A 72,089-nucleotide genomic window follows, 5' to 3' on the forward strand; every position below is an offset into this window, starting at 1 on the left:
ATCATCAGGTCAGACACAGTCCCTGTCCCACATGGGGCTCATAGTCTCGATCCCCATTTCACAGATGAGGAAAGTGTGGCACAGAGAAGTTAAGTGGTTTGCCCAAGATCACCCAGCAGATCTGTGGCAGAACCGGAATTAGAACCACGGTCTTCCGACTCCAAGGCCTGTGCTCTTGCCACTAGGCTCTGATGCCTCCTGATCTTACTTGGCTTTCTGATCATACTAAATCAAGCTGGTGATGGTTTGTGTGAGTGCTTAGTACAGTGCTCTGCACACAGTAAGCACTCAATAAATATGATTGAATGAATGAAAAGGAGTAGGGAATACTGTGGAATTAAAATAGTCCAGATTTAGGGAAAGACAGTAGGATCTTCATCCCTTTTGTATTTATTTGATGTGCCCACCAGCGGTGGCATGCTTTGTACTAAGGGCATTTATCTCACTGCTAATGTATTTCAACCTAGTCAAGACTATTTCAGCCTCTCATGAGGCCAATGTTTCAGACCCAACCGGGTCCAATACCCTCCAACTAGACGAAAGCAATCTCCTCAGCCATTCCCCAGGGGAAATGACCTTTTCTGAGACTCACTCCACTGCCTCTAATCGCTCGGAGGCTAGGAAATTTTCTTACCTCTCCGTTTTCATTCACAATGAATGCTTCTTTAATATATTTCTTTAATCATCTGTTGCATAAGAGAATGCTGTTTCATGCATATTAAAGAGTTGAGCATGTAATAGGAGACCAGTGTTCTGAGTAATAAAAAGTATTTAAAGCACATCACTGGCCTTATTGCTTTTCTTGGCTTCAGGACTTTATTTGGCCAATAACAACAATAATAATAATAACATTAATAACAATACCACCATCGGTTCTATTATGACAAAGGGAAATCCCAAAGATAGTGGCCTTGAATTATACAGGGCATTATTATTCCGATGGGTCTTGCTTCTCCTAGAGGGCAGACAGTTTTGTGCCATCTAATGCCTCGAACATTTGAATTGCTAATTCTGCTATCACTCTTGGGCTAAGACCCTCATGCCAGGTGTACACCCATGTAATAATTGTGTGGTCTACTTCCTATTTTTCCAAAGATCACAGAGCCCTTTAAAACCATCTTCTCATCGTAAAGGAATCATCCCATCAAATAAGCACCAATACCATCATTGCTAATCAGTCATTCAAACAATGACATTTATTGAGCACTTTCTCTGTGCAGAGCACTGTACTAAGCGTTTAATAATTACTGACTGCAACCTAGGAGCTTATACGGTAATAAGTGCAGAGACTCGGACCCAAAGCCAAAGGAAATGGAAAGTATGGGATTTGGGTTGGGAAAGTTCACCTTTTAGAGCCGGGGTCCCCAAGCTCTTGGGGATAGAGGGCAGTTGCAAAAATAGATCACGTTTGCCAAGCACTAAATGGCAAAACCAGCTGGGTGCTTCTGAGGAAACTCAAAAACAGTGTCAACCAATCAATTGGATTAGTATGAATATGTGCATATATATGCATATATTTGTGCATAGTAACCCCAGAACACATACGATGCCCTGGAATACATGCTACTTTGGAATACCTGCAACTTTGGAAAAAATGCTGTCCTGTAATGCACAGTACTTTGGAATATCTGCAGTGCTGGAATACATGCAACCTTGGAATATACACTGCCATAGAATACCTGCAGCCTTGGAATAAATGCTGCCCTCGAATACATGGTACTGCGGAATTCACGCTACCCTGGAATAGATACACAGGGAGAGAGGGAAGATGATGAACACTTTTTTCAGGATAATTAATGTTGGCAGAGTGCTTTGTAGTTCTAAACACTGCGTAAGTAGGAAGTATTTAAAATCTACATTAATTGGGTTTTAAAGGTCATATATGAGGAGATCATTTAATTTGCTTTTCAGTAATCTATTTCTGCCCAACATGTATGCTGTAGCAATTGAGAGATGCCACCTGGTAAGTCAAGTAGATTTTAATCAGAGAAAAAAAAAAAACCTCTCACTTCCACATCAGAGTAATAAGATCGCTCTAAAGATTAAATGAAGAAAAACAGGCTACTGAAACATCTCCCTGTGGATGATGAATTAAAATGTGCATATTTACCAGGAAAGGAAGCCTAAAAATAAGAAAAATAAGAGAAGTCGCTCGTTTCTATCTTTCTGAGGACCCGTTTTGTTTTTGAATTCAACTCCTGCCCCTCTGGCTCTTCAGCTCCATCAATAGCTTCCTGCCGGCTTCCCCCAACCCCAGCCCCACCTGTAACCCCACTGCAGCTGCCTCATAGCCACACAATAATAATAATTGCATTTATTAAGCACTTAGTATGTGCCAAGCACTGTTCTAAGTGCTGGGGTGGATAAAAGGTAATCAGGTTGGACACGGTCCCTGTCTCACATGGGACTCGCAGACTCAATTCCCAATTGACGGATGAGGTAACTGAGGCATAGAGAAGTGAAGCTTGTAGATTGAGAAGGGAGTGAAGATGGAGAAGAGTAGAGGACCCAAAGGAAGAGGTCTGCAATTAGGAAGTGAGAGGCACAGGAATAGCCAGGGGAAGAGGCTGAGAAAGATCAGCCAGAGATGTAGGAGGAAAACAGGGAGAGGACTATGTCAGAAAAAGGCTAGGTTAGATAGCGTTACCAGAAGTTGGGGGAGCTCTTCGGTGGCGAAGGTAGTTGAGAAGTCTAGGAAGATTAGGATCGAACAAAGCCCATTAGTTATGGAGAGAAAGCGGTCGTCGGTGACCTGGGGGAGAGTGGTCTCAGTGGAGTGGAGGGGGTGGAAGTTGGGTTGTAGAGGGTAAAGAAGGGACTTGAAGGAGAGGAAGGGGCATCCAGTAGACCACTGCTTTCTTCAAAACTTCTGAAATCCCATCTCCTCCAAGGGACCTGGTCTGATTAGTTTCTCATTTCTCCCACTATATATTCTCCAAATGCCAGTTTGGCACTTTCAAGCCACATAAATAGGACTCACTCACCCCTCTCCATAGCCCTTATGAATTCCTTTTTATACTCTATTCCTTTTTCCCCAAACTGGAATGAATTTTCATTTCTGTTATCTGCCAGATTTAAAGTTCTTTGGGGGCAGGGATCGCATTTTACTGACTCTAATATATTCTACTTTTCCAAGTTCATAGTGCAGTGCTCTGTACAGGGTAAACACTCAGTAAATACTTTGCATTGATTTTGATTGATTGGTACACCTCAATTTTCCTAGGAGATTAGACACCATCTGTTTTTGAAAGATCTCTGAAGAAGGAGATTCTACAACTTTCCTTTGCAACTCGACATCATAATTCACTGTGACAGGAAATCACTTCTGCTCGCGAACCATAATCCGGTTTGCTTCTGTTCAGGTCTTTTTTCTGTTAGTCTTTACTAAATGAGGATGGAGAACGCTGAGACACCAGCAAAAACTGATTGGCAGTTGAAGGCCTATGATTTCATTTCAGCCCCACCATATTTAGCTACCAAGGAAGAGGCAGTGTGGCCCAGTGGGAGGACCAGGCTTAGCAGTCAGAAAACCTGGGGTCTATTCCCAGCTCTGCTGCTGGCTGGCTGTGTGACCTTGGACAGATCACTTCACCTCTTTATGCCTTGGTTTTCTCATATGTAAAATAGGGATAAAATATTAGTCCTCCCTCCTAGACTGTGAACTGCTCAAGGGATAAGGGTTGTGTCTGATCTGATTGACTCGACCCCAGCACTTTGCTCAGTGCTTGGCACAGAGTATGCCCTTAATAAATACCATCATTATCACTGTCATCGTCATTGTCTTTTGTCATGTAAAGCTGAATAATAATAATAATAATGATTTTTTTAAGCACTTACTATATGCCAAGCACTGTTCTAAGCGCTGGGGGAGGGAGATAAGGTAATCAGGTTGTCCCATGTGGGGCTCACAGTCTTACTCCCCATTTTCCAGATGAGGTAACAAGGGCACAGAGAAGTGAAGTGACTTGCCCAAAGTCCCACAGCTGACAAGTGGCAGCAGGATTATAACCCATGACCTCTGAGTCCCAAGCCTGTGCTCTTTCCACTAGGCCATGCTGCTTCTCTGAAGAAGAGCATTCCATAAATGAGTTTTCTGTCACAGTAGAAAGTCACATTTCCTTTTTTTAAGAGACAGAATAAAGTAGGAATAAAAATAATTTGTGCCTTCAATACATATGTAGCTTCTAAAGGGACGGCTTTATGACTTTTCAGAGCCTTCGGTCAAAGAGAGGCTAAAAATTCCATTTTTTCTCTTTGCAGCCTCTCGACATCCAAGGACAAAAAGCTTTTTTCCAGAAATAGCTGGGGTAATGAATGGGCTGCCAGTCTTCCCTGCTGTGGCAATTTTGAGAGGACGATGTGTTCTATACCACCCTATTTGCTGTTGTGATGAGCTGTAGACATGTACCATTATTTATTACTCAGGCTGAGGAAATAATACAGAGGTCACCAATCCTGCTGAAGTGAGATTGTAGTAATACGAGGAGGGACATGGGTGGCGGCCAAAGGAAGGTTTTTGTTATTTTTGTCTCCATTATAGAGCACAGAATTGTGGGGGCTAAAATGACAACAGTTAACAATATTTTCTGATGAATCTGTTGGCCCTTCCTTCTCCTGTTGGATACCTCAGGTGCAAATTGAAATGTACGTATTTACATCTTAGCTGCCTATCGGCCATAAGCATTCTCAGTCTCACACTGAATCACTGACCGGCAGGGACATCACTCGAGTCCAGGCAGGAGCTCACCCATCCATCCTACTGACCAGCTCTGCCTGGATCCCAGGAGCAGAAGGCTTCTTCAGTAGCCCGTTAGATCGGCAAGGGCTTAGTACAGTGCTTTGCACACAGTAAGCGCTCAATAAATATGACAATGAATGAGTCGACAAAGATAGATTCAGTAGACACCTTCTCTGACCTCAAGGAACAATTCTACTTCTAGACTATTGAAAGGTTCACAAAATTCACACTTAAGTGCTAAAATTTACCACCTTGCCTACTAAGTATTGGATGAATGAGGATGATTTAGAAATTCAAGACCTGCTAATAACGAAGGAAACAAAGAATTGCCATCCAGTATAGCTCCTCCCGTACAAAGAAAGCTTAGCGAATAGGCCACGGGCCTGGGAGTCAGAAGGACCAACGTTCTAATCCCGGCTCCGCTACGTGACCGCTGAGTGACCTTGGGCGAGTCATTTTACTTCCCCGGGCCGCCTCATCTGTAAAATGGGGACTAAGAGTGTGAGTCCCATGGGGGACAAGGGACCGTGTCCAACCTGATTAATTTGTATCTACTCCAGTGCTTAGAACAGTGCTTTGGGGCCAAAATGTTCCTACAGTAAAATAAAACAATAATTTCAAACCTTTATTCTTATTTTAGCAGAATGCCTGATGACTCGAAATACCCTCACTGTAGATTTACCACTTTGATTTGCTAATCTGAAATTGCTTTAGTCCTTAGAAAGATGAGTTTGCGAACTGATTGAGTAATACTAAGCATGACTCACATTAGGGGGAAAAATAAAGTATAATTCATAATAAAAGATAGCTGCCTTTGAAATCACTTCCTACCATAATACTGGCCACTTCATTACAATGGTAATTAGGGAAAAAAAAGCCAGTAATGGCCATTTTGGGGGAAATTAGTGCTTAATTTCCAAGACTGTTTTATTTTAATGGTTGCAAGACTGGCAGGATTTTATACTTAAATTGCAAACCAAAGAATGATAAGACTAGTGTTTCAGATCTATCTTGTAAATGGAAAACACTTAATGCAACACATAATGAAAAAAGTATCTAATGCCTGAATACATTCTTCCTCAATGTCAAATATTCTGTCTCTAGAAGGAGTTTTTTTTCCTATATAGAAGCAAATTACAACCCATTAAATAATCAGTTGCTATTGTCATTAGCCAAAAGGCAATGGTGGTGATGCACACTCCAGCCTGCTAAACTTGCTCACATTCCCATATAATAAGAAACTGAGGATTCTAACAGGGACATTACTTATTTTTTTTCTGCCTCTTCTCTTGAGAAGGAAGTGTGGAGTGAACAGCTCTTGTGTGTTACTGGGCATTTCTTCTTGCAAATGGAAATAAGAGCTGGACTTCTTTAAAGTAAATGTGACTCTGAAAAGCATAGGAGGAAACCAGGTGGAGAAAGGGAGAGAAGAATTTAAAGGTTGGATGAAGACAATTTTCAGTAAAGGATGTTCAGGAGGGTGGGTCAAAGGAGGATTAGGTTTGACACTATGAAGTTAACTGCTTTCTCCAAAGTGGCCCTTTGCTCCTTTAAAGAGGGAAACTAATCCTTTCTAACATTGAACATGGGAGTGGTTAGAAGCTACATGTGTCTCTTGGATCTCCTCAGAACTTGTCATACTTAAATCCTTATTTGGACAATGGCAATAATAATAAAAATTGTGTTATCGAAGTACTCACTGGGTGCCAGCCTTGGAGCAGACACAAAATAGGTCAGGCATGGTCCCTGTTCAACATGGAGCTCACAGCTTAGTAGGAGGGAGAACAGGTATTTAATCCCCCCTTTATAAATGAGGAAACAAAGGCAGGCACAGAGAAATTAAGTGACTTACCCAAAGTCATAAGACAGACAGGCAAGTGGCAGAGCCAGGATTGGAACCCACATCCTCCAGCTTCCAGGCCTGTGCTTTTCTGCCAGGCTAAGTTGCTTTTAATCAATCGGTGATATTTACTGAGCATTTACTGGGTGCAGAGGACTGTACAAAGAGGTTGGGAGCTTTGTGTACGAAGGCAGCCTTTTAAACTCCTGGGACATAAGAACCACGTAAGAGATGGGGTCTATGATCCACTAAGCCTGGAATTATTTTTTTTCTGTCAGTGACTAGATGTTGGGGAACTGTAATGGTCATCTTCCATGACATTCATCGTTCCTCATGGTTCTATATACTGTTGTAATATCACCCTAAAGAGCCTACTCTTGATTCTTCTGATGATTATTATTACAAATAAACCATTCCAACACAGTTCCTGTCCCAAGGGGGCTCACAACTCATCAGAGCCAAAGAGAGGTGCATAAAAACACAGGAATGAGCTGTGAGCAATCGCAGCTGTCTAAATGTACAGAATTTAGAATTATCTAGGAACAGGACAACGAAAAACAGTTGAGAATCATGGTATTTAAGTCCTTACTTACTATGGGCCAAGCACTGAACTAAACCCAGGGGTAGATACAAGATAATTGATTCTTCTGATTGAGTATAGCCTACAGAAGTTCACAGTGGTAAACCAGGGCGGTGTGACATCTGAGCAATACTAAGAAGTGCAGATGAAATGCCAGAGGACCAGAGTCACGAAAGAGCAGGTGGCCGGGCCCAGAGATGCCTCATCACCGTCAGCTGTGAGACCAACCAGGGCTCTCTGGCATCTAAAGCGGCTTCCTTCCTCCTCTTCCCCGGCCTCAATCGGCCATCCCAACCTGTCCGGGCCCCCGTGGGAGTCGAACCCCGTCTCTTGCAGTCCGACAACTGAGCTAATGTCAGAAAGGCTGATCTGAGAACGAGGACTATCAGTTGCAGCGGCAAGATGCTGGAGGATCCCCATCGTACAGATGAGGTGACCGAGGCATAGAGAAGTGAAGCGACTTGTCCAAGGCCTCATCGCAGGCAAGTGGTAGAGTCAGACTTAGAACCTATGACCTTCCGATTCCCAGGCCCGTGCTCTATCCATTATGCCATGCTGTTCTCCCTTAGACCGGCAGCCCCGTGTGGTATAGGGACTGTGTGACTGACCTGATATATTTTGTATCTACCCAGCGCTTAGTAGTGCAGTGTTTGGCCCCTAGTAAATGAGCACTTAAATACCATAATTCTCAACTGTTTTCCTTTGTCCTGTTCTTCGATAATTCTAAATTCTGTACTTTTAGACAGCTTCTATTGCTCACAGTTCATTCTGGTGTTTTTATGCATCTCCCTTTGGCTCTGTTGAGTTGTGAGCCCCCTTGGGGCAGGAACTGTATTGGTATGGTTTATTTGTAATAACGATAATTTTGGTATTTAAGTGCTCACTATGTGTCAAGCACTGTACTGTGTTGGGATGGATACCAGCGAATTGGGTTGGAGACAGTCCCTGCCCCACACGGGGCTCACAGTCTTAATCCCCATTTTACAGATTGGGTAGCTGAGGCTCAGCGAAGTGAAAAGACTTGCCCAAGGTCACCTAGCAGACAAATGGTGGAGCTGGGATTAGAATCCATGACCTCCTGACCCCCAGACCCCTGCTGTATCCACTACACCATGCTTCTTCTCTATTCGGACTATTTGGACTATTCGGATGACGAATCAGATAGCCCAAGCAAGACTGGACAGGGCGATCCTGCCACCCTCCTCCTCCTCTTTTTCTTCTTCCTCCTACTAGCTGTAAAAAAATGTGTTGCTACATGTATTCCCCATCAGACTGTTAGATCCTGGAGGGCAGGGACTGTCTTCTATTTCTATTAAACTGACCCAAGCACATAGTTCAGTACCCAGTAGGTGTTCAGTAAATACTATTTATTGATATTGCTACAGATCATGAGGAGCTATCTACGGTGTCCTCGTGTAAGAATTACAATTCTAATTTTCCCTCAAGAAAATCTGAGGTTTCAGTATCAAAGTGGAAACGGAAGCAGAAGCTTATGCTTTTAAGGCAAACCGTGATAAGAATCAATTGATGGCAAGTTTAAGACTGTAAGCTTAATTCAGGTTAGAACTCTAGGCTATTATTTATTCTTAACTGTCATGATGCTTGAGTGGTTTTCATCAGTCTAAATCCTATTGTATGTTTTGAACTGATGCAAATTACAAAAGTTCCTATTTAGATTAATGATACACATTTTTTGGCTAAAGCTTTGAAAAAGACCTTCTATAATAAGTGTTTCCAGGCTTTGAAGTTTTTCTAACCCCTTGTAATACAGAACTCACTTTGAAGCAGCAGTAATTCACTGAAGTGAATATTCCCTTCATAATGTCACTACACCACGGAATAAAAGCATTCTAACTACATGCCATGAAATTAAAACAACAGACCATGACTGTTGGTAAAGGATGGGTTTATCTCACTTGGGTGAATTTTTTTTTTTTTTTTAAGTAACACACATTTATAGGAAAGTAATGAATGTTAAATCCTTCACACACACCTTCTATGGTTAAAAAAACCAAACAACTTTCACTGTGCCAATCTCTCGGCTCCCATAAAACTGCTCTTCCATTTTGACAGTGAGGTCTGTGAAGCCCGGATGGGACAAGCAACACCAGGCTATGAGCGCTTTGATACTCACTCAGACCCCACAGCACTTACGTAAATGGCCTTATACTCTACTATTTCCGCTATCCATAATCTATTTTAATGTGTCTCCCTCCTTAGACTGTCAGTTCCTTGTGGGATCACATTAACCAATTCTATATTATACTTTCCCAAATGTTTAGAACAGTGATCCACACATAGTAAGTACTCAAATACTATTGATTAGTGTTGCATGCCAAAACGCAATAGGAAAAAAGCTAAAGCCCAATCATTCCAATTTCCAGGACTTGATGACAGAGAATTGATTGACATGATTTTAAGATGACTGTAGCTTTCACTTTTGAGGATTAAAGGAGAATTGGGAAAATGTATGATGCGTGAAAGACAGCCAAAACAATGCCTTTGTTAAATGACCCTAGAAAGATGGCTTAACTCTAAACTCTGAAAAATACTGGAAAAAAACATCATGACAATTAGACTGTTGCGCTTCAAAGCAGCATGGTTGGTTGGATTATTTACATGTTCTTAAAAGTATCCATTCTGGCTGGGAAACTCACTTTCTCCTGCTTGACAGCTCACATACACATGGAGGGAAGACTGTCCAGTACCTAGGCCACACGATAATGGGAAAATTGACTGGAGGTGAGGTATTAATACTAATATATTTGTGGTGCTTGTTAAGTGCTTAATGTGTGCCAAGCACTGTAATAACCACTGGGGTAGACGTAAGACTCTCATTTTCAACACAATGCTACATGTGGGACAGGGATTGTGTCCAAAATGATAGTCTTTTAGGAGGGAGGGAGAAGAGACACTGAATTCCCACTTTACAGAGGAGGAACCTGTGGCACAGAGAAGTTAAGTGCTCACTTAAAGGCCCACAATGGACGAGTGGAAGAATCATGATTAGAACCCAGGTCCCGTGACTCTCAAGCCAATGTCCTTTCCACTATGCCACACAGCTTGCCATAGGATTTTGAGAGTGTAGGTGAGTACACAATACAGGCACGGTTTACACCCTCTCGACAATGGGGAAAGAGTCAAAATTGGAACTTCAGTTGTTCATTCACACTTTGGGCAACTGAGGTCACTTAGGGGAGCTAATGCCAATCGATAACTTAGATAATGTCTCCTGGGACAAGAAATGAAGATTGGCCCCAGTATCCCATTGGCCACAAAGAAAGACATCCATGGGTTTAAAGTCACTTCACTTCTCTGTGCTTCAGTTACCTCATCTGCAAAATGAGGAGTGAGGCTATGAGCCTCACTTGGGATAATGGCTGTGTCCAACCTGATCTGCTTATATCTACTTCAGTGCTTAGTATCATGCCTGACAAATACCACAATTACTATTATTATTATTATCGCACAAGAATGACTGATCTGGAGAGTTGAAACTTATTTATATTGATGTCTGTCTCCCCCTTCTAGACTGTAAACTCCTGTGGGCAGGGAACATGTGTACTAATGCCGTTGTACTGTGCTCTCCCAAATGCTGAGTAGAGTGCTCTGCACACAGTAAGCACTAAAGCAAATACCATAGATTGACTGATTCTTTAACATTTCTTATTCCAAGTTCCCATTAAAAATATATCTGTACATTCAGAGATTATAACTATTTTACAGGGAAGAAAAACCAAATTTCTTGGGGGCCCTTATTACTGAAACCAGACGGCCAATTTGATCAAATACACAATTAAATTAAGACTTTAAAAAAATCAAAGACTTTTTATTTAAAATGAAGAATGCTACTATTCCCATAGTACTATTCTCCCCAGATTTAAAATGATCAATTTAGGAAATCAGAACCATTGTTAATATAACATCATTTGAAATTACTCAACCCAAACACCGAAGACAACAAAACAACCCTCCATTATCTCCAAATGAGTAGCATCACTGATGTAATAAAAATACCATAGTCAAATGAACTTGAACCAGGTTGGATTTCACATGAAAATTCTCAACAAACTGCCAGAAAGTACTCCTTCATTTTCTTGATACTGGATTCTTGCTAAGTGCTACACAACTGCTCTGCTGAATGCCCCAAAAGTCAAATGTTTGGGTCAAGTGTTCTGAAGAGAAGGCTCACTTCATATAAAACAGTTCATGTTTAGTCCTTTACAAATGGATAGTGGGCCTTCCGGTCCTTTGGTTTTTATTTTGTTCCCTTTGGAAACTGAAATAATCGTTATCCGTTCCAAGAAAATACTACCAAAACACTCCGTTCCAGACATGCCTAAACAGTCTGTGATAACGTCCTTGTCTTTCTGTCTTCTGTTGCCTTGTTTAAAAGACCAGAGAGTGATGGTAACTTCATTTTATCCATATTTTTGCTGTAAACATTGAGAAATATACCCAGGACAACTAATAAGCCAGACCACACGTACCTGAGAGAGAAAACAAAACAAAATCACCATCAAGGTAAAAATTTGCTTTAATCGGAATCTGTTACTACCCAGGTCTCAATTTCTAAATTAAAGATTAAAGTTTTCTTAAACCACTACACTCACGTTAGTATGACAGTTTAATTTACGTAGTGTCTCAGGCTAGTGTACATCCATCTGAACAATTAGCCATGTTCTACTTTTTAAGCACTCACCTAGGTTCATTCTCAGGGTGTAATGGTTTAAGGCTCATAGAACTCATTGTGGGAAGGGACTGTCACTCTTTCTTGGTGTATTGTACTTTCCCAAGCGTTTAGTACAGGGCTCTGCACACAGGAAGCACTTAGTAAATTCATTCAATACTATTTATTGAGCGCTTACTATGTGCAGAGCACTGTACTAAGTGCTTGGAATGTGCAAATCGGTAACAGATAGAGACAGTCCCTGCCCTTTGATGGGCTTACAGTCTAATCAGGGGAGAATATGACTGAATGAATGAATTAATTAATCAAGTAGGGCTGGAAAGTGTGTTCAAAGGTCCTAGGCAACCTGGCTGGTAGGTAGATAGTTTCTTGAAAAACCACAGCCAGTTTTCTCTTTTGGGAAGGGGAGGAAGAAATATGAAAATGACTGAGGAAAAGGAGGCTTCTAGAGACCCCAAATGGAATTACTGGGGCGAGGGAGAGCCCTGTGAATCTCTCAGGCTTTTGATAACATCACTGCTATGAAATGATTCTACAGAATGTGAATCTACCACTCCAAATAGGTTCCAAAATAGGACGAACATTTGTCTTTAGTTGAATAAAAACTTATCCAACCCTGGGGCCTTCTTTAGAATGTTACCGAGTTCAATCGTACCCTTGTATTAGACAACAGGACACTTGCCTCTTTACCTAGCAAATCCAAAATATCTACCCAGTTAAGGAGTATATTTACATAATGCAAACGAAGCTAAAAGTTATATTTCAAGTGAACTCTGGGATGTAAATAAGGAAGAATTGTAGACCTATCCATAAATGTCGAAAAAAAACCCTGCAACTTTGCACTGAATGATAGCAGAAAGCATATATTTATAAAAACGCGCTCCCTCACAAAACCCAAAGATCAGTATTAGCTCTGTTTAAAATTAAACAACTCTCCACATAAAAACTGAGAATCATAAACATCAAAACAACACTTGAGGACAATTTACTTACTGAAATGTGAATGGTTTAGCAAAGAATACAAAAGAAAGGACAATCGTCATTGCTTTTCTCCCTGTTGTTACTGTAGAAGAAAATAAAATGTCCCGTTTAATAAGGTTTTACTCTTTTTGTTTAAAGTGTAAAGCCTCCTCATTAGAGTGAAGGCTTTAGATTAATCATCAATCATAAATCAAGTCATAAAACTTACAAGGTCTCCTTCATTTAATGGTAATTTTACCAGAGGTTACTCTTGTCATTTCCACATTAGCTGAACGTTCATAGTAAGCGACATTATCACGAAATGATGTAAATAAATTTAAAGACAAAAAAGGATGTAGGAATATTCACAAGATTAGCAACTTAATAACAACTAGGCAGATGATATATGCCATTTTACCTCATGTGATGCCTTAAAAATGACACCTTATATCAGCTGAAGGGGAAAATGGACTATGGAATGTTCAAGATACCAAAGCAATATTTAAATGCTGACCTTACTGAACTTGAAAGGAAAATGAAGACTAAGAATTCTGGTCCAAAGAGCACAAAGGTGACAGCCACGTTAAACTCTTGTTAAATACAACTCACAAAATTCCACATTAGTGTGCAAAACGCTGCTTTATCTTGAATGATAACACACATTTTACAGTTAAGGTCAAATACCTCAAGAACCTTGGAAATAAGAGCTGAGTATTTTCTAGACTTGAGTACACAGTGCTCATTTTTGGCAAAATAGTGTTCCCTAAGGTGTCTAAGATCAACGTTTCTTGTAAAAATGTTTAAAACAACAAGTATCTTTTACCTTTTCTTAGCCTGAAATTGATTAACTTTAAGGGACTTTTTTTAAATATCTCCTGATGTTTAGGCCAATAAAAGGTTTTTCCATTACATACAAATGTAAGCAAAATAAAAAAGCATATTGAGTTTTAATTAGAAAATGGAGTTTACAGATGAATAATTTAAAAAAACAGTTAAATGACTTTGGTTTTTCTAATTAGTATTATTTCTCCTCTTTTGCCAAATCAGTTATTAATTAAAATATTTATGTAACCATTTTCTCTTAATTCAAATGTGTTTTGTTCTTTTTTCCAATTAAGCTAGATAACTCTTCATTCTGGTAATAGAAATAGAATTTTCATTAAACTCTTTCATCTTTTCCTCATAACCAATAAGAAATGAAGGGAAGGAAAAATAACAGACGATGTGATGTTGTTTTATAGCTCAATACAATACTTTAATACTTTTGCCATTATTAAGAAGAAAATTCAAGGTCAAGCAAAAGAAAACCTGGAAATGAGCTGTTACTGCAGCCAGTACTTTTTTTTTTTCCTTTCACTGTACTCATTAAGTGGTTACTGTGTGCCAGGCATTGTTCTAAGTGCTGGGGCAAACACAAATTAATTAGGCTGTATGCAGTCCCTGTCCCACATGGGGCTCATAGTGTAAGTTGGAGAGAGGACAAGTATTGAAACCCCATTTTGCAGTTTAGGAAACTGAGGCACAGAAGTTAAGTGACTTGCCTAAGGTCACACGGCAGGCAAGTGGCAGAGATGGGATTAAAACCCAGGTTCTCCGGCTCTCAGGCCAGTGCTTTAATCTACTAGGGTCATGCGCTGTCTCCTGAGGTTTTCTTAATTGACTGCATTTGAGTGCTTACTATGAGCAGATCACTGGATAAGCATTTGGAAGAGTACAATATAACAGAATTGGTAGACACATTCCCTGCCCACAACGAAATTACAGCCTAGAAGACTGAAACAAACTCAAATTTAAGTTTGAGTTGGTTCACGTCAAACAAACTGGGTTTAACAAGCTCAAACAGACATTAAATTCAAATCAAATCTTCAACTTCTTTCAGGCAAAAAACAGTTATTTTCATCCATATTCTTCAAAATCTTATTGAATTTACTGCTTACTGAACTCTGCTAAAGGCAAATGAGCACCCCAGCCACAGTACAAATGAAGCACCATTCTTTATACAATTGATCCTTACTGACTAGGCCTTTTTTATGGCTAACACACATTTAAACACAGTCATATAAATGCATTTTTAAGTATTTAGCCAAATGATACTGAAGAAGTGTTGAAAAGATTAAAGTTAACCCAAAGTTAATTAGGAAAAGTTTTCACTTTAAGCTGTAAAACCTATCCCTTCGCCATCAATCCTATCCCTCATGGATTCCTGCCCCTTCAGCTGTAACCATGGCTTCCAAGTCCCATTCCTCATTCACCTGAGGAGAAGCATGGATGGACTGGGGAGAAGGGTAGGGGATCAGGATGGCCACAGAAACCGGGTGGTAATAATACTACTACTACTACTAATAACAATAATAATAATACTAATTATGGTATGCTGGTAGGCTAGGACCAGCAAAACCCCAGAGCCGGGGAAAAGGTTTTGTTGTGGTTGAATGATACTCGCTGGGTTATTCACATTCATTCCCTCGAGGGGTTCATCATCTCCCACTGCTTCGGTTCCTACTTGTAGGTGGGAGATGCCCATAGCTATCTCCCTAGCCCTGACCTCTCATATCCTTTGCTACCTTGCAGGTGGTCTTGCCTTTAGGACCTCTCGACAAAGGTGTCCCTCTGCCAGCACTTTAAGATCGACACGGCTAACCACATGCTCATCATCCATCCCAAATCCACTCTACACCAAACTTTCTCATGACAGTTGACCCCGCCACCAACCTCCCTCTCTCCAAAGCATCAACACTGGTTATTTTTTCATTGTATTTGTTAAGTGCTTATTATGGGTCACTGTTTAACCGCTGCAGTAGGTAGAGGTCAATTACGCCAGACACAGTCTCTGTCCCACATCGGGCTCAGAGATTAAGTAGGAGAAAAAACAGGTAACGCAGCCCCAATTTCCAGCTGAGGAAACAGAGAAGGCAAATGACTTGCCCCAGGTCACACGGAAAGCAATTGTTAGAGCCGATATTAGAGCCTAGGTCCCCCGACTCCAAGCTGTGCTCTTTCCACTGGGCCACGTTGCTTCCTTGGACTTTCTGCTTTCTTTCCACTCTCAGATTTACTTGGTTGCAAATTCTGCTGGCTTTTCCTCACATTTCCAGAGTCCACCCATCTTTCCCCATCCCAATGGTCACTACCCTGGTCCAGGTGCTCATGATCTCCTGGCTAGACTCACTACTGTTTCAGCCTTCTTGCTGTTCTCCCCGATCTCCAGCTTCTCCCCTTTCCAGTCTGCAATCACCCTGCTAGCCAGATCTCCTTTCTAAATCTCCAATGGCTACCCATTCCTCTCCATATTAAGCAGAAATTCTTGACCATTGGTTTTAAGGCAATTCATCAATTCTCTCCCTTTTACATCCACTCTCTTCTCTCACTAGACTCCAGCTCACACTCTTCATTCCTCCCAATTTACCTTCCCACTGTAGCTCATTCTCAACTTTTCTGTCTTTGACCTCTTGGTTACGCTCTACCCCATGCTTGAAACTCCCTCCTCGATCAGGCCCATCCACAATTAACCCTCACCTTCAAAGTCCTTCAGAAATTCCAGCTCCATCAAGAGGCTTTTCCCCAATTCATTTTTTTCTCCCTTTACCACTACCTCAACACAATCATCCAACTCATTTTAGTACATACAAAAATATACTTTTCTTTCCAATCTGTGAATTATATGCCTATGGGAGATGCTAAACACTTTGAGGGCAGGGTTATGTCTCCGATGTCTATTGTACTCTTCCAAGCACTGAGGACAGTGTTTTGTATACAGTAGGTGCTCAATAAATAATACTGTTTGACTGACTTTATATTAGAATTTAAAAATATAAATTTAGTCCTACCTGTCACAGCCAGGAGCGCGCCAAAGATTTTAATCAAGGCCAGAACAAAGGAGATTCCAAAATACCCAGTGAGGGAAAAAAAGAACGCATAACCATAGGTCTGAACTGGATGCTGCAACAAGAAAAAACCTGTTAGGAAAATGCAAAACAAACCCTGAGGTATTACAAAATGAAATAAAACTACAGATTTTAATCAACTGCTTGAGCAATAATAAGCTGTTCAACAATGCATTCATGCAAAGATTCTTATTTAATTTTGATAAGAGAAAAAGTAATGAAATTAAAAATCCACAACTTTGGCAATGTATTTTTTTTTTTGAAATTAACCTACTGGATGTAGTAAGGGCAAAACAAATTAGAATAAAAATTATGCAATCTGAATTTCTGACCTACTGAATGGGTTTCACTAAGGTTATGTTTAAGGGATTTGCCGGCCAAAATAAATGATTTTGACCGTCAGGAAGACATGGAATACAGAGAAGATTATTTAATGGCAGATGTTTGTTAAAAAAAAAAAGTGATTAACCAGTGTTTACCTCTGAACAAAATGTGACTGCAGGGCTTAATCCAGTAGTGCATGTCAATCCCAATAAAATGTACACAAAACCTATTGAATAGGAATATAAAACCTGGAGTGGATAAAGTGGAAAGGAATAAAAAAAGATTACCTGGTGATACAAGTCCTAACAATCAAACCAAAAGTAGAAAATTAAAAGAAGTAGCTCAATTAATTTATTCAATTAAGTTTATGTCTGTAGCACAAAACAACTCCAAAAAGCAGTGATGCTCTGTGATTTACCTTACTGAAAATGAAGGGTGATGCTAATTGATTGTAACCTGAGAGTATATCGTATGCCGTCAATTTCAATACTTACACCGTTAATGTAATCCATTTACATGAATCAGGTATATGAACTGAGACAAACTTGAACAATCCAAAAAATAATTTAAAAAGCACAGGAAAATGGAATGAAAGTGGGCAAAAACCAGCCTGATTTGTCTAAGCTCCCTTTGGTTTAATAATCTGAATTGGCCTAGGCAGCCCTAGCCAGGCAGTGGTCCTTCATTTTCAAAGATAGTTTCTGACGGTCTGGGGTTCTAATCCCAGGTCTGCCACTTGTCTGCTGTGTGACCTTGGGGAAGTCACTTTACTTCTCTGGGCCTCAATTACCTCATCTGTAAAATGGGAATTGAGACTGGGTGCCCCACGTGGGACAGGGACTGTGTCCAACTCGATTTGCTTGTATCTACCCCAGAGCTTACTCAGTGCTTGACACATAGTAAGCCCTAAACAAATACTGTAATTATTATTATCCCGGTTGTTGCCTAAGAGTTCACTGCTCCATGCTCTGTTCAAGTCTGTGTGTCTCTTGTCTTCAAACAGATTATTCCTCTTGCCCTGTTTGTGAATGTCCCCTTTCAGCTAACCAAATGGCAGTGGCTTCATTCTACTATATCCTGCAGCATCTATCCAAGATTTCCTGAAAGTAGGATTCCAACCACTGAAGAGTTCTGTGAGAACTCATTGTGGGCAGGGAATGTCTGTGTTTACTGTTATATTGTACTCTCCCGAGCGCTCTGCAAACAGTGAGCGTTCAATAAATACGATTGACTTTACAGAGTTTACATTTCCATATGCATTTCAATCAGTTGCCTTCTTTCCGTGGTCCAAAGAACTGTACTCAACATTTACAGAGTCAAATGGAGGTAAGAGACAATTTCTGCCCTGCTGGAGCTAAATGATGTGATAGGTTGGAGGAAAAGGAGAATGAAAAACTAGCCAGGTGAGCAAATTAGTACTCACAGGGTAGAAAATGGAAATTTGAGATCTTAGTGCTATCAGTTGACAACATGACCCTCCTCCATGCCTCCCCTTCTCTCCTCCCTAATGGCAAGAATTAATAATTATGGTACCAGTTTAGCACTTACTATGTGCCAAGCACTCACTTTTCTAAGCACTGGGGTAGATACAAAACACACGATCCCTATCCCACACAGGGCTCAAAGTCTATATAGGAGGGGGTAAGTTAAAAACCCCATTCACAGGTGAGGCAATGGAGGCACAGAGATGATCTCACAGCAGAAAAGTGGCAAAAGTGGGATTAGAACCCAAGTCCCCCGAGTCCTAGATCTGCGCTCTCTTCACTAGGCATTGCTACACCCTCTCATTTCCATATTCTCAGCCTGTCACCAAGTCCTGTTGGTTCTTCCTCCATATATCCAGGCTCCACCTCTTCCTCTCCATCTAAATGGCTATAATAATGTTGGTATTTGTTAAGCGCTTACTATGTGCCGAGCACTGTTCTAAGCGCTGGGGTAGTCACAGGGGAATCAGGTTGTCCCACGTGGGGCTCACAGTCTTAATCCCCATTTTACAGATGAGGTAACTGAGGCACAGAGAAGTTAAGTGACTTGCCCAAAGTCACACAGCTGACAAGTGGCCGAGCCGGGATTATCCTGGTCCAGGTACTTGTAATATCCTGGCTGGACTACTCAATCAGCTTCCTTGCATCTGTCCCTGCCTCCAGATTCTCCCCTCTCCAGTTCATATTTTATTCTGCTGCCCACATCACTTTTCTAAAACAGTACTCTGCCTACCTCTCCCCATTCCTAAAACCTCCAATGGTTGCCTCTTCCTCTCCACCTCAAACAGAAACTCTGGGTTATTTGCTCCAAGCACTCAATTCACTCGCTCCCTCTTACTTATCCACTCTCTTCTCCCCCAACTCAGCTTGCATTCTTCTTTGCTTTCAAGCTACCCTACTCAATCTGCTTCTTTATCTTTCTTGCTGCCAATCCTTTCATTTACGTCTCCCTATCGTGTGGGGGAATCCCTCCCACTTCAAAGCGGGCAGACTACACTCACCCCATCTCTGAAATCACACCTTCTCTTGAAGGCTTTCCAGGATTAATTTCTACTTTCCCTATGTTAAAAGCCCAAATGTCACTTAAGTCCTCACAACCCTTATAGCTCTTAAGTGCATCTTACACTACTTCCTTCTACTTGCAATTTAAGTGTCCATCTCCCCGGATACATTGAAAGCTCCAAGAGGCCCGGGAGCATTTTTGTCAATTGCACTGTACTCTCCCAAATGATTAAAGCGCACTATACGTAGCAGGCTCTCAATGGGAAGGAAATGTGTCTGTCAACTCTGTTATATTATACTCTCTCAAATGCTCACTCTGTACACCTTAAGAACTCAATAAATACAACTGATCTGTACAGTGCTTGGCACACAGCAAGCACTTAAGCACTACAATTTTTGCTTGCTACAGGTAGCTGAGAGTGTGCAAGTGCTGTAGTGGTGGCTGGGAAGACATAACTATGGAATCTGATAAACATCTACTTTGTGCCAAGCATTATACTAAGTGCTGTAGAAGCTAAAAGACGATTAGGTCGGATACAGTCCTTGCCCCACGTGGGCTTCCTAGTCCCAGTAGGAAGCAGAACCGCACTGGCATTGAAAGGGCACTGAATTCCCATTTTACAGACAAAGAAACTGGGGCCCAGACAAGCTCAGTGACTTGTCTAAGATCCTACAGCAGGCAAGTGGCTGTATACGCACACATACACATATATGTCTCTTTGGTATCACAAAAATCTACATTGAGCTAGACAGCCCCATGTTTCTGCTACTCTCTTCCGAAGGATTCTCGCCTTCTCCCTTCCCCAAAGATGAGCATTAGGGCCTAGGGCCTAATCCCAGCTCTGCCATTTGCCACACTCCCAGTAATGATGATGAGAATCTAAAGAAGCCTCATAGGGTTCTCTAAATATGCCTAGGCAAATGTTAGAGTTAAGTGAAGTTCTGAATGCAGGAAGCTGTGTAGATGTACGATTCTACTGATTGAGCCTGGCCAAACATAAGATAATGAGTCAATCGAATGGTCTACTGATAATCCTCAAAATGAGTCAACAAATGGATTCTAAGTTAGTGTATTTATCACTTACAAATAAGGTTAATCACTCTGTCCACAAATAGGAATTGAATAAGGGGAGTTCCAAAACAGCACTGAACTGATTTATGTTGTTACCTAAATCTATCCTTAGAATCTCATTCTACATGTTTTATACTCTTGAGTCACGTTAATAGTTTTGGTCATTACTTTGAGACGGTGTGGAAGCATATTCAAGTTTCTGCTGAACCCATTATTTACTTGGAATCGTTTCTTCTTCCTCCTGCTCCTTTCGATGGAATAGCTAGTGCCTGTTCAATTCTGTGCTAATCTGTACCTTCCTTCTCCCTAAATGTGCTAACAAGACAGTAAATGGTTCACTCCTCCTTTCTCTCTCTAGATACTTGGAGACGGAGAGATTTTTTTTTTTAAATCCCTTACCAAAAAGGCTGTAAAGAGCTTCTGGGCTTTGTTCAGATCTGGAAATCCCACATTGATCATTATTATAAAGCACTTAATTTTACAAGCTCTGATTATTTTCTCAAGTAATTTTTAATGTGGTTAATCACCCAGCTCAGTTTTGTACTAAGAATAAACTTCCAAACTCAGATTAGGTAAAGTTTTCATGGCTATGCCTCTGTTGATATTTTTGTTAAAATGTATCAGGTTTTATCAAAAAGCAAAGTCATTATAACTTTCTAATTTGCATCATTTGGTTCACTGAGCACTTTCACATCACATTCAGTACTTTGGGAGACTAGATCTTACATAGTAATATTATTCATTCCAGTGCACACAACCAATACTTTTGAGAACATTTACTTTCAAAGTGCTTTCTTCTAAAGGCAGCAAATGTTACCAGAAAGCAGCGTGGTATGGGCAGATATCTTTAAGTTGTCTTCTGACTTTCCCTGATCATTCAGGAGAGACACCTATCTAATTTTAGAAGATTAAAAAAATATACAACATAAATGGATGGTTTATCAGATTTTAGTTCTTGTAGTTTTAGATAAAATGAGGAATGTTTTTCTTAGACTTCTCCAGAAGATGAGATCACTAAAACATCTGAAATACCTAGGAGCCACAGAAAACTCAAGATTCCTTTTTGATAGAGGAAGATTTATGGGTCATTGTTCCACTCTTTGACTGTTTCAATGCTTCAATTCAGGTTTATGCTTTGACTTCCAGTCTTCAACCTCAGATAATCAATATATAAAATGGCTGTCAAATTCAGAAGTGACTGGCTTCACTGAAAGAAAGTCTCAGTAACAAGAATTTTCTTTTTGTTGGTATTTGTTAAGCACTTACTGTGTGCCAGGCATTATTCTAAGTGCTGGATTTGATATGAGGTTGGGCACAGTCCATGTCTCAGATGGGGCTCACAGTCTTTATTCCCATATTATAGATGAGTAACTGAGGCACAGAGAACGGCACGGTACAGGCACAGACCAGCCAGAGTTCCTATTCAACGCAGGGTTCCTAATCTAAGAGGTAGGGAGATCAGGGATCTTATCTTTATTTTGCAGATGAAGAAACTAGAAATATAGAGTTGAAGTGCCTGGCTCTGGGAGACACAGAGCTAGAATTCAAACCCAGATTTCTTGACTTCCAGTTTAATGCTCTTCCCACTTGTGATTATATATAACATTAGAACTCATTTCTACAAGAGCGGCTTCTCCAGGGAAGAATGAGTTATGGGCTCCTCAAATATGAAGAGACAATATATAGAAAGAGCTAGTATTTACCATTTCTGAATTGGACCCATTGTGCAATTTCATAGCTTTTTCTTGAACATTTCCTATAACTGCGTCTGCACAGAGGGCAAGGGAGATCAGGACCACACCTTCAAGAAAATGAAAAGAAAAACAATTCTTATTTATACGCCAAAGACTATGGCAATTCCAAGTTTTACATGAACACATCTGAAGGCTAAAATCAAATTTAAAAATCACACCTAGTTTCTAATTTGCCAAGAACATTAATATAGACTGCAATCTGTTCCTTAGTTATCCATTTTACTATGAACAGCCCCTCGGCCACATCCATTATGCTTAATATGTCAGGAAATCAGAAATTCAAACAGAAATAATTTTGCCAATAGTAACATTTTCCAATACATTGAACAACATAAGCACATTTGCCCTGTCCTATATAGTTGTTTCCAAGTTTCAGTATCGGGCCTTCAATTTTATGGTGCGGGAAGACTTCCTTCCAATTGGTAAGAATACTCATTCTGTAAAACCCACGAAACCCTTTTCTAATTAACCTGAAATTAAGCCAACGAATCACTACATTACTAATATCTTGTAAGCATCCTGAGGGAGGGCAGGGAATGAGTATCTTGCTTCTCAAATAGTAATTTATTAAGCGCTTACTGTGTACGGAGCACTGTACTAAACGCCGGGAGAGAATACATGGGTGGGCATTAGAGACAGTTTGCGTCCCTTTTGGGGGGCTCACAACCTACTTTCCCACGTGCTTAGTAAATGTTTTGCAATGCTCATCAAATCTTATTAATGTGCAGTTAATATTTATCTGAGTTGCAAATATATATTTACATATATATATATCTGTAAGAACTGTACATATAATACTCATAGAACATTAAAAAAAAGACAAACTGAATAAGAGTAAAGTTCTCTCCAGGTGGCCCTGAGAGTAGCACCAAAGGGTACTAGAATTGATACTGGATACTGATAATAATAATAATAATGGTGGTATTTGTTGAACGCTTACTATGTACCAAGCACTGTTTCTAAGCACTGGGGTGGATACAAGGTAATCAGGGTATCCCACGAAGGGCTCACAGTCATAATCCCCATTTTACAGATGAGGTAACTGAGGCACAGAGAGGTTAAGTGACTTGCCCAGAGTCACAAAGCTGATAAGTGGTGGAGCTGGGATTAGAACTCATGACCTGACTCCCAAGCCCGGGCTCTTGGCACTATGTGCCAAGCACTGTTCTCATTGGTAAAATGGGAATTAAATATCTGTTCTCCCTTCCCCATAGACTGTGAATCCCATAGGGGACAGAGATGGTGCCCAACCTGGTTATACTGTATCTCCCTCAGCGCTAAGCATAGTGCTTGGCAGATAGTAAGCTCTTAAATATCATAAAAAAATTCAAAGCTTTATAATAGAGATGATGCAACTACAAAGGGATTTCAAAAGGCCCTCAAAATGTACTTCATATGCCATGAATTATATTTCAAAGTTTTAATTTTTTTACTAATCCATAGTATTATTTTTTGAGGCCTAATCTGGTGGCAAACATTCTACTAAGGACTGGAGTAGATACAAGATAATCAGGTTGGACACAATTCCAGTCTAAGGATGTTGTGGGCAGGGAACATATTCATTCAATCATATTTATTGAGTGCTTACTGTGTACAAAACACTGTGCTAAGCACTTGAACATATCTACCAACTCTGTTACACTGTTCTCTCCCACGTGCTTAGTACAGTGCTTTGCACACAGTTAAGCACTCAATAAATACGACTGAATGAAGTGCTCAAAATATACGATTGACAGAGAACAGGCATTGAACCCCCATTTTAGAGATGAGGAAATGGAGGCACAGAGTAGTTCAGTGACTTGCCCGAGGTTACATAGCAGACAAGCGTCAGAGCCAGGATTAGAACCCAGTTCTTCCGACTCCCAGGTCCAGGCTCTTTCCACTAGGCCATGCTGCTCCTCTCTGAAACATGCCGGGTGAACATGACTAGTAAAGGGAGCACTAAAGCAATGATCACACAAATTTAATTTTACATTTCAATAATTTCTAGCAAATCACATCATACATGTATAACGAACACAAAAAACTAATCCAAAGTGACTTTTGTGTTGTCAGCATATTATTAGGATGGGATCCTTGAGCAAGCTATGTTTTGTCGTGCTTTTTCTTCCTTCTACATACCCAGAAATGTTCACATGTGTCTTGCTCCTTTCAAAGAGCTTTAAATCTAATTTGCAAAATTCTACATAGTTCAATATAGGCAAAACTGCTCATGCAGTGAAAGCTTTAAACACATTCAGGTTTTATTGCCATATTTATATTAGATGGCAAAGAATACATGTTCTGTTTAACCTCACAGCATAGCTTCCCTTCCTTAGGCAAAACAAGCATATAAATAGATTTGCCCTTGACAAACTGCACATTTCAAGAATTTTGATTAAGTCACGTGAGTGAAGAGTAACTGATACTAGAATAATATACACAAGTTTGTGTAATTTCCCACAAATTATATTCAGGCTTTTACAATTAGTAATTGGACAAAATAATACAGCAAGCTATTGTTAAAGTGAAAGGGGGCTTCCCAAAACAACTGCAGCATGATATATTTATATTACCAGCATGATATGACATTAAAACCTACACCTTTTTAAGAGCACTTCAATAGTTTTAAGCTATGAATTTTTTTGCCATGAGAAATAACTCTGGGTATGACACTTTCAGATCCCTATCATCCAAAACTCACTCTTTTGGCCATAAAATGTTTAGGAATCAAGAAATACTAAGAGTTTCTTTACCTGTTAGATTGAACTTTGGTGCAACTGTACTGTCAGCTAGGGTGAACCAGATTAAGCCCAGACTCATGCACACTGCAGCCAAAACATCGGCTACATTATAACGTTTTCCTGTGATAAACAAGAATGCAAAGAAATCAGAATTTTAGAAGAACTTTAATTCTCCTAAAGTTTTGGAGGACAGCAGTTGGAGGAATGGGAGGTGGAAATTCATTCAAAGCAGAAGGTCAAGGGAACGTATTACAAAAATAAACTTCTTTTATGAAACCAGTTAACTATTAGTGAGCCAATCAAAAAACTGCAGGTCAAAAAAAACCACACTGGGATTTGGGTGGGATGAGTGGAAAAAAAAATGCCAACTCTCAGGAGGACAGGAATTTATTTTGGAGGGTCAAGTAGGATAGTCTTGGAACCACCTGAATTTTTTCAGGGCATCAAGACAGATTGTTGGATTTCTCCTATCCTTTTAATATTTTTGTCATTATATGCTTGTAAACATTATTTTGAATATACAGAATGAGTACTATACATTAAAAAAGAATCAACATTTTTTCAGATGCTAAAAAAATTTCTACTGGGAAATCCCATCTAGTACCAAATAATATTTTAAAGAATAAATATACCTTGTATGAAAACTCCTCCTATCATTACAGGAATTAATTTACAGCATTTGAAGATGACTTGGGTGGGGTAATTCAGATATCCTAGAGATGTATTTGATAATCCCATAGTACCCACAGTGAGAAAAGCTATAATCATGTAGGTTTTTCCTGGTATTCTGTAAAACACAATCGTAATTAGACTCCATTAGAATCAAATTCATAAAGATGGCATACACAAAGGTAAGTGAAATAGTAGTTTCCTAGAATTCTTGCTTAGGGTTTTTAATAATTTCCAGACTATTTCCTCTAGATTGTAAGCTCCTCTAGACTGTACGCTCCCTGTGGACAGGGAATGTATCGATATGTTCTGTTGGCTTGTACTCTCCCAAGCTCTTAGTACAGTCCTCTGCACACACTAAGTGTTCAATACAAACCATCGATTGGTTGATTTCTTATTGTATTTTTAAACCCACTTATAGTCTAGTAATTACATAAAAGGATGTATGAAAAAAATCACAATTTAGCCTTGACATAAGCTTAAAAAGTATGTATAAAAGGGAAGCTTCCCGACACCAAGGCTGTTGTAAAATAGCACATATCTAGCACTGATGTCTAGCTGATCTGAGTATTCCAAGACAACACAGTTGATAAACTCCATTGGGTCAATGAAGGTAATGGTCCCTATTGCTTTTTGAGATGGATTCCCAGACTTCTGATATGACTGAAGAATTTCTAATTGGGACTGAGAAGAATCAAAATGGTGGATTTTAGACCTCTCAACACCTTCCAATAGCCAGACCTCTCCATATTCCTACCCCAGTATTCTAATGGAAAGTTGATAAAAATGAATTTGGCTTTTCGCTCTGGGTAGATTTTTCTTATTTTACATCCATTAAAATGTTATAGACTAACAGATTTAAAGCATAGGTGAGTTTGTAATATTCCCCTGGGGGGCTAGGCAGGGAATGGGATACCAATTACTACATGCCAGACACTGTTGTAAGTGCTGGGGTAGATACAAGATAATCAGGTCAGATACAGTCCCTGTCCCACGTGGGGCTCACTGTTTTAATCCCCATTATACAGATGAGGTAACTGAGGGATGGAGAAGTGCAATGACTTGCCCAAGGTCACACAGAATACAACTGGAATCAGAACACAGGTCATTCATTCAATCATATTTACTGACCACTTACTGTGTGCAAAGCACTGTAATAAGTGCTTGGGAGAGTGCAATACAACAATAAACAGACACATTCCCTGCCCATAGTGAGTTTACATTCTGGGGAGGAGGGAGACAGACATTAATATAAAAATGTACATAAGTGGTCCTTCTGACTCCCAGGCACTACCTACTAGGCAACACTGCTTCTCTATTTTGCCAACCTTCTGTTGGGTGGTTATCCTGTCAGAGGGAATTTATGTGGACATGGGAACTCAAAGACAGAAGCAACTGTTTTGACACCGCGGCCCACGAATGGCTCCCAGCTTGCAGCGCATCCAGTGGACCAGCAGGTCACCCTAGAAGCAGCGGTACTGGGGTTGCTGACGATTCGCACCCGGGCCGGAAACTACTTCTCTGACTCCTTCTTGTCCTACAGATCTGTAGCCCTGGCATTTACCTACACTCATCTTTATCCTTTGATCCTTGACCCATCCCTCACTCTTTCAACCCATGCAGTCAGTCAGTCACTAAATCGTGTCGACTATCTCACGACGTCTCCAAAAACCGGCTTCTTCCTCTCTGTCCGAACCGCTACCGCACTGGTTCAAACACCTGTCGCGGTCCGTCTCGACCACTCCATCGGCTTCCTCCGTGAGCCCCAACCCGTTGGCAGAATCATCTTTCTAAGAACATTGTCCTGCCCACACCACCAGAGACCTCCAATGGTTATCCATCCACTGTCACATCAAGCGGGAACTCCTCACCGTCAGATTCAAGGCACCTAATCAGCTCTCCGCCTCCTTACTTCTCTTGGCTCCTCTCCCGTTATGACCCAGACTGCACACTTCACTCACCTAAAACCAACCTACTTAATGTCCCCTCGTTCTCATCTAACTCTTCTCTCTACCCTTTCACATCCAACCGGCTAGCACTCTCTCCATCTTCAAAGCTTCAGTGAAACCCTTCCTAGACTAAGCTCTCATCACTCCTAAGCTTTATTTTCCCTTCCTACTGTCTCTCCCATGGACTTAGTCCCCCCACCCAGCACTTAATGTAGCCTATACTCAGTTGCTTCCCCTACCTCTAATTTATTTTGACATGTCTCCCACCAGTTAGACTGTAAGCTCTTTCATTCATTCATTCATTGAATCGTATTTATTGAGCGCTTACTGTGTGCAGAGCACTGTACTAAGCGCTCGGGTCCTTGATAGCAGGGATCACGTCCACCAACTCTCTTAAGGGCTCAGTACAGTGCAATAACCAAAGTGAGTGCTCAACAAATGCCACTGATTGACTTCATTAGCAACCAGCACAGACTGAACTCCATCCTTGCTCGATGTAAATTTCTAAGCTACAGAGGATATGAATTTCTACGTAGCTATCAGAAACCTAGCTCAGCTCTCAATGCCGAGCTATGCCTGGGCTCTGTACTCTGAACAAGAATTCCTTTCATTCTTCTTTATACTTTGCATGTCTAGGGATAGATACTTGCAGGGAATTTTCTTCTGTACCATGATCTATTTTAGTAAGCAAACATTCATTTAATGGGTCTACAGAAGGTTAAACAAATCATTTTGAATACCTTTGTGCTTTTTCTTTAAAAACATGACCAGCTCAGTATTTTTATTTGCATAATCTAATTATGTTGGATTCTTGACTCAAATTTCCATCTAGGAATTCACAATTACAGGAAAACTGGAGGTGACATTTCTCTATCATGGAATAACTAGAATTTAGGGCAAATTTGATCACTTCATGTCAGATATTTTCCATAAAAAGGCACTTTTTCATTTTAACTCTAGAACTGAAGGTTGAAGTAATTATGAAAATCCGGCCACACCTATCAGTAAAACATTTTTTAAGGAAGAGATTGAATTTCAAACAAAGCAAATGATGTTCTATAAAAAAAAAAATCAGTTAATCCTTTCCTAATTTTAGTTAAGTTGAGCAACTGCTTGGTTTTGATGGTGGTTTATCCTAAAAGGGGGTTTGGGGCCAGTTTCAGAGGGTGCCAGTGGTGGTGAGGGGGCCGGTGCGTGGGTACGGTTAAAACGGAAAAGTTGCCAGAGCGGATGAGAAGTGGAGACGGGGTCTGGGAGGGGAACCCAAGAGCACCGAAGGAATGGGGGCATTTCGAAGGTCCCCGTTTTCGGTTCAGAGTTTCCAGAGAGGTTTTGCCTCACGTCATTAAGTCACGCTTGCATGCGCCTGGCATAAGACACAATACTATCTTGTGGAAGAAATATTGCCTACACTAAGACTGCAAGGCCCATTTGGGATAGGGGTTGTGCCTCACCTAATTATCTTGCATTTCCCCAGTGCTTAGTACAGTAAATGCCCAACATATACCACAGTTATTATTATTATTACATGGTAGTGTTAAACAGAACGGGGTGGAAGGGTGGAGTGCATTTTCCCCTTCAAGTGACCCAACGTTTGAAGCTGGCCCCGGGGTCGGGGCGGGGTGGGGGGGTGTTGCTTGTATTTCTCACTCAGAGCAAGGCGACTTCCACAAATGAGTTCTTTGCTGTTAATAACTGTATGGGTTAGGTGTTTACTATACGCATGGCCTAGTGGAAAGACCACAGGCCTGGGGGGGTCAGAGGACCTGCGTTCTAATCCCAACTGCCAAGCGCTTGCTGTGTGACTTTGAGCAAGCCACTTCACTCCTCTGTGCCTCAGTTCCCTCATCTGTAAAATGGGGATTAAGACTGTGAGCCCTATGTGGGACAGGGACTGTGTCCAATCCGATTGGCTTGTATCCACCCCAGCACTTAGTATAGTGCCTGGCACATAGTAAGCACTTAAATATCACTATTAATTTTGAAAGGAATCAGTTCAGATCTTATTTGCTCTGCTTATGCATTCCCATCCCCAATGAACTTCTGAAATTCCTTTAGCTGAGCTCAAGTCACAAGAACAAATACCTGTGTTTTGAAATAATTTTTTTTGTGGGGGAGGGGGTCATGTTGCTAGCCCTTGTGATTGACACTTCAAAGGCAATATTGCAGGTCTGAGTAGCATTAAGGACCTATCACTCACCACTCATCTTTTAAACAGGTGAAATGTATTGGGAGATTCATCTTGAGTCACTCAGAAGTTTAAATCTAGACCTTAGATCTTTAGATCTTTCATCTGTCAATTATGTTTGCTTGAACAGGTCGATGCAAGTTACCTTTAATATTACTAACAATGATGGTAATAATAACGATAATAATTTATATCTGTTAAGATCTGTGTCAAAACACTATACTAAGAGCTGCGGTAGATCAGGATGATCAGGTTAGAAATAGTCCCTGACCCACATAAGGCTCACAGCTAAGTAGGAAAGAGAAGAGGTATTGAATCCTCATTTTACAGAAGAGGAAACTGAGGTGGAGAGAAGTGAAGTGACTTACCCAAGGTCACAAAACAGACAAGTGGCAGAGCCCACAGGATTAAAACTCAGGTCCTCTGATGCTGCTTCTTATGAAGAATGTTTAGCTTGCTTTCTGACAGCTAGGAGCCTACCCCTATTATCAAGTAGGTGTGACTAGCGTCATTTCCTCTTCCTATTGAAACACAGCAGTAAATCTGATTTTAATTTTGCTACCTGTTTGGCTCACTCTATTACCAGACAACAGCTATTCCATTTGGGAATGGATAGTTGTGAACATACCTTTTATTTATACAAGTCACACTTGACTACTATCACAGCAGCTACGATCTGGGTACTGATCCGTTTGATCACAAATATAAGTTACCATATTTATTCGCATGATTGCTTCCACCGCATTACTCCTCCACATACCTGAGAAATTTTGAGGAGGAAAAAAATATATCTTTTTTTTTTAAGCAGTGTTAGTGAGCAATGTGAGCCAGGGTAGAAATAAGGGTAGGCTGAGAAGAACTGTGGCCCAGCAGAAAAACCACGGGCCTGGGAGTGAGGTGACCCGAGTTCTAATCTCGGCTCTACCACTTGCCGGCTGTAAGACCTTGGGAAAGTCACTTGTATTATAAAGGCTTCGTTTTCCTCATCTGGAAGACGGAGATTAAATGCCTGCCCTCCCTTGCTCTGAGTCTATGAATCCCATATGGGATAAGGACCATGTCTGATCTGCTTGAACTGTAGCTACCCCAGAGACTAGTTTAATGGTGGAACAGAACAACACAAGAATTCATAGCATACTTTCCCCATGTACGAATCACGGTTGCGATTCTTAATTTGAGACGATCATATACTATCTCCTAAACTGTATCTTACATCTGCTGCGGAGAGCTTAATGTTATACAGTAGTCATATTTTGAAAATTCTTTATCTACATGAATATAAAAATGACTAAAATCATGTCAGACAAACAAATGCTAAATAACTATATTCAAATCCCTTGGATACGGATAGGATTATAAATTCTCAGCAGAGGGTGATCATGTTTTTAACCCTACCGCAATCACTCCACAACCTGGACCCACGCTGGGTCTCATCTTCACTCGTCACTGTACCGCTTCTAACCTAACCAACTCCAAAATCCTCGTATCTCACCACGACCTCCTAACCTTTCCTCTCTCCCAGAAAGACTGTTCTCCCTCTCTCCTTAAAGGGGCCACCCATCTCTGGAGTCCCCTCCCCCAATCCTAGGCCGGGTCCCACTTGAATAACATTCCCCTCACCCCCCCACCCACTCAACCTCCCTTCTTGACAAATTCACGCTTCCACGGCCTTCTCTGCCAAGTCCGACTCCCTCGTAGCCCTGTCCCTCCGTCGACCTTGTACCATTAATCCCAAGATCATTTCCACAGGATGCTTCCTCTGCTTGGGTTGTCGAGGCTTACTGAGGAAACCCGGGGACCGGGAGGATTTTGTCCGCTCCAAATTCATCTTTACTAGCTGTAACTCTTCACTCTCTCCGGACGACAACTTTTACTTCTCCTCCTTCACTGACTCCCACGGCTGTTCCTCCAAGGCCTTTAACTCTCTCCTGAAATCACTGGTGACCTCTATCTTCACTTCTCTTGCCCCCAGTGACTCTGCTAAATCCTCTGACAATATAGAAACTTAATGATAATCATCATCAGTATTGGTTGTGCTTACTCTGTGTCAGGCACTGTACTAAGGGCTGGGGTAGACGTAAGATTACCAGGATGGACATAGTAACTGCCCCACATGGGGCTCACAGGCTAAGGAAGAATCAATCAATGGTATTTACTGAGTGCTTAGTGTATGCAGAGCACGGTACCAAGTATTTGGGAGAGTACAATTTAAGAGTTGGAGACAGGTCCCCTGCCCAAAACCAGCAGAAGGAGAACAGACACTGAATCTCCATTTTACAGACGAAGAAACTGAGACCCAGAGGAGTTAAGTGACTTGTCCAAGGTCCCCCAGCAGGTGAGCGGCAGAGTTGGGATTAGAACCCGGATCCTCTGGCTCCCAGGCCATTAGGCCCTGCTGCTTGACCAACTTCCTCCCACCTCCATCCCATCATCCTTCAAGATGAGACCACGTCCTGCTTTCACAGCCTACCCGCTTTTTACCTTTGCCCTTGAGCCCAAGGCTCTCATCTTCTAGAAACACTAGTGGCACCCTTCTTCCCTCCAACTGCCATCCTTAATCTCTTAACCTCTGATCGCTCCTTCCCCTTTGCCTTCAACTCATATATCTTTCATTCCCTATTAGGCCCTAACTTATGGACACAGATTCACTTTCCCCTCTTCATCCTTTATATTATTTATTATTTTAGAGTCTGTCTCCCCACTACACTGGAAGGTTACTGAAGGCAGATATCAAGTCGTATTCTTCCAAATACTATTTTCAGTGCTCTGCAAACAGGTACTCAATAAGCGTTCTTGACTAACTGATTCTCCGAGTATGCAATTCCATTGGCTGATAATCACGAAATTAATGAGTGACATCTAATAAAATATATTTACTACAGATGCACGACAATTTAAGAATAGTCTGAATATTGACACTAATATTCCATCTCTCACCCTCCATAGACATCAAATTAAAAAAAAAAGCTAGATTAAATGTTAAACTGCTTCTGCTGTCCAACCGAGGAGCTCCACCTTGTCAGTAATGTATCTGAAATGTCACGGAAGGTCTTTCTTAAAATATTTTGATCAATCAATAATTCGAACTTCATAAATAAATCGCCTGAAAGATAAAATCGAACGAAATCGAAGTCTTAACTGATAACTGAACTTAACGAAGACAAAATCCATACCTTCTTCTCTTGTCTTGAATAAGCTGAAGTTCTATTAGTCCAAATATGGAGTAAAACCCAAACTGCACTAAAGTAAGATACCAGCCAAAGGGCTTAAAGCCCTCCACTGAAAATATCAGTTCCTGTCAAGAGACATATTAAATCATTAAGCTGAAACATCCACAGAATGACTAAATGGCCGTTCTTTTTCAAATAAAATCATGCGAAAAATAGCATCCCCAAACGATAATAATAGTGGTAATTGTTAAGCGCTTACTATGTGCCAGGTGCTGTGGCTGAGCACCGGGGCGGATACAAGAAATGAAGTTGGACACAGTCCCTGTCCCACAGGGGGCTCACTGTCTCAATCCCCATTTTACAGATGAGGTAACTGAGGCTCAGAGAAGTAAAGTGACTTGCCCAAGGTCACACAGCAGACAAGTGGCAGATCTGGGATTACTACCCATGACTTTCCGACTCCCAGGCCGTACTCTATCCACTTCCCCAAGCTTTGACTTAGTGCAGACCAGCTGAAGAGGGCACAGGCCAGCCAGTTGAAACACGGGTTGACAATTGTGGGTATCAGCAGAATCACTTTCCAGGGAGCTGATACCAGATGAAATACCAGGTGTAAGGGGATTTGATGCCTGTTCTCCCTTGCGCTTAGGCTGGGTCCAATCTGATTAGCTTGTATCTACCCTAGTGTTTAGTAGAATGCTTGGCACACAGTAAGCATTTAACAAACACCCTGGATATTATGTAGAAATGGGCATCAGGGGAGAGCGTGAAACCTCTAAAGGGAAAGAACCCGCCCACGTCAATCTAGCCGACAACTGGGCAATAGTGGGGTGAGATTATTGTTGTTCAAAGAGGAGCAAACAAGCAAATAAAGCTGTTTTTAGGCACGTTCAAATGTTGTTTAGACAAAATATGTTGTTAGAATGGAAGATTATGAGCTCAAGACTTCATTCACATTAATCGGTATGGACAAACTTCATTAGTGAACACTCACAGCTTCGTGATATTTATCTTATTTACCACAAATGAAGTACTGTCCTCGAGTGACTGCTCCGTTCACTCTTCTTAAGCGGATATCAAGTGAAACTGCTAGATACCTCGACCAAGCTGGGTCTACACGTTCTAGCCCTTCTACAGTTGTTCTTCAGGGCTGTTTTCATAAAATTAAAAGTCAGGTCGAACTGCAAACTCAGCCGGCGTACTTAAACTTCTCGTTTAACCTTCTTGTAACTAACTAGATTATACTGCCAGTGCTACTCTAATTGCGGGGAAAGAGGGGAGGGGGCGTTACGTCAGGGAAAACTCACATTAGGGACATTCCCGCTTTGGGCAACGCCGTGTGCTTGGCCACAACTCCTTCCCACACTGCACCAGGTTTCACCCAAAAAGGTGGGCGCTGTCGGAAGACCGTTTAACATCCCGTCGGAATCTAGCGGTCTCTCCAAACCGGGCCATGAAACCACGCGCTGTGACCGGAGCCGGTTCTTCTAGACTCCTCGGGAGTGGTGTCCCTAAAAGGGCCTCGCGCTTACACACGCTCGCAGTGGGATACTCACACCCTGACCGAGGGCACGCCACATCACTTCCTCCGACGTCGCGTAATAACGACGACACTAATAACTGTGGGATTTGTTAAGCGCTTACTATGTGTCAAGAGCTGTATTACGAGCTAGGGTAGATACGAGATAATCAGTTCGGATTGTACCTGTTCCACATGAGGCTCACAATCTAAGAGGGAGGGATAATGGGCATTTTTTCCCCATTTTACAGATAAGGTAACTGAGAGAGTTAAGAAGTAACTCGCCTAAGGTCACGCAGGTCCTCACCCTCAAGCTCGTGCTCTTTCTGCTAAGTATAGCTGGGGAGATTTGCAACGAGGGAAAAGACCCCTACTTAATTCCTCAACGGTATTCCATCCAAAATGCATAGTGATAACATGCTTTATAAAAGGACTGTACTTGGTTTAACCCCGAAGTTGGCATTAATTTCCATTTGTGCAAAAGTAATTGTCATTACCTTCATAAATCAATAGTTTTAACAAGCTGATCAAGTAATTTGCATATAAAACTACCAAGTTCATCCATTTTAATTTACTTAGTAAGTTCATCAAATCACTAGTGCTTTTAATTTCTTTGCATCCTGAGAGCGACATCAGAGGCCAGAGGAGTCCAATAAAGCTATTAAGGTAAGCTTTTTACACTTTTCTCCATTCACTTTAATTGAAATCGGCACGGCCCCTTTTTTATGCCGTTCAAATGTTCACAGCATCAGAAACCTTGAACATGTTTCAGACACCCTCAGTTTTAGCTGTGATGTCATTTAATGACTATTTCAAATGTTTGTGTTTGAATCGCTCATACTCTTGATTCTCTGTACAAGACAGGAATCGCTAAAAATTAGGATATTACAATTTAGAGGCAGCCCCAACTATTTTCTTTATTATCTGATTTTTAGCGCTGAATTCTCCCCAACTAGGTTGTAAGCCTCCAAAGATCCATCATTTGGTACATCTCAAGCCTCTTCCCCTTTGGAAAAAAAAAGTATCGAAGGAGAATAGGAGGTATTTCATTTTTCTACTTGCTTTATCGTTAGTAAGCAGTGGCATCTTCTATAACAATCCTTCGTGAAGGGCACAATCCTTCCTTATCGTAAGATTACCTCTGGATACCCCAAGCTCTTAGAATAGCACGCGGGATATGCAAAAACACGGCCGATGAAGAATTACCCACGTGATCAAAATCCACGGTTATCCGTATCTGCTTCAAACCTGGAGCCTACCAACTTCGACAGAATCCTTTCGGTAGAAAAATCTAAGAAAAACTAAAATTTCTCCCGTGGGAAAGAGTGCTACTAGAAAGCAGAGGGTAAAATGACAACTCAGATCTCTTTTACCTGTAAATAGCCATAGATCAGGTAAAACAAAAAAACTCCTGCAACACATATGAAAAACTGAGTGGCCGTGTTAAATCTGCTGAGGTTCACCCCAAGCACTACGACATCATCTATGGCTTTGATGTGTGGTGACATAGAGTGGGACTTGGAAGGGACACTGATGGAAATGTATTTCCTGGAGTTGTTGAATTTCAGATCCATGGCTCTTAGCTTGCTGCATTCAGAATCTACTTTGTTAATTCCTTCGTTAATTTCCCTTTCGTGGAGCCCTTTCTCCGGATGGTCACCAAAATCCTGCAGGAGACAAACAACAGCAAGACAGTAGTAAAACTCTTGACTAATCAGGGGTTAAGGCCCTCAGAGTCTAGATATTTTGCAAATCATTAAAAAAAACAAACCTGTGTAAGTCATGCAAAAGCACCCCATGCAGATTTTTTTTCCATATAAAATTCTGAGAATTTACTGAAGAATTAAGCATCACCCTCCATATTAAGTGGATCCTATGGGGCTTCTAAATCTGATTAAAACACTTTGACTTTTTGTTCGAATAATGAATCGCTCGATCTCATTTATTGAGCGCTTCTTCCGTACAGAGCTCTGAACTAAGCGCTTGGGAGAGAAGCTTCACCCAGACTTTATTCTGTCTGCTGTCTAGAAATACCTGGGCAGTAATCGTAATGGTAACTGCTGAACCACCAAAGTCACGGCAACCACGACAAGGGGTGAAATGAGCATAAATAAAACTGAGTGACCAATCAAATGTACACATAGATGCATATATATATATATATATACTCTAAAGAAACTTACGCACATTTAATCAGACTAGAATAATTCACCCTCAATTCATTTCAAATTGAGAATAGGGGATTGGGGCAGAGACACTGCCCCTAAGTGAGTGTAAAATGTGCACACTGAGCCGGAGGGGCATCTGAAGGAAAATGAGAACGAGAACCACACTGGGGGCAGCCCCCATCCCCTCCCTTCGATTTTTCCCCTGACAGGCTCATCTAGCATTATTACACCTACGCATTTCAATTTTGTTCTGTTGTACTTCCATTAAGAAATCAAAGAATCCCAGACAGGGACAAGTAACACAAACCAAGACCCTCGGTCGCCCTCCAGCCCCTGCATCCTAAGGGCTGGACACACACGGTAAGCGCTCAATAAATAGGACTGAATGAATGAACCAAGGAACGTGCTACTGGATGTGTTCGGCCAAGTCAAACGGGAGTTTTATCTTGTTTCACTGCCCTGTCCTACGGTTAATTATACTGTCCTTCCCCCGTCCATATACGCCAGGCCACCACTCTCTCCACCTTCAGAGCATTGCTAAGGTCACACCTCCTCCAAGAGGCCTTCCCCGACTAAGTCCTCTTTTAATACTTGTGGTATTTGTTAAGCGCTTACTCTGTGCCAAGCACTGTACTAACTGCTGGGGTGGATATAAGCCAATCAGGTTGAACACAGTCCCTGTCCCACGTGGGGCTCCCAGTCTCAATCTCCACTTTACAGATGAGCTAACTTGGGCCCAGAGAAGTGAAGTGAATTGCCCAAGGTCACACAGCAGACAAGTGGCAGAGCTGGGATTAGAACCCATGACCTTCTGACTCCCAGCCCCACGCTCTATCCACTAAGCCATAGGTCTCTCTTTTTTCCTCGGGTTGCTCTCCCTTCTGCGTCACCTACGCACTGTGACCTGTGACCTTTGGACGTTTGACAGTCGCCCCACCCCCCAACACCTACGTACAGAACTTTAAATTACATATATAATTTATTTATTCATAGTAAGGTCTGTCTCCCCCTATAAACTGTGAACTCATTCTGGGCAGGGAACGTGCCTGTTAATTCTTCCGTCCTACACTCTCCCACACGCTTAGCGCACTGTTCCACACCTAGTAAGTGCTCAATAAATACGACCGATTGATTAATGCCAGCTTGTCTGTCCCACTTCTGCTGATTTACGGCTCTCCAAGCGTTCTGCGTCGATCTGGTGGGGGAATCCAGGAAGAACCAGGATTGTCCCAAATCAGCCCTAGCAACAGCGGCAATCTAGGCTACCGAGCGATAGTGCAGTCGAACGGGATGTGGACTTCACAGAAGCAACAGGGCGTAGTGGACACGGGCCTGGGAGTCGCTGAAACACTAATCCCGGCTCTGCCACCTGTCTGCTGTGTGACCACGGGCAAGTCACTTTGCTTCTCTGTGCCTCAGTTACCTCATCTGTAAAATGGGGATGAAGTCTGTGAGCCCCACGTGGGACAACCTGATTACCCTGTATCTACCCCGGGGCTTAGAACAGTGTTCTGCACATAGTAAGCGCTTAACAAATACCAACATTATTATTATTATTCTCTGTGCGGCAGTTCCCTCAGCTGCAAAACGGGGATTAAGACGGTGAGCCCCGAGTGGGACAAGGACTGCGGTCCAACCTGATTAGCCTGAATCTCCCCCAGCGCATAGAACAGTGCCTGACACATAGTAAGCGCTTAACGAATACCATCGTCATTCGGTCGTCATCATCATCATAAAGGGATCCGATCAGGGAGCCACAGGAGGGAGTGGGAAAAGAGGAAACGAGGGCTTAGTCAGGGAGGGCCTCTCGGAGGAGATGTGCCTGCCTACTACGTATTCTCTCCCCGCGCCTGGTGTCGTGTGCCGGACACACTAAGTGCTAAAGAAAGACTACGGCTACTAACCAGAAAGGGGCAGTTAACCGAAAGTTTCCATTTCAGTAAATGGGAGGACAATCCCCTTTGGACAGCAGGCGGCATTTCAGACTTCCCATCTCTCGGGGCATGGGGTGGCTCAGGTGCCATCTGGGGGTCCAGACTTGGGTCCCCTCCCATCCCAGGGAAGTTGGGGGGAACGCCACCTCCACACATATGATGTGGTGACAGAGCTGATGAGGAAGCAGCATGATCTAGTGCAACGTAAACTCGGAGTCGGGAGACTCGGGGTCGAAACCCCCTCTGGACCGCCAGCTCGTCTGGGGGCAGGGAACGTGTCCGTCAACTCTGTTGCACTTCACTCTCCCGAGTGCTTAGTACAGTGCTCTGCACATAGGAAACTCTCAATAGATACCAGACTGATAATCGGGGGACCCTGGACAAGTCGCTAAACTTCTCCGTGCCTCAGTTTTCTGGCCCGCGAAACGGGAACCAGACACCTGTTCCCTCTCCCCCTTAAATTGAGAAGCAGCGAGGTTTAGCGGAAAGAGCGCGGGCTGGGGAGTCAGAGGTCGTGGGTTCTAATCCCGGCTCCGCCACTTATCAGCTGTGTGACTGCGGGCAAGTCACCCAACTTCTCTGGGCCTCGGTTCCCTCATCCGTAAAAGGGGGTGTAAGACTGTGAGCCTCACGCGGACAACCCGATTACCCTGTATCTACCCCAGGGCTCAGAAGACACCATCATCATCATCATCATCATGATTATCGTCAGCACTGTGTGGGACAGCTACTGGGTTTATTCTGATTCGCTCATGGCATCTATTGAAGCAGAGTGGCTCAGTGGCAAGAGCCCGGGCTTGGGAGTCAGAGGTCATGAGTTCGAATCCCGGCTCCGCCGCTTGCCAGCTGCGTGACTTTAGGCAAGTCGCTTAACTTCTCTGGGCCTCAGTTCCCTCATCTGTAAAACGGGGATTAAAACTGTGCGCCCCACGTGGGACAACCTGATTCCCCTCTGTCTACCCCAGCGCTTAGAACGGTGCTCGGCACCTAGTAAGCGCTTAATACCAACATTATTGTTATTATTATTATCCCTCCAGCGCTTAGAACAGTGCTCTGCACCGAGTAAGCGCTTAACAAATACCAACAGCATCTACTGAACGCTTGCCGAGTGCAAGGCACTATACCGAGCGCCGGAGAGAGTACGACACGCCAACTGACAGACACAGTCCCTGCCCACAGGGAGCTCGTAGCGGATCCTCCCGAGCGCTCAGTACCGTGCTGGGCACACAGTAAGCGCCTATTTATTTATATTAAGGTGTCTGCCTCCCCTCTGGGCTGTACGCTCGTTGTGGGCAGGGAACGCGTCTGCTGTTGGAATGGCGTCTCCCAAGAGTTCCGCACAGTGCTCTGCACAAAGTAAGCGCTCCCCCAGTGCGACTGAACGAATGAAGAGATCCTCTCCTTATTAGGGGACGCAGCCTGGCTCAGTGGACAGAGCCCGGGCCGGGGAGTCGGAGGTCATGGGTTCGAATCCCGACTCTGCCACTTGTCAGCTGGGTGACCGTGGCCAAGTCACTTCACTTCTCCGGGCCTCAGTCACCTCATCTGGAAAAGGGGGATGAAGACTGTGAGCCTCACGGGGGGGCAATCCGATGACCCTGTAACTACCCCAGCGCTTAGAACAGCGCTCTGCACATAGTAAGCGCTTAAGAAATACCAACATTATTAAAATCATCACGATCAGCGCAGTGCAGAGCCCGGGCCTGGGTCCTCATCCCGCCTCGGCCGCTTGTCAGCCGTGCGACTTGGGGCCGGTCGCTTCTCCGGGCCTCAGTTCCCCCATCTGTCAAATGGGGATGAAGACCGGGAGCCCCGGGGGGGGGGGGGGGGGGCACACACCACGTGATGACCTTCCGTCCCCCTCCCCGCGCTTAGGACGGTGCTCGGCCCGGAGTAAGCGCTTGGCAACCCGCCCCGCCCCCTCCGTCGCTATTATCGTTATTCACCTCTCCGCCCCGCGGTTCCCTCCTCCGTAAAACGGGGACGAAGGCGGTGAGGGCCGGGAGGGAGGGGCGGGGCCCGCGTCCGGGCGGCGGAGCCGGCGCCGGGCCCGCAGGAAGCGCTTAGCGGGCGCCACGGGGGTGATGACGGCGGGGATGCTGACGGCCGGTCGGGGAGCGGCCGGGGAGCGGCCGGGCCGGGCGATGCGGGGATCGATGCGGGGATCGATGCGGGGATCGATGCGGGGATCGATGCACGGAGGGAGGGCGGGCGCCGGACGCTCCTTGCCGAGCGCCGCTGCCGGCCGAGGAGCAGCCGCCGCCGCCGCTTCCGGGTGCGACCGCCCCGCCCCCTCCCGGCCGGCGGGGCCTATGAGCGCTCAGCTCGGCCGGCCGCCGCCCAATCGCCTCTTTCTCCGCCAGGGGAGCCCCGCCCCCAGGCCGCCGGCGGGGCCTATGGCGTCTCAGCCTTCCCCGATGACGTCACGGACCCCCGCCCCTCGGCGCTCTCGCCCCCGCCCACCTCCAACGTCCCAGCCCGGCCCGCGGCCGCTCGATGCGGTCGGAGCGCAGCTAGCTGCCCCGTCCCCCGTCCCGTCCCCGTCCCGTCCCCCGTCCCGTCCCGTCCCGTCCCCCGTCCCCCGTCCCGTCCCGTCCCCCGTCCCCCGTCCCCCGTCCCCCGTCCCGTCCCCCGTCCCCCGTCCCCCGTCCCCCGTCCCGTCCCCCGTCCCCCGTCCCCCGTCCCCCGTCCCCCGTCCCCCGTCCCCCGTCCCCCGTCCCCTCCCGCCCCCAGCCGCCGTCCTGGCCCCGGCGCTCGCTTCCCCGCCGCTCGTCAGGGCCGCTCCCTCGCTCCTTCGCGCCCGCATCTCGGGCCTCCGTGCAAAACATAATCGTAATCATGTTGGTATTTGTTAAGCGCTTAGTAGGTGCAGAACGCTGTTCTAAGCGCCGGGGTAGACACAGGGGAATCAGGTTGTCCCCCGTGGGACTCCCAGTCTTCATCCCCATTTTCCAGAGGAGGTCACTGAGGCCCAGGGAAGTGAAGTGACTGGCCCAGAGTCACCCAGCTGACAAGGGGCAGGATCGCCATTCGAACCCACGACCTCCGGACTCCCCGGCCCGGGCTCTTTCCACTGAGCCACGCTTGAGTAGATAGAGGGTCGTCAGGTTGCCCCGGTGAGGCTCACAGTCTTCATCCCCATTTTCCAGAGGAGGTCACTGAGGCCCAGACAAGTGAAGTGACTGGCCCAGAGCCACCCAGGTGACAAGGGGCAGAGTGGGGATTCGAACCCACGACCTCCGACTCCCCAGCCCGGGCTCTTTCCACTGAGCCACTCTGAAAGGAGCCCGGAAAGAACAAGGGTTGGGAGTCAGAGGTCGTGGGTTCGAACGCCGGATCCGCCACTTGCCGGCTGTGGGACTTTGGGCCAGTCGCTTCACTTCTCTGGGCCTCAGTGACCTCCTCTGGAAAATGGGGATTGAGACGGTGAGCCCCCCGGGGGACGGGGACTGTGTCCAACCCGATCTGCTTGTGTCCACCCCAGCGCTTAGTACAGTGCCCGGCACACAGTTAAGCGCTTAACAGATACCATAATGATTATTATCATTATCTGGAAGACGGGGATGAAGACCGGGAGCTCCACGGGGGACAGCCTCCTTACCCTCTATCTCCCCCGGCGCTTAGAACGGTGCTCGGCACATAGGAAGCGCTTAACACATACCAGCATCACCATCATCAGCCACTTCTCTTCTCTGGGCCCCAGTTCCCCCCTCTCCGTAATGGGGAGTGAGATTGGGAGCCCGAGGTGGGACAGGGCTGATGACGATGGTATCTGTTAAGCGCTTCCTCTCTGTCAGGCACTGTACTAAGCGCTGGGGCGGATATGAGAAAAGCGGGTGGGACCCGGTGCCTGCTCCTCGTGGGGCTCCCAATCCCCATTTTCCAGATGAGGGAACTGAGGCCCGGAGAAGGAAAGTGACTTGCCCAAGGTCAAGCCACAGGCAAGTGGCGGAGCCGAGATTCGAATTAGACTGTGAGCCCGTCAAAGGACAGGGACTGTCTCTATCTGTTGCCGATTTGTACATTCCAAGCGCTTAGTACAGTGCTCTCCGCATAGTAAGCGCTCAGTGAATACTATTGAATGAATGAATGAATGAATGAATGAATGAATGAATGAATGAACCCAGGACCTTCTGACTCCCAGGCCGGGCTCTATCCACCGTGCCATGCTAGGAGTATGTTCAACTCAATTTGCCTGTTTCCACCCCAGCGCTTAGTACAATGCCTGGCTCATAGTGAGCGCTTAATAAAGACCATAATTATTATTATAATTATTAGTCCACCGTGATCAGTATGACTGGCTCTGGCCAGAGGAGCTCAAGAGTATTCCTCTGAGGAAGCCCAGACATCAACTAGGAAGAGTTTGTTCCCCTCACGGTCCTTTTTAATTTAGCTTTAATATACTTCTTTGGGCCAGAAGCGGCTTTCCTCATCCGGGCTCGGTCGCTTGGCGCAAATCTGGCGGGTCTGGCTTGGGGTCCACTCGGACCCACAGATCATTTTCGACCAGGCTGCCCCAGGCGCCCCACTCTGCCTCTCCATTTCCCAAACGCTTTGCCCCCTCTAATGCCGGCCTCGACACCGTCTTTTGTTCTGGCCACCGACCTCTCTCCCACATCCCGACTCTGAGCCCGTCACTGGGCAGGGATTGTCTCTACCTGTTGCCGATTTGTACATTCCAAGCGCTTAGTACCGTGCTCTGCACATAGTAAGCGCTCAATAAATACTATTGAATGCATGAATGAATGACAGCCCCATGTGCGTTCATTCATTCCATCGTACTTATTGAGCGCTTACTGGGTGCAAAGCGCAGTACTAAGCACTTGGGAGAGTGCAATATGACAGTAAACAGACACATTCCCTGCCCGTGACAATGGTGGACTGTGTTGATTGGCTTGTGGCTTTCATTCATTCCCATCATATTTACTGAGCCCTTGATGTGGGTATGGCACCCTACTGAGCGCATGGGAGAGTACGATACAGTAATAAACAGACACATTCCCTGCCCATAGTGAGCTAAGCGCTTAGTAGAGTGACCTGCACATAGCAAGCGCTTAACAAATGCCATTATTATAATTATTAGTATGCTCTGAACACGGTAAGGGTGCCATAAATTCGATTGATTGAGTGGCTGACGGAAGCCTCGCCTTTCCTCATCTCCCACGCCTTTCTGCGTTGCCCTGATTTACTCCCTTTGCTCTTAGCCCCTCCCGGCCCCAAAGCGCTTATGATCAGATCTGCAATTTCATTTATTTGTACTGATGTCTGTCTCCGCCCGTATAGACTCGCTGTGGGCCGGGAATGTGTCCGTTTATTGTCGAATCGTACTTTCCCAAGCGCTCAGTACAGTGCTCTGCCCACAGTAAGCGCACAATTAGTACGATTGATTCATTGATTTTTATCCAGCTGTACCTACCCCTGTGCTTAGCACAGTGTTTGGCATGTAGTAAGCTCTTAATAAATTCCATAAATGTTTTTAGTCGTTGTACTCTCCTGTCGACGATATTAAGCGTGATTCACTCTGTGCGGGACCCTGAGCTTTTTAGGGCATGGTTCCTCTTTTATTCCAGCTCCTTCGGTGATGCCCCGGGGGCCTTTTTCTGATCAGACGAGTCCCGTTGGACGTACGGTTCAAGCTGTACCCTGGAGCTTCACACCACGGAGCTGCTCACACATCTTGTTGTTCTGTTTGTACTGTCTCTTGGTAACTTGGATCGCCGTTGTGGTGAGCATGAGTATGTTCTGATCGTGGTCTTTCCCAGGACCTATAAAACGTTATGAGAACTATTTTCCATCACTTTAATGGCTTCTTCTGCTCTTCTCTGGATCCCCTCCCGGTCCTCCACATCCCTTTTCAAAATGGGACCCAGTACTCTATAATACAGTAACTAAGGACGGTGGAAACATTTCAGTATCAAGTGGACTTTTTCCTTCTATTTAAAGGACACTAAATTGCTGACACATTGACTTGTGGTTGACTATAAATGTCTAGCCGGTCTTTCCGCTCTCTGCATTTGAGTTATTGGGTTTTTGTCCCTTCTGGATTTCATCCTGATTCGGGAGGACCATTTCTCCAATACATCACGATCGCTTCGAATATTACTGTTGTCAAGACTGTCCCCTGTAGGACACTTCTCAATTCATCCCCCAACTAAATTGCGTTCGTTTGAGAAGACGTGAGTAAATCGGAGCTAGAGAATAAGTTTGGTTTCCTAACGATTCCAGCCTCACACCAAAGTTTAAAATTAAAAAGCGACCGAGGAATTTAGCTTCATGGGGACCTTCGGCTCATAAGAAATTATAATTACATTACTGCAAAAGATATGGAATTACCACAGGGGGGTTATATTGAAATTTTTTAATTCCCTATATTTTCCCAATATCATTTCTGTGATGATACATAGAAAATGAATTAACTAATTATGCTATTCCCCTGTTCGACCACGTCAGTGATTTTATTATTATGAGGCCTTATGCGTGTAACCATCCGACAGATGTTAAAACCAGCGGATGCTATATTAATAATAATAACGTTGGTATTTGTTAAGCGCTTACTATGTGCCGAGCACTGTTCTAAGCGCTGGGGTAGACATAGGGGAATCAGGTTGTCCCACATGGGGCTCACAGTCTTAATCCCCATTTTACAGATGAGGGAACTGAGGCACAGAGAAGTTAAGTGACTCACCTACAGTCACACAGCCGACAAGTGGCAGAGCTGGGATTCGAACTCATGAGCCCTGACTCCAAAGCCCGTGCTCTTTCCACTGAGCCACGCTGCTTCCGGTATTAGTATGGCTCTTCTCTTAGTTATGGCATTGGTATGCATTCATTCAGTAAATCGTATTTATCGAGCACTCACTATGCACAAAGTAGTGTTGTATATACTATGTACTCCGCAAGTATTATATTCTGGCTCCAAACAGCTATTAATTCCCAACTCCAGAGAACAGGTCTGGCTCCTTTTGGTAAAGAAACATACCTTTCGTGCTTGGGTGGAAAGTAATAATAATAACTGTAGTGTTTCTTAAGTACTTATTGAGTGCCAAGCTCTGTCCCAAGGGCTGGGGTAGAAACAGGATAATCAGACTGTACACAGGGGCAAGTGCAAATGGCAGATAGACTGTGAATGTGGTTTAGTTGAATTCACAGCAGGTGGATTTGTTAGGGAATATTTGCAAAGTGTCTGCTTCTCAATCCCTGTAAGGGCCCCTTTCAACTTGTTTCTCTCTTTGCAGAGAGAACGGCTACCCGTTTCCCTCAGCAGCTGACAGAAGCAACTCCAGACTCCTGTCTTCAAGAGTCTTCGCGGTCTCTCCCTCCTCCATATTGGCAACGATCTCTCATGCTCCACCCCCTTTGCTCCGCTAACGCTCACGTTCTTCCCATATCGGCTTTTGGCTCTTCTGTCTCTGACCCCTTGGTCACCCTCTCCCAGCACCAACTCCTTCCTGCTTTGACTGCCAGACCACAGCCCTCCCCATCTCCTCACCTCTTCCAATTCCTTAATGAATTTCCTCCACCCCGGCCAGCGCGGCAGCCACTCTTAACACTTACGAATAGATCGATTTATTCACTCGGTTTATTTACTCATTCATTCCTTTTTTAATCATTAAGTTTTCCATAGGCCCGCTACTCCCGGGTTGTAACCGTATTTTTTTCTCTCGCTCCCACTGTTTGTAAATAATTTATGCCTTCTGATTCCCCTTCGCGTAATAAATCTCTCAGGGGGGGGGGACGGTTTCTCTTACTTCCGTCGTACTCGATTCATCGGTGGTATTTACTGAGGGCTTACTGGGTGCAGACCACTCTACAGAAACACTTGGGAGATTGTAGCCTGTAAGCTCCTTGTGAGCTGGGATCACTTCTACCGACTCTGTTGTATCGTTCTTTCCTAAACGCTTACTACAGTGCTCTACGCACAGTAAGTGCGTACTGTGAAGCAGCGTGGCTCAGTGGAAAGAGCATGGGCTTTGAAGTCAGAGGTCATGGGTTCGAATCCCGGCTCGGCCACTTGTCAGCTGTGTGACTTTGGGCAAGTCACTTCACTTCTCAGTGCCTCAGTTACCTCATCTGTAAAATGGGGATGAAGACTGTGAGCCCCACGTGGGACGACCTGATTTCCCTGTGTCTATCCCAGCGCTTAGAGCAGTGCTCGGCACATAGTAAGCGCTTTACAAATGCCAACATTATTATTATTATTAAGTGCTCGATAAATACGATTGAATGAATGAATAAATACCTCTGACTGATGACAGAAGAGTAGGTAGGCACGATCCTTGCCCAAATACTCGTTGAGGTGCCCTGTTGATTGCCGTGGTCCAGCGGCATATGGATGGTTGATTTAGAAAAGGAAAATCAGGATAGAGAACCAGGTCTTCCATTCTTTTTTTTCTTTATAGAAGCCTTATACTCCTACCCACTGCAAAGGAAAGAAGCAGGCAAGTCCTCACGGACTGGCCTCCACAAATGGACACCAAGAGAGAGACTCAGAGTATCTGGGGAAGCTAGCTGGAGTGCGTGTATGTGTGAGGTGCATGTGTGCATGTGTGCATTTGCACATGTGTGTGTGTGTATGTGCTTGTATGTATGTTGAATGGAGGGGCCCTGGAGACTCAGCATGGCCCAGTAGATAGAGCACGGGCCATGGAGTCAAAAGGACCCGCGTTCAAATCCTGGCTCCACCATTTGTCTGCTGAGTGACCTTGGGCCAGTCACTTCTCCGTGCCTTAGTTAACATCTGTAAAATGGGGATTGTTTGAGTCCACTTTGGTACACTGGCTATGTCTGACCTGATGAGCTTGTATCTAGCCAGGCACTTAGTACAGTGCCTGGCATTTAACATATGCCCCCCCTAAAACGCTCCCAAAACACAACAAAAACAAACCAAACAGAAAGACTCCAGGGTAAATGAGAGGTAGATTTGGGGATCATTGCCCTGAGGTGGTAGCTAAGGGCATGTGAGTGGATGAACTCCCTGAGAGAGTGTACAGCAAGATGACTGTGAGGACAAAATACCTCCCTGGGAGACACCTACGGTTAAGAGACAAAAGGCAGGAAAAAAGCTAGCAAAGGAGACTATGAAGACAGGAGCGGAGAGGTAGATTCGTACTGGTCCATCAATCAGTGGTATTTACTGAGCGCTTACTGTGGGCAGAGCACTGCGCTAAGCACTTGGGAGAGTACAGTTCCACAGAGTTGGTAGACACGATCCCTGCCCACAAGGAGCTCACGCCCTAATGAAGGAGGCAGACGTAAAAATGCAACTACAACTAAAGGGATCAGAAGAAATAACTGGTTGCACATATGAACACAAGGGTTAAAAGTTAAGAAAAAGCCAAGAATAAGGACATTCTGGATGTCCAGAAATCTAGCCTACGCACATAAAATGGAGAGCTATTCTGGTACTTTTTGGAGAGAGCTATCCCATTTCAGCGAACATCCAGGGGCACCCTTAGTGAGATTTCGTTCTGTCTGAACCCATGCCAGTCAGAACCAGACCCAAAAGGGCAGAGGGTAGCACCCAAGCGGTCTAAATCGTGCCTTAGTGGAAAGAGCCCGGGCTTGGGACTCAGAGGTCATGGGTTCTACTCCCGGCACCGCCACTTATCAGTTGTGTGACTTTGGGCAAGTCACTTAACTTCTCTGTGCCTCAGTGACCCCATCTGTAAAATGGGGATTAAGACCGTGAGACCCATGTGGGGCAACCTGACTACCTAGTGTCTCTCCCAGCACTTAGAACAGTGCGGGGCATATAGTAAGTGCTTAACAAACACCATCATTTTTATTATTAAATGTTCTAATGCCAAGAACTAAGAGGGCATTCACTTTACTGACACTTGCCTCTTGCCACACTTCTCAAGGTAGAATTCCTTGGGCAGCGACATAGTGGGCTACAGATTTGAATGTGAAACTTGCCTCCCAGTACCTCTCAACCTAAGGACCCAAACCAGCTCAGGTCTCTTTACAGCTTTTCATTTGCAGAATCCAGGGCCGTTTCTTGATTTTCCAAAATGCCAGTAGATGGTGTGCTTGGGGCTAAAAAATAGGTGGGCGAGAAGTAGCCATTTCCTGGCACAATCACATTGCAGCAGAATTCTTGCAAACAACATTTTATTTAAGGGTAATGGCATCTTGACTTTTCCTAAAAACTCTGACTCATCCCTTCCAAAAATAAATCCAAATGTCTCTACCTACTCAAATCAAAATTTGAATCGATGAAGAAGTTTCTTCAGCACAGATCCGCTTGAGCAACTGCAAGGGTAGAGATGACTGAGAGCCTCCTTCATTTTATTGTAAAATATTTAGAATAAAAATATTAAGTTCCCCAAAATATCTCTGGAGACCTCTTTCTGAGCAATGCAGAAAGTTGTTCTTGCAAGTGAGTTGATCTATTGCAAATTTGGCTACTTGACTCATTTGCTAGTTAAAATTTAGCTCAGCTGTTCCTTTTGGACTTTGAAATCAATATAATACGATGGAAAGCTATTAATTGTACAGTATTTTACCCTGGAAGTTGTTTTTAGAGATGCCAAGATTTAAAGCCTACTATTAGGGAATGATAAGCAAATTATATTGTAATAAAACATGCAGGGTCTGAAATTTGGTTTTCTATTACATTTAAATTAGAATAAATATATAATTGCAGTATAATTTGATATCAGTAGACTTCAGAACCACTAAAAATAGATTTGTATACATCCACTCTTATATGATGTTTTGTTGATTTGCACCAGGATAATTTACTCGTCTAAATCCAATTGAAAACACTTTCACTTATCTTCATTGTTTTGGAGAGTTGTGCTCGGGCAGATTTTGTTTTCTCTGGCATTATTTTGAAGTAGAAATGATAAGTAGTTTTTGCACAAAGACGTTCTGCAGAAATCTGCTCGGCTTTATGATGGCCAATTCTCGGCAGCCAAATCTAGTTCTGTTCTCTAATGGAGACAATAGGCTGGGAAAACATCACACGGAATCCATCTTGGCTTTAGTTAGGAATTTACAATTATAACAGTAATAACAATTTTGGCATTTATTAAGCACTTACTACGTGCTAAGCACTGGAGTGGATATGAGCTTATGAAATTGGACACGGTCCCTGCTCCGCATTGGACTCACAGTCTATCTTATTCCCATATTACAGATTCTAGAAGCGGAGGCCTTGAGAGGTTAAGAGTGTTACCCAAGGACACACAGTGGTCCCACTCCTAGGACACAAATCCAGGTCTCTTGACTTCCAAACCTGGGCTCTTTCCAGTAGGCCATGCTGCCTATATGTCGTATTTTATAGATACATTAACACCCCAGAAATTGTTTTGAAGATGCTAGTTTGCTTTCTGCGAGGGAGGAGGTGGGGGAAGGGGTAGAAAGGGGATTCTCTGTGAGGCAGTTGTCTCTACCCCAGCCCCCTATCCTCAACAGTGAGCATAGCCAGCAGTGGGGCCTAGGAAAGCACTGTGTTAAGCACTTGGGAGAGTACAGTGCAACAGAATTAGCAGAAGTTTCCCTGCCCACAATGAGCTTACAGTCTAGAGGGGAAGACAGGCATTGATATGAATAAATAATTTATAACATGTAATTTAAAGATACCTTCATAAGTACTGTGGGGGTGGCGGGCAGCAGATATCAAACGTCCAGAGGTCAAAATCCAAGTGCATGAAGAAGGAAGGAAGAGCGAGCTGGGGAAAAGATGGCTTAATCAGGGAAGGCCTCTTGGAGACGTGAGCTTAAGAATAATAATATTATTAACTGTGGTATTTGTTAAGCGCTTAGTATGTGCCAGGTACGGTACTAAGCAGTGGGGTGGATACAAGCAAATCAGGTTGGACACAGTCCCTGTCCCACGAGGGGCTCACAGTCTCAATCCACATTTTACAGACGCGGGAACCGAGGCCCAGAGAAGTGAAATGACTTGCCCAGCAGACAATCGGCAGAGCCGGGATTAGAACCCGCGACCTCCTGACTCCCAGGCCCATGCTGGCCGCGGTGCTTCTCGATAATGCTTTGACAGAAGAGAGAGCAGTGATCTGGCGTATCTGGAGGGGGAGGGAGTTCCAGGCTGAGGGCAGGATGTGAGGAAGGGGTCGGCAACAAGATAGATGAGATCGGGGCACGGCGAGTAAACTGGCCGGGCAGGAGGAGGGGCATGATGAAGAGGTGTGAGAGGGGGGCATAGTGAGTAGATTGACATTAGAGGAATGAAGTTTGCCAGTTGGATTGTGGTGGGAGTGGAGGGAGAAGGTAAGTAGGGTAGGGGGAGAGTCGACAGAGTGCTTGAAAGACCACGGTCAGGAGTTTCTGCACCAAAGGTTTGTTTGAGCCAAAGTGATTTCTGGACCCAAATGGGAAAATTCCCTCAAAAATGCATTTTCTCTATGCAGACGTGACCAGAGGAAGAGGTTTTGATTATTGGTTCTTATTTGGGGACTAGAAACCCAGGAACTTTCAGATCTTATCCAAGAGAGAAAATAAAATCGCCATCGTTCTGTTATTTGAATAAATTAAACTAAACTTTTTGAGCTTTCCTCATCACTCTACCACTTCATTTGGCTTAAAAACATGTATTGGAAGCATTTTTTGCACTTCAGACATTTCCTTTGCTGAAATAGGTTATAAGTAGGGTCAAGAATTCCATAACACCGCTGATTTTTCAGTTCACTCTATCTCCTGGGAATAAGGTTAATCGCTATTGCAGTTGAAGGTGGTATACTCGATTTATTACAAGATGAGCAAAATTGAAAGGCTTAGTGCAACGAATAATGGTGCATTCTGAAAATTTGCAAAGGAATTTAAGAAAGTGGTTTGCTTCCGCTAAGCCCAAGTATCAATCAGTCAATCAGCATATTTATTCAGTGCTTAATGTTTCCAGAGCACTGTATTCTCTTGGGAGAGTACGATACAAGAGAGTTTGTAGATACTTTCCCTGCCCACAAGGAGCTTGCTGTCTACAGGGATCACAAGAAATCGAAAGCAAATCAACTAACTTTTCCTTTGAAGATGGAGTCGGAAAGATTGGGTGGTGTTCTGTGGGAGATGAGGACTGGGAGAAGATGGTTTAGCACGTAAGGAATGAAGAGTGTGAGCTGGGTTCTAATAGGTGAAGAAATTGGATAATTAATGAGGAATGACTTGAGACAACAGCCGTGGGTTTCTTCTTGATAAGGAGAGGAGTAGAATAACCACTGAAGATGTTTGAAGTGTGGGAAGACGTGCAGAAAAATGATTTAGAAAAATGATCTGGGCAGCAGAGTGAAGGAAGGTCTGGGCTGGAGAGAAGGAGACAGTTCGGTGGCTGATACAGTCTAGCCAGACTGTGACACGTGTCTGGTTTGGTGGAGCGGCTATTTTGATGGAGAAGAAGGGGACAAATCCAGAAAATATGGAAAAACAGTTGGCAGGATTTAGCAGTGGACTCAGTTTGAGAGTTGAAAGACAGTTAAGGGTGAAGAATCGACCGTGAGCCCCACGTTGGACAGGGACTGTGTCCAATCTGCTTATATTTTATCTTTCCCAGTGCTTAATACAGTAATTGGCAAATGATAAAGGCTTAACAAAAACCACATTTTAGAGGAGCAGCGTGGCCTAGTGGAAAGAGCATGGATCTGGGAGTCAGGGGACGTAAGCTTTAATCTTACCAGCTGTGTGCCCTTAGGGAAGTCACTTAACTTCTCAGTTCCTCAGTCTTCTCATCTGGAAAAAGGGGATCACATACCTGTTATCTCTCCCTCCTAGAGGAAGTGAGCCCCAGATAGGGCAGGGACTGTGTTTGATCTGCTTACACTGCATCCACCCCCAAGCTTAGTACAGTGCTTGGCATAAAGTAAGCGCTTAATGACATAATTGACTCTGACTCAATTCCCTTTTATATTTGGACCGCTTTGGTCTTTCTGGGCTCTGCAGGGTGGCACATGACAGCAGACCTGGTTGGAATTTAATGGAACAGCAGACCCCGTTTCCTACCCGTAGCTAAGTCAGCTCCGCCTCTTCCATATGGAGAGAATGAGGCTCAGTGGTCTCTTTGTTGTTTAAGCAATTAGTTTCAAGTCTCCTAAAGGCACTCTCTAAATGGGAAAGCCCCCTTTCCGAAAGGAAATCTCTTATTCAGCTATTTTAATGGTAATTGTGTTTTTTTTCTTCGAAGCATATATATTATGTCTTTGGTAGCTATGCTGATTATCCCATATCATAAAAATTTAGTGCCTTTCTATGGGAGTAGTCTCTGGATTATTGTTCATTTTGAAGGTATAATCAAGTCCATAAATTGCAAACTCTGCTGTTTGAATTTAGTCAAGGATGTACAATGTTTTTCTTCATAGTCCACTGGACCAGTTGTTTTCCTCTGAATATTTTGAATTTTTAAAAATAATAATGGTAATAGTGGTGTTTTTTAAGCGCTTACTATGCGTCAAACACTGTTATAAGCACTGGGGTAGATACAAGGTCATCAGGTGGTCCCACGTGGGGCTCACAGTCTTAATCCCCATTTTACAGATGAGGTAAGTGAGGCATAGAGAAGGTAAGTCACTTGCCCAAAGTCACACAGCTGACAAATGGTGGAGTCGGGAGTAGAACCTATGACCCCTGACTCCCAAGCCCGGGCTCTTTCCACTGAGCCACGCGGCTTCTCAGTCAACACACACTGGCTTAGTTAGGATTTATCAAGATGCTTAGAATCCATTTCCTCGGAATTCAATCCGAGAGCCTACTTCATCCGGAGTGGTATGACCTCTTTAGTTAGTAGTCATTTTCTGGTCATCTTGCCCATCTGTACCAAATACGTGAGTGTGCTCTTCACAGACCTCAATCATATGGAAACAGCTTAACATGCCACGTGTGGAAGCCGCAGCAGCGGGATTCTATCACTCGGAATATTTGGCGGTGCCAGCCGTGCTAATGGCCCGAGAGAAACACAAATGACACTTGAGGTTTTAATCCGGCCTTTTGTGCATCGAGAGCAAGCCGGATTCTCCGCGGAGAGATCGGCACTGTGGAGCAACGTTAGCTGGGAGAGAAGCTGTGAGCCGTTCCATCGGGCCATTCGGGTAGAGAGGGCATATCCTTCTGCCTTACTGTATGTTTTCCTCCGATGAGTGAAAATGGAAGGATTAAGGGCAGGAGAGTGGCCTCTTCAACCAAGGCAGTGGCAGCAGGGAGAGCAGAGTGGTTACAGACTGGAGCCGGCCCCTTTCCGGGCTTGAACACTAGACACCTTCTGTACTTCCCAGAGTTATCTGTGGTGCACGAGCCCAGCGCAGAACACCTGGTTCTGGGGAGACGCTCAGTGCCCACCGGATGGTGCTCTCAGAGATAACGCGCACGGTATCTGGAGAGCTATTAGGGATGAGAGCACCAAGAGCCTCCAGAGCCTTGCCCAAACAACATCGCTCCCCATTAAGGATACTCTGGATCGGAGTCTCCACAGATCATTAACCAGCATCATTGCCGTTGGCTGGGAGAAACGGGCATATTCTCGAATGCCGTCGAAACCAGCGGATCGCCAAGCTCGTTTCAGTTTGGAACGGTGCTCTCTCTCCCTTTGCCAGGCCCAGGATCTCTCTACCTTTTGGGACTTTTCATTTGGCGGGCAAGAACGATGGGTCGGGAGAGGGAGGCTCTTCACCCTTTGACTCGTGAAACGCAACTCTGGCTTTTTCTCGCCACGTGCTTGATTGCAGGTGGAGGTGGAGTTGCCGGGCCCAGCTGAGCAGTCAACTTACCTCTGTTGTTCTGAATGGGCCCTATTAAGTCGAGTAATCCCTCTGAAACACATTCCATTAAAGAAGATGGAAGGCTGGGATGAAAAGATTCATCCCTGGTACGAATCTCGTCTCCTGCTGGGATACTCGTATCACAAGTGCAGAAAGGTGCCGACGGCTGGTTTGTTAATAAACTCTGTGCACCGAAAGGACTGCGAATGAAAAAGCGCAATTGGATGGGACTCTTGCTTTTGAACCTCCAGGACCAAATGACTATCTGTGGCATGCTCTATCACTAGTTTTGGGGATATTTACAGGCTTCTCCTCCAACCTGGAGCTGTTAAGCTCCTTGTAAGACTGTCAGGAGTTCCAGAAAGTTGCCCTTCACTGAACCTGCCACCCAGAGAATGCTCACTTAAGTATTCCAGAGCTTGTGTGCCCGGGCACAAGCCCTGTGAAGGCATCTCTGCGTGCTTGAAGGACCAACCTACTCATTCCCGAGGCAGACAGAACTCCATACCGTTTTCGTAATGCTGTCAAAAACATTTGATACTAGAAGTAGATTTGGGCTCTTATTATTATGATTATTATTATTGCATTACTTAGGAGGAGGCAGCCAGACCTCCATACTGTTTGTGTAATGCTGTCAAAAGCATTTGCTACTAGAAGTAGATTCGGGCTCTGAAAAATGCTTAGGAAATATGATTGCTCTGAAAAGCTCATTAAGAATCAATCATTCAGTCAGTCAATCTATCAATCGTATTTATTGAATCCCACCATGTGCAGAGCACCGTATCGAGTGCTTGGGAAAGTACAGAGTTGGTAAACGTGTCCCCTGCCCAAGGAAGAGCTTACAGTCTAGAGGGGGAGGCAGACAGTAGTATAAATAAATACATTCTGGAAAGGTACACGACTGCTATGTGGATGAAAGTGGGCTGAATAAAGGATGCAAATGCAAGTCCAAGGGTGACTTCTTTGTGACGGCATGACTGGCTGCATCGTGACTGGCTACTGGCTACAGAGCTGGGGGTGCCCTACGTGATCCGTTTCCTTTAGCCGACGGGGCGAAGGACGGGGCGAAGCAGAGATACGGAACGTGTCCGGTTCTGTTCAATTTCTCCTAGGCAGCCATGTTGGAGGATGCTCCAAGAAGCCTCAGTGCAGGTGTTAGAATACACTCCTGTTCCTCTGGGAAACTCTTCCAACTCAACAGACCTGGAGCTCTATCCAAAATCCTAAAGACAGTGGTTCAGGAATGGCTGTACACAGTTGACTTTGCCCTAGAGGCATACAGCCAAGAAGAAATGCAAATGATTGTAAACTACTTCACCGAATCTGCCAGGCATTGCAGACTGATGATCAGACCATAGAAAAAGCTGAAGTAATGTATTGGCCTGCGCCTGGGAAGCCAAACACATAGCCAAAAATCGTTATTGACAACACAGAGATAAGCACCATCACAGAATTCTGTTACTTAATAAGTTCAGCACTCACTATGTGTTGTGCACTGTTATAAACACTGGGACAGATACAGGGTAATCAGGTTGGACACAGTCCCTGGCCCACATGTGACTCACAGTCTAAGTTACAGGGATGGAAATTTCTCATTTTACAGATGAGAAAACTGAGGCAAAGAGCAGTAAAGTGACTTGCCTAAGGTCATACAGCAGACAAGTACCAGAGCTGGGGTTAGAATCTAGGCCCTCTGACTCCCAGACCCATGCTCTTTCCACTAGGTACACTGCTTCTTATTTAGCGAAGAATTTTTAGCTTGCTTCCTGCCAAGCATATGGATCACCTCGCTTTCTTGCAGCTTATGGAGAAGCAGCGTGGCTTCAGGGAAGCAGCGTGGCTTAGTGGAAAGAGCACGGACTTGAGAGTCAGAGATTGTGGGTTCTAATCCCGGCTCCTGCACTTGTCTGCTGTGTGCCTTCGGACAAGTCACTTAACTTCTCTGTGCCTCAGCTACCTCATCTGTAAAAGGGGGATTAAGACTGTGAGAACCACGTGGGACAACATGATAACCTCTTATCTATCCCAGTGCTTAAAACAGTGCTCGGCACATAGTAAGCCCTTATCAAATACCATCAGCATCATATGGACTAGCGATGCAGTGATAGACAAGGAACTGATCAATAAATCAATTGATGGTATTTTTTGGGACGTTCGCTGTGCAGATCAAGGTACTAAGGGCTTGGGAGAGTACAATAAAATAAGCAGACACGGTCCCTGCCCTCAAGGAACTTACAAACTAGCGGAAGAGTTTACAATCTAGCTGAGGTAGAAAATTTAACCAAAAAGCCAGTCTATCCTTCAAGAGATGGTCCAGTAGCGTGGCGGTTGCATAGTATTAGACTCCAAAGTGAAGTGGCTACTTTGGCAATTACATCAGCATTTCTTTGACTTAACCTCAAACAGCATGGCAGACAAGACTAGTTTCAATCGATCGGTAGTATTTATTGAGTGCTACTCTGCACAGAGCACTCTACTAAGTGCTGGAGAAAGTGCGGTTGACCTGATCCGTTGCCCACAAGGAGCGTACGGTCTACGAGGGAAGACAGGCATTAAAATAAATTAGGGAGAGGGGAGGTGGTATTTATTCAGTGCTATTTATTGAGTGCTTACTCTGTGCAGATCACTGTCCTAAGCGCTTGGGAAGTGCAATTCAGCAACAAATAGAGACAATCCCTGCCCACAACAGGCTCACAGTCTAGAAGTAGTAGAGTATGGAGTCCCAGAACGGAGTCGGTTTCCTAGCACTGAAGCTATGCTGACTTTAGCCCTTCTGTGTTATTCAGAGGAGAATGGACACCTAGGCTGGTTAAGCTCACTGTGGGCAGGGAATGTGTCTACCAACTCCGCTATAGCGTACTCTCTCAAGCGCTTGGTAGAGTGATCTGTACATTCCAAGCGCTTAGTACAGTGCTCTGCACATAGTAAGCGCTCAATAAATACAATTGAATGAATGAATGTTCCGCATACAGTAAGTGCTCAGTAAATACGATCATTTGATCGATCTGAAACTGGAAAACCATAAACCAGGTGGACTTTCTAAAGATGCTGTAAAACAAAGCCACAGACAGTGTTGTAAAGGGCCAGGTCTTGCACATCAAAGTCAAGAAAGCAGGTCTCACGTGGTTCTTTTCTGTCAAACAGGTACCAAAGGTGTGTTTGACCATCTGAGGCCTCTTGGAGGATGCATGACAACTCCACGTGTATTGAATTACTCTTACTATTTCTTTGTATGGTTTTTCACACTATTAAGTATGGTGGTGGGCTCAAACTATGGTTTTGTATTTATAAGCACACTGGCGGTCTTGAACTATTGCTTTACATTTATAAGCACACTGACTGGAGAAAATGAGAGGTGCCACTGTGACAGACAGACTCACCAGCATTAGTTCCCAACAATTTGTTAGTTTTGGCATGTGCTATTTTCTTGCCTGATAGGCTCCTTCTACGAAATGGGAAAAACAGAAAAATAAAGATTTTTTTTTTCCCCCAGCTGAACATTAAGCAGAAAGTATCACAAGAGCTTTTGGGGGAGACGGCACCCAGAATGCAACGTTAAACCATGTAATAGGGGACCCGGTAAATGAAAACGTAGCTACCAAGGCGTCGACGGCGAGCCCCTTCTTTCCTCACTGAGTATCAGTTGGTGCCGAAGAACGTCTGCTTCTTTGCGGGAGACGGCAAAGAGAGGACATTTGTCGGAAGGAACGCTCTGTGGGTATACAACACTGGGACCTCTAAGAACTAAAGAAGCGTGAATAAATGTATTCCAATTACAGACTAATGCAGGTAATGGGTTTATGGTACTTAGAGCGCCGGCTGGCTCTGTTCTCTGACAGCCTGAAGACATTAGGGGCCCCCTTCTGACTTGCCTGCGATGTAGGCATTATGGAGTGATTTTTACTTTACTGCCTTTTCCATCAGATCATCCCCTTCCTTTCACACACAAGGTTAATTCACTTCTTGATCACATTATTTCCTCGCTGCTCTTTGACAATATAAAAATTCTGAGTGGACAGCTCAATCCCTCTTCCATCTCAGATTTGATTGTTATGGTATTGCCTGGAAATCCTCCGAGGCCTTCAGCAGCCTTTGCTGCACTTTATGACACTTAAATGGCCGGGCTACAATTTCTCCATCTATTCACGAAATGCCGTTAATAACTCATTTCCAAAGAGGCCCTTCTTTATGTCTTGGCATTAAAGGATTTTTTATTAGGTGCCAGGATCGGTGACACACAGCCCCAGTAACCAAAGAGTTAATTAATCTGTTGAAATTTATTGCCTTTTATACTGCACTCAGTGTGACAGTCCCTAAGAGAAACAGATACTATATTTACAACCCCAGCTGAAATATTCAGTAATATAGTCTGCATACTGACCCACTCCATCAGTGTGTGGCTTTTGTTGGAATAGCCATTCATCAGCGAAGATGGATTTGTGTAATCTCTCTTCTTTCTTATTCTGAGATTCCAATAAATATTGAAATAATAATTTATTGATTACCCTGCAAGATAAATGTGGAGTGAAGGTGCCCGGGATCTTGGCACGGTAATGCATTTTTAAAGTTCTTGGCAATCCTGTGGGTAGGGAGAGGAAAAAGCGGTAATACCGGTTAGGGATGAAATGAGGAACTTCAGTACGCAGAGCACCGAATCTACATCTGATCTTGGCGAGGGGAGTCGCTTCAGGTAGCGTTCGAGTTTCAGCTGAGAAGACATCTTAATGAGTCCTGGCTTCCTCTGCTAAAATTCAATCTATTGATTACAAAGGTACAAGGCATACATTACAAAGAAACCTCATCTGTAAAATGGGGATTAAGACTGTGAGCTCCATGTGGGGCAGGGACTTCATCCGACCTGATTAATAATAATAATAATAATAATAATAATGTTGGTATTTGTTAAGCGCTTACTATATGCAGAGCACTGTTCTAAGTGCTGGGGTAGATACAGGGTAATCAGGTTGTCCCACGTGAGGCTCACAGTTAATCCCCATTTTACAGATGAGGTAACTGAGGCACAGAGAAGTTAAGTGACTTGCCCACAGTCACACAGCTGCCAAGTGGCAGAGCCGGGAGTCGAACCCATGACCTCTGACTCCGAAGCCCAGGCTCTTTCCACTGAGCCACGCTGCTTCTCTATGTTGGTATTTAAGCGCTTACTTTGTGCCGAGCACTGTTCTAAGCGCTGGGGTAGACACAGGGGAATCAGGTTGTCCCACGTGGGGCTCACAGTCTTAATCCCCATTTTACAGATGAGGTAACTGAGGCACAGAGAAGTTAAGTGCCTTGCCCAAAGTCACACAGCTGACAAGTGGCCAGGATTCGAACCCATGACCTCTGACTCCAAAGCCCATGCTCTTTCCACTGAGCCACGCTGCTTCTCTGGATTAGCGTACCCCGGTGCTAAGTACAGCGCCTGGCACACAGAAAGCGCTTAACAAATACCATAAAAAAGGGCCTGATTGGGCGGTGACTTTAATGCCCCCAAACGGGAGGCTGTTCGATTGATTGTCATTCTCCTTGAAAGCAGGCACTCTCCATTTACATGCACCTCTTTCTTTGGTTTTAGCTCTAAGGAAGGTGATTTAATAATTTGAAGAAAGAAGAATGAACCTGAACTCTGAAGCTAACTAGTCACTGTTCACTAGGTTGGGTAGTCATGTTTTCAGCCCCCTGATCCTTTCTGCTTTCAGAATATCTATAGGACATGAAAATGCTGCACCAAATCCCACTGCAGTGGTGAAAAAGTATGGATGGATCGCTTGGGTGACTGAAATGAAGCCCTGGGCGGTGGTTGGGGAATGGGTTTAGTTCTGCTCTTGGAAATATCCTTGCCATTTTAGGCCTCCTGCCTCAGCCCAGGGCCTGGTGATTTTCTCTATGTGCATTCATTCATTCAATAGTATTTATTGAGTGCTTACTATGTGCAGAGCACTGTACTAAGCACTTGAAATGAACAAGTCGGCAACAGATAGAGACAGTCCCTGCCATTTGACGGGCTTATGGTCTAATCGGGGGAGACGGACAGACAAAGAACAATGGCAATAAATAGAGTCAAAGGGAAGAACATCTCGTAAAAACAATGGCAACTAAATAGAATCAAGGCGATGTACATTTCATTAACAAAATAAATAGGGTAATGAAAATATATACAGTTGAGCAGACGCGTACAGTGCTGAGGGGATGGGAAGGGAGAGGGAGAGGAGCAGAGGGAAATGGGGGGAAGAGAGGGTTAAGCTGCGGAGAGGTGAAGGGGGGGTGGTAGAGGGAGTAGAGGGAGAAGGGGAGCTCAGTCTGGGAAGACCTCTTGGAGGAGGTGAGTTTTAAGTAGGGTTTTGAAGAGGGGAAGAGAATCAGTTTGGCAGAGGTGAGGAGGGAGGGCATTCCGGGACCGCGGGAGGACGTGGCCCAGGGGTCGACGGCGGGATAGGCGAGACCGAGGGATGGTGAGGAGGTGGGCGGCAGAGGAGCGGAGCGTGCGGGGTGGGCGGTAGAAAGAGAGAAGGGAGGAGAGGTAGGAAGGAGCAAGGTGATGGAGAGCCTTGAAGCCTATGTGGGCCCCAGACCCTGGAAATGGCTTCCTGTCCCACCTTTACCCCATCTCCTCCATGTTTTTTTTTGTTTGTTTGTTTGATATTTGTTAAACACCTACTGGGTACTAGACATTGCTAAGCTCTAGCTCTCCATATTTAAATTTTCCAGAACAGGAGAGGATCGGGAAGGCCGGCAAAGCAGACCACAATCCTTAGCCTTCAGGCCAATGCCTTTGGCTCTCTGATTAAACCCCTGAAAACCGTGGGGGGCTATCTCGGCCCAGTCAGCCATCTTACTTTCAGAGATGGGCTCCCAGAAGCTCAGAGAGCTCTCGTTTCCCTCTCCCTCCCTCAATCAGCCACACTTCTACCATCATCATCACCATCAGTGGTATTTATTGAGCACTTACTGTGTGCAGAGCACTGTACTAAATGCTCAGGAGGGTGTAATACAACAGAGTTGGTTGACATGTTCCCTGTCCACAATGAACTTACTGCATAGTGGATAGAGCCCGGGCCTGGAGGTCAGAAGCTCCGTGGGTTCTAATCCCGTCTCTGCCACTTGTCTCCTGTGTGACCTTGGGCAAGTCACTTCACTTCCCTGTGCTTAAGTTACCTCATCTGTAAAATGGAGATTTTGACTGTAAGACTGTGAGCCTCAAGGGGGACAGAGATTGGGTTCAACTATATTTGCTTGTACCACCTCAGCGCTTAGTACGGTGCCTGGCACCTAGTAAGTGCTTAACAAATACCATAATTAGTGTTATTATTCCAAACTCCTGACAGAGATATAGAGCTGTAATGGATTTTTAAAAGAAATTCAGGTGTATTCTATGAATGAATAAGGCAACGAGAACTATCCAAACTTCCTTTCCCTCTACTCTAGCATATTCCCTTCAAGGGTTAACTTTCCTCTCCCCCAGGAACCTTTGACCTTTCCTGCAAGCTTCTTGGGGTGCTTTCCTCTGGCCCATTTCCCTCAGCCCTAGATTCACCCTGGTGTAGCCTTCCCTTAGGATTTTCAGCTGCCAGGGTAGACCTGATACCAGACCGCATGATTCATTTCCCCAGCTCTAAGGAGGGAACCTCACCTCTGCTTCCTAACCCCAATCCAGAGAACCTCTTCACCTGTGTCCAGTTGCAAAGAATGGAACTCAACTCAGCGCAGAACTCAACTCAACCCAGAACTCAACTTAAAAGATCCACCGCCATTTTACTTAACTCCCTTCTCTTTCCTCAATCCTCCCCCTTGATTGGCTACGTTTCAGATGGATCCATCAAGTAAGGCGGTCTTATGCATATTAGTTTTCCTAGTAGGGGTGGTCCCTAGGAGTGAGTTTTTAACCTGAGGGTTTTTTTTTCTATCCCTCTTGATGCATGGGGCTGACTTGCATAACTCTTCCCCAACTTTGAAGAGTTTTGCAAATAAGGAGAGTAGCAGTCTTTCCCCTCTCGGGAGAGCACCTGGAAAGTTTTTGGTACTCTTCCAGTCTCGCCTACAGGTGGGAGGCAAAGGCTTACTCATTCCATTCCTAGCTCGGGCTGTGGCTAGTGAGTGGAAGGTCATCTGCTACAAGTCAAAACTCCCTTGTGTTGGGCAGCAGCAACATGCGAAAGAGTAGATGGTGGAGACTCAAGGATACTGTGCAGAGGAAAGCAATGGTAAGCCACTTCCCTATTTTTACCATGAAAACTCTATAGATACACTACCAGAATGATTGCAGATGGAGAGTGGGGTGTTCTGGGAGAGATGGAGCCATAGAGTCGCTACGGTCGGAGAAGACAGCATAAGATAAGACAGTCTATCAAATGTGAATGGGGAGGTGGTTTCGTGTATGAGCAAGGGATTAGTGGTGAGATAAGTGAAACTGAGGCACAGAGAGTAGATTGACTTGAGAGGAACAAAATATGTGGGCTAGAGTGTATTGGGAGACGGGTGAGGCGAGGATGAGGAGGAAGGGAGAGGGCTGACCTAGTGCCTTAAAGTATGATTTTGATGACCAAGCTGTGCCTTTTGTTTGGTTTTGAGTCCCATAATTGAGATGATTGTAAAGAACAATGAATAATATTATGGACTATGCCCAAATCAGTCGATTAATATCACGTGTTTCCTGTGTGCAGAGCAACATTGTAACCAGGTGTACAGAAATTATTTTTCTGAGATATATACATCCCTTTATGCAGAAGAAGTCTATAACGTAACTGAAGACATATTTTTTATGTTGCCCAGTTTACAATTTTTTTTTCATTCTGGCATATCCTCTAATTAGTGTTTCTACTGGGCCAGACCACATGAGAAGAAGGTGTAAAATGAACCAGGATGAACAGAGTTGATTTCATTCACATTTGTTAGTTGAGTTCTATTCACCAGCATCCCATAGGTCATTTGAAATCTTTTTCAGGGGAATTCTGTTTCTCTCCCACATCAGAATGAGCCAAAACGTTTTGGGTGCTAAATAGGGTATTGCTGGGGGAATGCTTTTTGGGAAAAAGGCACGATTTCAAAGCCAGGTGGCCTCTGAGCTTACCCCTGGTATCCTCACATCAGCGTGTCTGATGGAGAATTCTTTAAATTTATTTAATCCCACATCTGCCTCACCACCTCATTCCACTTACAAGGGGGAGAGACTAGAGTCCCAGCAAGCAGTGGGGTGAGGAGAAAAATTCAGATGCTCCAGGGTCACAAGAGTGAATTTCTAAGCCAATCAGGAGGGATGCAGGAGGAGGCAAACTCAAGAATCCTCACAACTTCAGTGGGATGGACATTAGATGATGGCGAGGGTGGGGGGGAGGAACCCAAAACTCCATCAGAAATAGATATTGCAAATTGCAGTTAATTACAATTTGAACTGTTATGGTCTCTTTTAAATCACAAATACACCATTTAAGGCTGTGATAACTTCTGTTTTTAAGAAGAACAGGGCTTGGGGATTTTCTGAAAATAAAATGTTTGTTTTTCCCTGTGCCAATGCAGTCATGGTGTGATTTGTTGCAGGTGGAGTAGTCGTGGTTGAATTCAATTCTGTCTGGTTATTGTAGTCCATTGCCGGTCTCTAGAACACTATATCTCATTTTTGGGTAGCTCTCTGGGATCAAGATAACTCCGTTGTTTGGATGAAATTGCTGTGACAGAGATTTGTTTTCTAGTGCCTTGCTGATGAGGTTAAGCAGGAGGAAAAGCATAATGGCTTAGCAGAGCCACGTTTGCCATTCAGTTGATCATCCCCAAAATGTCTGTCGAGGAGAAAAAAGAAAAAAGACAAATAACCTTTTAGCCAGTTTCAATGATCAAGCAATTGAAAATACACATTGCTTGCAGAAACAGGATTAGAGTAGAATTCCTCGAAACTTTAAACCAGTCGGCTGTAATTTTTGAAGCAGAACAGCTGTGGTCTCTTTGAAACATATCTTATAATTTTTTATTGTAATAGTCTATTGAGTTATATGCTCCAGCTAACGTGAGCCTTGCTGGGCCAGTTCAGAAATAGATCATTGATTTTATTCTTCAGTATTTTATGCTAATTATTGCATAAACCTGTCCACCTGATGTTCCTTTTCCATTGTGTCCCTTTGAGACATCACCTCAAATCAGACTCTGTCAAAACATCCCCTGATTACAGCTCCTCAGTTTGTTTCTGCTACGTACTCTGCCTGACCTGATTACTAAGGCAGTGATGTTTCAACGCAGAGATTCAGGGTACATAATTTTCCCCAGACTTGAATCTTGCTATTATGAGCAGAGATTTAATGGTGGAATCCCAATAATGGGAAATGCCAAAATATATCGGAAAGTATCCAAAAAAAAAAAAAAGACCAGGAATCTCACATATCTCAATGTCATTCTCTAGACTAAAAATGTTTCTTTGGTCATCAGGGAGGATCTATAATACTACATTAAAATGGCATTTTTTTCTGTGCATCAGCATCAAATAATAATAATGTTGGTATTTGTTAAGCGCTTACTCTGTGCAGAGCACTGTTCTAAGGGTTGGGATAGATACAGGGTAATCAGTTGTCCTGGGTGAGGCTCACAGTCTTAATCTCCTTAAGATAAGTTAAGTGACTTGCCCACAGTCACAAAGCTGACAAGTGGCAGAGTGGGGATTTGAACCCATGACCTCTGACTCCCAAGCCCATGCTCTTTCCACTGAGCCACGCTGCCTGCCCTTTGGTTTGTTCATTTAATGGGCATGCACAATTTTGATACTGGGGAGACAGTCTCCCTGATATTGATATTATCAAAGCAAAAATCAAATTCAGGAATAAATATCATGACTGTGCATATTCCAGCTGATTGGGCTGAACCCTTCAAAAGCTGGTTAGTTCCCTTCTAGTAGTCACAGTAGTATTAATTGAGCACTTCTATGGTGTTTCGCACTAAATTAGGCAACTAGGATGAACAGAATAAAGAAGTGACATCTTCCCTGCCTACAGAGAGCTAACACTCTAAAAGGGGAAGAAAACAAGAATACTGACAACTAGATTGGTCAGAATGAATAATTGAGTACATACGCGTGTGTGTACACATACAGATGCGTTAAAGAATAAGTAAATAAGTCCAACAGTGCTGGGCGCCTGGGGGGAATATTAATCGGGGAAAAGCTTGCTAGAGGAAGTTGGATTTTGGGAGGGTAGTTGTCTGCTGCTGTCTCTATTGGAATTCTTCCACCTCACCTCAGAGTAATAATGACTGATTGATTGTGAAGTGTATTGAACCCTTTAAGACACAAGGTCAGCAGGCACCATCCATTATTCTGGCAAAGACTGGTTTAATGGCTTGGAATATTTAAATTGCTTGGAAGTTCCCCCTCCTGTTGTTACGGGATTCTTGTGAGCTTCAGAGCTCACCTTTGCACTTGAATTTGCATCCTTAAGTGTTGGAGTTCTCCGTGTGAGAAGCAAGCCCTGCATTTAGTTTACAACCTGAGTGCAGGGATTATGTCTATCAGTTCTATTCTATTGTACTCTACCAAATGCTTAGAACAGCAATTTGTGCACGGTGAACACTCAATGCCTTTGATTGTTTGACCTAGAATCATTCCCTCCATCTAAAGTGGCCATTGACATCCTCGAGGAATCCAGACACAACTTTTCTGACGGCCATATCTGTACATCCAATAATGATGTTACGTGGCATACTGTAAGGGTTAGGTAAGGAAGCACACGATGACGTTTTTTGCAGGAATTTTCAGGCCCTCAAAGTTTCCACTCTTGAGCTACAGAACTCCTGAGGGACACTGGGTCTTAAAAAATAAAAAATACCAGACATAAGAAGTCCTGTGTTGTAACAATTCTGGATGGGAAAGAAGAGCAGCTGAAAAACTGCAGTGTGGCCTAGTGGGTAGAGCACGAGGCTGGGAGTCAGAAGGACCTGGGTTCTAACCCTGGCCATGCTACCTGTTCTGCTGTGTGACCTTGGGCAGGTCACTTCACTTCTCTGTGCCTCAGTTCCCTCATCTATAAAATGGGGATTAAGGCTTTGACACCTATGTGGGACAGGACTGTATCCAACCCGATTACCTTGTATCTACCCCAGTGCTTAGAACAGTGCTTGGCACAAAGTAAGCACTTAACAAATACCATTATTATTATTGTCAAAAACAAACTGGCCTAGAAAACCCAATGAATGGCCACCTACTTCCATCCTGTCCCCTCCCCGGATTTAAATTCCTATGCATTAGTCTCGCTGCTATACATTTCTTCAGTCTTGGACTATTGTGCCCTGGAGACATGCACAAACGAAGACTAGCAACTCCTGGATGTCAATCTCAAAACTCATTGCGTTGGAAGAGTTTCCCAGAGGACTGAATGCATGCCATGAAAATCAAGTTAAGTATTGCGAAGATTTGATTATTGTAAGCTTTAGAGGTGGAAACATTTTCTGTAGAAAGAAAGGAAATCAGGGTGAGTCAACTAAATGACCTAGGATTGTGAGGGAGGATCTTGATTGTAGTGGAAGGGATACGTTTTATCAGTCAATCAAACAACAGTATTTATTGAGCACTCACTGTGTGGAGAGCACTGTACTAACACTTGGGAGAATATAAATCAGTAGAGTTAGTAGAGAAGATCCCTGCCCCCCAGGAGTTTGCAATCAGTGTTTCCTCCTTTCCTTGTTTTTGAATATTTTTCCCTGGGGCTAAATATTTCATGGTGGTAGATTATTAATTTTCATTCTTTTAGGTGAGTGGGGGTCCATTTAGTACTTTTTGTTCTTGGCACAAATCTAATCATTCATTCATTCAATAATATTTATTGAGAGCTTACTATATGCAGAGCACTGGACTAAGCGCTTGGAATGTACAATTCGGCAACAGATAGAGACAATCCCTGCCCATTGACGGGCTTACAGTCTAGTCTGGGGAGACAGACAAAAACAATAGCAATAAATAGAATCAAAGGGATGTACATCTCATTAACAAAATAAATAGGGTAATAAAAATATATACAAATGAGCGGACGAGCTCAGTGCTGAGGGGAAGGGAGAGGGGGAGGAGCAGAGGGAAAGGGGGGGAAAGGGGACTTAGCTGAGGGGAGGTGAAGGGGGGGCAGAGAGGCAGCAGAGGGAAAAGGGGAATTTCAGTCTGGGAAGGCTTCTCAGTCTGGGAAGGCCTCTAAATCATTGAGCATCACTGCTGTAGCATCCCCACTAGGTCCACAGAGATTTGAAAGCCTGAATACCACCACCTTAAGTGGCCCACTTGACAAAGGGAAGTGAGTAGGATGGATATTGGGTGGATTCTCTGGATATTGGGGTCTGTTATTTTTAAGTTTTGGGAGGTCAGTCAAAATGTGGATCCTCTTCATCATCTTCAAGAAGTATCTCTTACACAGACACCTATAAGTGGGGCTGAGAGGTTATGATAATAGTAGTGGTGGCTTTTCTTAAATGTCTACTATGCCTCAAGCACTGTACTAAATTCAGGGGTGGATACAAGATCAGATTGGACGTAGTCCCTGTCCCTCATGGGGATCACAGCCCCCCAGGGGACAGGGATCACGTCTAATTCCCAACTGTATATTCTTTCCCAGTGCTTAGTTCAGTGCTCTGCACACAGTAAACATTTAATAAATACTGTGACTACCACGACTAAGAAGGAGGGAGAACAGGTATGGAACCCCCATTTTACAGATGAGACAACTGAGGCACAGAGAAGTTAAGCGATTTGCCCAAGCTGTCACAGCAGACACGACGTGCCGGATTAGACTCCCCCGGCCCGTGCTCTTTCCACTGGGCAGCACTGCTTCCCTTTAAGGGATGCTTTAAATCAAACAGATCCAATCTATTCCCAAATGGGGAGTTTTTAATTTTTTAGAAATTTTCTCTAGAAAGTTATATCAGTTGCTCTTAAAATAATTGAACATAATGTCATTAGTCAGCTCCCCCATAACCACAAAATCACTGTAGTTAACCTCCAAACTCAGATGAACCAAATCACAAGGATGGTAAGATCAGTTACTCCACTAAAGCATAGAAGGGAGAGAGCAAAGCCAGTACCAGAGAAAATGGGAGAACTCTTACCATCTAACTTGAGAATCAGAGAGACAGAAATTATCTGCAGGGTGGCTCAGTGGACAGAGCATTGAACTTGGTGTCAGGAGATGTGGGTTCTAGCCCCAGTTCTCCACTCGCCTGCTGTATTACCTTGGACAAGTCACAACCTCTTGGGCCTTAGTGTCCTACTCTGTAAAATGGGGATAATAATAATAATAATAATGTTGGTATTTGTTAAGCGCTTACTATGTGCAGAGCACTGTTCTAAGCGCTGGGGTAAACACAGGGGAATCAGGTTGTCCCACGTGGGGCTCACAGTCTTAATCCCCATTTTACAGATGAGGGAACTGAGGCACAGAGAAGTTAAGTGACTTGCCCACAGTCACACAGCTGACAAGTGGCAGAGCTGGGATTCGAACTCATGAGCCCTGACTTCAAAGCCCGTGTTCTTTCCACTGCACCACGCTGCTTCTCGTGGATAAGCAGGATAAGCTTAAGCAGGATAAGGGGCCTGCTTGCCTTCTGTGTTAGGTTGGAAGCCCTATCTTGGGCAGGAGTTTACTCCAGCACTTCGTCCAGTGCTTGGCTTTAGTGAGCATGATAAGATAAATACATGAATAAATGTGTGAATGGCTAAGTAGTGAAAGTAGATGTGTATATACGTAAGTAATGAGGCTATTTGCATTTTATTCATTCAGTTGTATTTATTGAGCACTCACTGTATGCAGAGTACAGTACTAAGTGCTTGAGAGGGTACAATAGAACAGTAAACAGATACATTCCCTCCTTATAATGAGCTTACAGTCTAGAACACTTAGTAAACCCCCAAAACAATTCTCAGTAAACCTATATACACACAGAAGTATTGATATATATCAATATCTTCAGTAGTCAATCATTTTAAGTGCTTACCATATGCAGAGCACTGTACTAAGCACTTGGAAGAGTACAATACAACAATAAACAGATGTAGTCCCCACACACAATGAGCTTACAGTCAGATTAATGTGTATATATGTATACACATATGAATAAACACCCCCACCCAAGAATCGTTTTGGGGTTGATAAGACTTGCAGGGTGGAAATTAATTAGGGAAGGCTTTCTGGAGTTAGTGAGATTTTAGTAGGTTTTGGAAGATGGGGAAAACTATGGTCCATTGTATTTGAAGGGGCAGACAGATGGCATGAACAGGGAGAAGGCATGAACAAGGAGTTAATGGAGGGAGAATCAAAAGTAACAAATAGTGCAAAGAAGAACTTGGGAGGAGAGAAGATAGATTGCTGATGGATGATGATGATAAAATCTCCTGTCCCAAACGAGATTGCTGTCTATTTCCCATTCATTTTCCAGTACCAAGGTCTATCTCTCTTTTTTTTTCATAAACCCACTCTGTGTTCAATTGCATCTTTTATCCAGCAGTCTCTGAGCTATTACAAGTGATAGCTCTCTTTTGTCTTAAAAGAATATGTGGGAAGAGAATGTTTGGCTGAGTTTCCCTTCTTTACTACCTATCTGACTCTGAAAGTCATTTGATTGGATGCTGGGAGTGATAAATTTCCAGTAGGAAAATCAGTTTTGGTTGGACTATGATAAATAACGAGTGCTAAGGATTTAGAGCCAAAAGAGGCACTTGGGAAGAGTGAAACTGTTTTAAAAAAACAAACGCCGTATCATCTTGCAAAATTTTCTCCAGGCCCTTTGATCCTTAACAATGTCAGTGTTGATTGGAACCGAGCCTACGGAAATACTAAGTCCGTGGGGTTGTAATTTTAATGATTAGAATTTTTCGTTTCTTATAGTTGAATACTTTGTGGTGCCGGGTCTTTAGGCTTATATTAATTTTCTTGATGGAAATGATAAACTAAAGGAACAATTATGCTTTGCAATATTTGATCAGGGTCTGGGAATGAAGATGAGATTTTTACATAACATCCCATGACATCCTTAGTCCAGTAGACAGAGAACTCTCTAAACTCACTAGGGCCGCGGCTAGCCAAGTAATCTGATTTAGCGAATAGATCCCAAGTACTGTTCTAAAAGCTGGGGAAGATTCAAGATAATCAGTTGAGACACAGTCCCTGTCCCACATGGGGCTTACAATTCAAGAGGGAGGGAGAACAGGCATTTTATCTCCATTTTACAGATGAGGAAAATGAAGAGCTGGAATTGGATAGGTTCAGAAGCCAGACCAGAGGGACTAAAAATAATAATAATAATGGTATTTGTTAAGTACTTATTATGTGCCAAGCACTGGGGTAGATGCAAGATGATCAGGTCAGACACAGTCCCTGTCCCACACGGGGATTACAGTCTTAAATGGGAAAGAGAACAGGTATTTCATCCCTGTCTTACGAACGAGAAAACTGGGACTCGGGAAAGTTAATAAATTGTCCAAGCTTATACAGCAGACAAGTAGCAGAGCCAAGTTTATTTTATTTTATTATGATATTTATAAAGTGCTTACTATATTCCAGGCACTGTACTAAGCACCGGGATAGATGCAAGATAATTGCATTACTTCCTATTCTGCAGAGGGCTCGGTTTTAGTCCCCATTTTACAGATGAAGTAACTCGGAAAAGACAGAGAAGTAAATGACTTACCCAAGGTCACACAGCGGGCAATTAGAACCAGGTCCTCTGACTTCCAGACCTGTATGCTTTATACTAGGCCACACTTAGACTCAAGATACTCTGAGTCCCAGGACCATGTTCTTTCCACTAGGGAATGCTGAGAAGCAATGTGGTCTAGTGGATAGAACACGGGCCTGGGAATCAGAAGGACCTGGGTTCTTATCCTGACTCTGCCACTTGTCTGCTGTGTGACCTTGGGCAAGTCCCTTAACTTCTTTGTATCTCAGTTACCTTCTCTGTGAAATGGAGATGAAGATGAGAGACCCATGTGGAACAAGCACTGTGCCTAACCCCATTAAGCTTGTATCTACTTCAGCGCTTAGAACGGTGCTTGACTCATAGTAACCACTTAAATACCATCGTCGTCATTATTATTATTATTGTTGTTACTATTCTGCTTCCAGTTCCTTCTACTGCCATGCCCATTCCTAAAATCAAGCCAGAAATCAAGGTGGCCTAGTGGAAAGAGCACAGGCATGGGAGCCAGAGTACCTGGGTTCTAATCCAGCCTCTGCCACTTGCCGGCTGTGTGATGGACAAGTCACTTAACTTCTCTGGTTTTCAGTTTCTTCCATTGAAAAATGGGGATTCAATACCTGTTCTCCTTCTTACTTAGACTCTGAGCCCCATGCAGGACAGAGACTGAATTTGGCTGATTAACGTGTATCTACCCCAGCACCTAGAACAGTACTTGACACATAGTAAGCGCTTAAATAAACAAATATCATAAGAAAAAAAACCCATCTCCCCAGCAGAGATCTAGTGGTCGGAATCCAGAGCCACTGAGAGGAAAATTGAGATTTCTAGACATGCCCTAAATAAGATTCCTATTACATAAACATTCAGTGCTTCTTTAAACTACAATTTTTCAGGCTAAGGGTCACAATCAAGAATCCTTTTCCCAAATTACAAATCCACTTTCTAGCTTCTGACTACTCTCATCATTTATTGGACCCTCTGAGGGCCCTGTGCTAAGCACCATACTAAGCTCTGTGAGCAAAAAGGTAATAGTTGGCCAAAGAAATGTGTTAATGTTTTAATTTTTGACTGCTGGGCTTCCCTTTTTCTAACG

The 72,089-nt window shown here is 43.8% G+C and overlaps 1 protein-coding gene across 1 annotated transcript; it reads right to left on the reverse strand.

Annotated features, from left to right (window-relative positions):
- Window positions 1–10,959: 10,959 nt before the first annotated feature.
- Window positions 10,960–40,629, reverse strand: SLC35B3 (solute carrier family 35 member B3). Its single transcript, XM_029053069.1, has 10 exons — window positions 40,595–40,629; window positions 35,920–36,213; window positions 33,031–33,152; window positions 25,684–25,838; window positions 25,064–25,171; window positions 22,278–22,375; window positions 17,172–17,264; window positions 16,636–16,747; window positions 12,842–12,911; window positions 10,960–11,648 (listed from the first exon to the last, which is right to left on the reverse strand). Exons 2-10 carry the CDS (start codon window positions 36,118–36,120, stop codon window positions 11,498–11,500), a joined length of 1,110 nt encoding a protein of 369 aa, XP_028908902.1. The 5' UTR covers window positions 36,121–36,213; window positions 40,595–40,629; the 3' UTR covers window positions 10,960–11,497.
- Between the last annotated feature and the right edge of the window lie 31,460 nt (window positions 40,630–72,089).

The sequence above is a fragment of the Ornithorhynchus anatinus genome, chromosome X2, assembly GCF_004115215.2.
Source record: "Ornithorhynchus anatinus isolate Pmale09 chromosome X2, mOrnAna1.pri.v4, whole genome shotgun sequence".
In the NCBI taxonomy this organism is placed as follows: domain Eukaryota; kingdom Metazoa; phylum Chordata; class Mammalia; order Monotremata; family Ornithorhynchidae; genus Ornithorhynchus; species Ornithorhynchus anatinus.

Coding starts and splice junctions, on each gene's coding strand:
- SLC35B3 (XM_029053069.1), bottom strand. CDS start 36,120: ATGGATCTGAAATTCAACAACTCCAGGAAATACATTTCCATCAGTGTC. Junction 33,153..35,919: donor TGATCTATGGCTATTTACAG/GTAAAAGAGATC, acceptor GTCTCTTGACAG/GAACTGATATTTTCAGTGGA. Junction 22,376..25,063: donor ACCAAAGTTCAATCTAACAG/GTAAAGAAACTC, acceptor ATTTTCTTGAAG/GTGTGGTCCTGATCTCCCTT.